The 69,473-nt window shown below is 41.4% G+C and overlaps 1 protein-coding gene and 1 long non-coding RNA gene across 3 annotated transcripts; one reads left to right on the top strand and one right to left on the bottom strand.

Annotated features, from left to right (window-relative positions):
• Positions 1-16,104: 16,104 nt before the first annotated feature.
• On the bottom strand, positions 16,105-34,101 carry COLEC10 (collectin subfamily member 10). The gene is made up of 6 exons (XM_083826431.1): positions 33,616-34,101; positions 23,117-23,188; positions 21,399-21,470; positions 19,240-19,293; positions 18,015-18,110; positions 16,105-16,529 (listed from the first exon to the last, which is right to left on the bottom strand). Exons 1-6 carry the CDS (start codon positions 33,761-33,763, stop codon positions 16,138-16,140), a joined length of 834 nt encoding a protein of 277 aa, XP_083682557.1. The 5' UTR covers positions 33,764-34,101; the 3' UTR covers positions 16,105-16,137.
• LOC310895309 lies at positions 23,195-60,743 on the top strand. Of its 2 annotated transcripts, XR_014580604.1 has the most exons (4): positions 23,195-33,170; positions 39,260-39,503; positions 46,266-46,390; positions 59,531-60,743. It is a non-coding gene; the product is annotated as an uncharacterized lncRNA (long non-coding RNA). The 2 variants fall into 2 exon arrangements; XR_014580605.1 differs by lacking the exon at positions 46,266-46,390.
• The last annotated feature ends 8,730 nt before the right edge of the window (positions 60,744-69,473 follow it).

The following is a 69,473-nucleotide window of genomic DNA, read 5'->3' on the forward strand; positions in this document are numbered from 1 at the left end:
CAGCTTCTTGTCCACCAGCACCCACAGGTCCCTTTCACCAAGGCTGCTCCTCAGCCACACAGATCCAAGCCTGTACTGGTCTTGTTGGTTATGTTGTCCCAGGGCCAGGACCTTGCACTTTGTTAAGCTTCATACAGTTCTTGCTTCTCCCAGCCTGCCCAGGTCTCTCTGTAAGATGGCACCCATTCTGATGTGTCCACCTCACCACAGTTTAGTGTCATCAGCAAACCTGGCGAGGGTGATATCAAGCCCACCATCCAGATCACTTATGAAGATGTTGACCAGCATGGGCCCCAGTATTGATCCCTGGGGGACCCCACTTGTGCCTGGCTGCCAGCCTGAGCAAAAACCATTAATTCCACCCTTTGAGTGCAGCCTGTTAGCCAAATTCCTACCCAACTCACAGACCACCTGTCCAATTTGTATCTTGCCAGTTTGTCTAGAAGAAGACTGTCAGAAAAAGTGCTGAGCGCTTTGGTGAAATCCGGGTAAACAATACCCACTGCTCTCCCCATGTTGACAAGAAGATATTATTTTGCTCTAGAAGATGATGAGGTTAGTCAGGCATGATTTGCCTTTGGTAAATCCATGTTGGCTTTTCACAACCACCTGCTTCATTTGGTTTGTAGTTGTTTCTAGGAGGACTTGTTCTATTATTTTCTCAGAGGCTGAAATAAGACTTAAGGTGTCCACTAGAATGAGTAAGTACTGTTTTATCCAGTGTTTCTGGGTGTTCATCCTCAACATATTCAGCTGAGATTTTAAAGATAATGTTTTAAGAAGGTTTCGTGCAGTGTAGCTGCTCTGAAGGTTGAACCAAGAAGGGCATTAACATTGTATTCCTTTGTTTTTAGATGCACAATGTCTTTCATAGGTTTGTTTTTTGTGATGACAAGAAATATTTTAGCTTGAGATGCCTGTCCTCCCCACCCCAATCTAAAATCTAGGTGGGGAAGCAGTCAGCTCCTCTAAACACATCTCATCTGTGCTTACAGCATACCTAGTACGTAAGTAGGATGGGGTTACTTCTAAAATGCAGTAAGAGCAGCTCAGTTTTTAAATTATGGCTTCTAGAGAAGGAAGAAGCAACAATTTGTATTTTCTTGTGCTCTCTCCTCATCGCTACACCCATTGTGGCTGCGTGCCTCTTCCACTCTTAAGATGTGGGAGATGTAGGGTTGAATTTCTGTTAGGTTAAGGGAGGCACTGAGCTGGCCTCCTCTCTTTCTGAGTGCTTTAACCTGTTAGTTATCAGATGAGAAGAGGGATACCTCTTATTCCTCCTCTGGACATATTTTAGAAATGAACATTGTGTCCCATTCATTCATCTTCAGGGAAGAATTCCAGGCTCTGGAGGCACATGCCTACAGGTCCTGACTTGGGTGTGTTTTGGAAGGGAATAGGATTCAGACTTGTGCCTAACTGATGAGGTGTAGGTGGTTCTTTCTTGGGGCTGCGTTCTGGAGACCATATGTCCAATTAACTTAACAGTCTGGTCCTAAATCTGTTGAGATTGCCCTGCACAGGGAGAGATCTGAGTGGGTAGAAAACTGTGTTGAGCAGTTTATGATTTAGAAGAAGAAATGTGATTATCCTTCTCTTATGCAGAGGAAGTACAAATAACATTTGGTCATAAACATTTCCATCTTTATTATCCAGCCACACAATTAATCTGTGTGGACTCCAGCAGCAATAGATTATTTTTTTCTTGTAAGTACCATTCATTTTAACCTGCACTTTCCTTTTAACACTGATATTCTTGACTTTTACGAGGTTGTCACAGTAAAGTCTAAATTTCACTGTTAGGTATATGTATACACAAATAGTCTTAAAGCAGATTTATAGAAATCCTTTTTTTTTTTTTTTTTAATAAAAATAAATCCTACTCATTTAAATGAAAGCTGTTTAAATGATTATTACTATGTTTGGGCAGTATACATTACAATGCCATATGTGATTCTTTATATACTGATTCGGATACTGTTTGAATCTTTTAAAAATCTGAAGTCAATAAGGGATCAGTATCAGGACTGCATTTTTAAGTTTCCATGGCAAAAGCATCCATTGGTGCTGGACAGTTGTCTTAATAGCATTTTAATGTAAATAATTGCATCTAGGCATGCTACAAGGCAAACTAATGATGCGGCTTCAAGTCCACTGGAGTTGATAAGTAGACAGAAGTATATTGACTCACTCTACATAGGAAGGTCTGTTTATACAACCAAAGGGACTAAAAACTTCTCTTAATTAAAGAATTAAATAAAGTCCAAGCTTCCCCTTGATGTTCTTGAAGTGCTTATTGCATCCTAATGTGAAGTTGGGATTGTCACAGAACTGCAAAATCACTTTCTGTCATTTTTAGATGATAAGAATTATCTGCAAGGAGAGGAGCTAAAAGTAAAATAAATTAAAATTCCAACATTTAAAAAGCCCAAGTGTATGTAAGTCAGTACACATGGCAAGTCAGTAGTCAGTGCAGGGAAAACACCAGTAGAATGAAACTTGTTTACAGGTCTGTAGATTGTTGATAGTTAGTGAGTCATTTTTCAAAACTAAGAGAGAATCTTACATATATTTAGCTAGACTTGCTGCAGAGTATATGGCTGAGGAAGTTAGATAATCTCCAAGATGCAACAAATGTCATAGGGTGAATTAATCAATTGATGATTTAAATTCTAAGTATAGCGATGTAATGTGTATATCTTTAATATGTATTGAAATAAAAATATCTGTTTCTGAAGAGAGAAATTAATATTTTGAAAAATACTATGAAAATTACTTATATGGATATGAAAATTACTTATATAGCAGCCCTATGTAGCCATATTCAGACTACCTTTTGTGATGTTCAGCATTACACTTCTGGAAGAGCTGAACATTTAAAATGATACTAGGGTAGTAGGTGGAAGTAATGTCAATGTAAGAATTTATGGTCTTCATCTTATCTCTGTGTGTTACAAGAACCTCTGGAAGCAGATTTAACTTTCACAAAGATGATCAAGGGGTTGGAGCACTTCTATGAAGGCAGGCTGAGGGGTTGTTCAGCCTGGAGAAGAGAAGACTCTGGGGAGACCTTACAGCAGCCTGCCAGTGCCTAAAGGGGACTACAGGAAAGCTGGGGAGGGACTCTTTGTCAGGGAGCATATGGATAGGACAAGGGTAATGGCTTTAAACTAAAAGAGGGTACATTTAGATTAGTTATAAGGAAGAAACTCTTTATACTGAGGGTGGTGAGGCAGTGGAATAGGTTACCCAGAGAATCTGCAGATGCCTTGTCCCTGGAGATGTTCAAGGCCAGGCTGGATGGGGCTTTAGAAAAATAGAAAAAGCAAATACAAAGCCAGAAGTTGATTGTATGACATGCAGACTGTTTTGTTTATAGATTAATTCATTTAATATGCTCCTGGAAATTGCATACAGGATTCTGATCTCATACTGGCGGAAACTGGGTGTCATTCCTCTTTAGCCAGTGAAATTAAATTGGCATAAAACTGTTTTGCATAAGATGAATGACAGGGAAACCCTTTTGTGTAGTGTGTTTGCCCAGTGGTAACAGAACTTTACGGTCATGTTTGGACCAGTGCATATTATGAATTGGTGTGTAAATACCACATTGTTGAGGTTTCTTCAGAGGCAGCCTAACAATTTTTATTTTAACATGCAGGGCCAGGCTTTTGATTGCATGCTGGCAGTTTTTGCATCGCCTAACTAAAGGAAAAATAACTGTTGAAGTCACTTGCGTGATCCAGTAAGACTGCATTTAGGATGCTTGCTGAAAAGAGGGGATGAAGACTGAGACACTGGTAGTTGGACTGCACACCAGCAATACTTACTGTTTTTTTCTCCCTGCCAGCCTCCAGGTCTATGGTGTAAAAGAGGAGCAGTTCAGCTGGTTGCAGATGAACCTAGGTTGGCCATCATAGGCTGGAGGATGTCATGTAAGTGCTGCCAACGCAGGATGCAGCGCAGTGCCATGCCATTAGAGCTGCTGATAGCATGGGGCTCTTCTTACTTCTCATCAGTCAGAGCTTCATGGACTCATCTTTAGTCGTAATGTGTTGGCCTCTGATCTTATCTCACTGGTCAGAAGTATGTGCCTGGTGTTTAGATGAACTATCCATGCTGACAGAGAGTCACTTTTTTTCCCTAGTTGCACTTTATTTGCTTTTGGGGGACTGTTTGTTTTATTGAGTGAATTCCTGGCTAAAAATCCAATAGAAGGCAAAGGGTAATTAGGCAAAAGACAAAGGTAGCTTCATTTTCTCATGAACGAGTTCAGGAAGGAGAAGCAGGGAGAGAAATCAAGCAGAGCATTGCTAGCTAGTTGAGGGAAGTGATTGCCCCACTCTACTCTGCAGTAGTGTGGCCTCACCTCAAGTACTGTGTAGAGTTTTGGGTGCCACAATATCAGAAGGACATAAAACTATTAGAGAGTGTCCAAAGGAGGGCAACAAACATGGTGAAAGGTCTAGAGAGGACGATGTATGAGGGGCAGCTGAGGTCCCTTGGTTTGTTCAGCCCAGAGCAGAGCAGGCTGAGGGGAGGCCTCATGGCGGCCTGCAGCTCCCTCACGAGGGGAGCGGAGGGGCAGGCGCTGAGCTCTGCTCTCTGGGGACAGCGACAGGACCCGAGGGAACGGCATGGAGCTGGGACAGGGGAGGGTCAGGCTGGGGGTTAGGGAAAGGTTCTGCACCCAGAGGTGGTCGGGCACTGGGACAGGCTCCCCAGGGCAGTGGTCACGGCACTGAGCCTGCCGGAGTTCAAGAAGTGTTTGGACAATGCTTTCAGACACAGGGTCTGATTTTTGGGGTTGTCCTGTGTGGATCCAGGAGTTAGAAGTCGATGATCCTTGTAGGTCACTTCCAACTTGGGATATTCAATGGTTCTATGAAATTAAAATATGTTTGTAGACAAATGCTCTGTAATGTTTTGAAATAATATAAAAACTTTTGCAAAAGGAGCAAGCCTTTAGATTTCAAAACACCGGGAGTTTATTCAATTGTAAATAAGGATTAATCTTAGTGTAAGATAAGGCCACATAATTAGGCCTTATCTGATGACTATTAGTAGGATGGTAAACATAACTATTTGAATGCAATTATGGGCATCATTAAGTGAATGATAAGTAACCTCTATATTTGTAGTTTCAGTTTGCTTAAGAGAGTAGGATCTTATTCTATTGGCATCTGTTGCTCCTTACGTTAACTACTGGAGTTATAAGGCTGAGAGGGAGCTCTTCGAGCCCTGAATAATGGGCAGACCCCCAATCCTTTTTCTGACAACACTTCATCTCTGGGTCTTTGACCCTGGCATCCAGGAATCTTACACCTCTGTTGTTTATGAGCTTTCCTGTGGTACTTCAAGCTGCACATAAGTCAGTGTAACTGGGCTTCTGCCAAATCAGGTGATCCTGTTCCCCCAACCATGGTTTACCTCTGCCTCCTTTGTATCAGAGCTAGTGTAAATGAGAATACCGAGTGGGTCAGACCAAGACATAACTGTCCTTTTTTTCTCTTTGATTGATTAGGCTTGTGCTGAGATTGATTAGTTTTCAGTACTAACAAATTGGTTTAAAAATAAACGCAGAATTTATGAGCTGAATACACTGCTATGTTCTGTCTTCTTTATGGAATACGCCAAACGTGGATTTTAATTCTCTTGTAAGATGATAAACAGAAAACCATTATTATGATTTTTTAAAAGATTTTCTGAATAATACATAAATAAGAAATAGTAATGCACCCAGCTGCTAGAAGCCTTCACATGATGAGCCATGCTTCTGCATCTTTAAAACCTGTGCTACTATAACCATACTAAATAAAGAGAAAAATCAGATCATCACAGGGATCTGCTTATGCTGAAAGAATATTGATTTCAGTATGAAGTTCAAATTGTTCTTAAAGAGGAGTTTAAACATATAGGTGATATATGTATAGGTGATTTTAGTCAAATTAGTATCTGGAATTTATTTTAGTTAGACAAATTTGAAGTGCTTTAATGAGACAGATTTACAGGGTTTTACATCCTGGAAAACTCCAAGGGTCTCAGTAGAGACAAATAGGACATATGTCATCATTTGTCTCATTTTTTTTGTGTACTCACGGTAAGCACAAATACATGTTCTGTCACCTTGAATTTTTTGAGCTTGTCTGTCCACTGAAATGATAAACTCCCAGGGGGCACTCAGATGTTTGCAGGAGCTTATAGAACACGAACCTTATTTCTAACGCCTGATTTTCAGATGTCAGATTGTGAAACACTGCCCGCTAGTATACTTACATCATCTGAAAACCAGCCCTGATACCGATGGCAATTTCCAAATGGTAACTGTTTCTGGTTCACCCAAGTGCTGAAGCAACATCAGAAGTTAGCATAGCATGTGAGAACAGTATCTTCGTTTCAAAACACACTGTGAGTTTGGGAAAATATGTGATTACTTCCATGTGTATAGCAATTCCACTCTGGGGAAAATTCTGGAGGAATCTAAGCTGCAAATGCAATGAACTGGGAAGTATTTATAAACGCAATTTATGGTGAGTATATTTTTTCAGGCCTATTTCAACTACTCAAATCCTACTGAGCTCAATGTCAGGTTCCTACTCAACCCAGCTTCAGGTTCTTACACAATGTTTTGGTAAGTTTAAACATTTGATCAAGTAGGTCTTGATTCATAGGAAAGCAAACAGGTTTGAGGATTTTTTTTTCCTACTTTCATAAATCCCAAACCAGTTACACTGCATTCCTGTTAGCATGGCGTCCTTCATGAAGAAATAAGTATTACACAGAGTATGTATGCAATTTTTGAATAGAAAACAATCTGTAGTTCTATTAGCATCCTTTAACTTCTGATTCACAGAGGAAGGTGAAGTGTTTTGTGCTGTCCTCACACTGAGACACGCTCTGCTAAGATGTGGTTCAGACTATGAAAAATAAGTTAAAGACCAACTATCTCACTTTCACTGTATGATTTTTAATGAGACAACTACAGCAGTTACTCACCCAACTAATGCTAATGAATATTTTAGTTCATTCACAGCTGCTAATACAATCTCATGTTCATCAGTGCCTGATCTTGTGCTTTTTTTCCAGTCATCTTTTCACTTCTTATATATGCTCCTCCATTATCATGAGTGTTGTCATTCTTAACAGTAAGTAACTCTTCAGAGTGGACTTGCACATTGGTCTTAGAGATTCTGAATGAGGGGAGGGAAAGGGAAGATGAATTAGCTACCAGGAAAATTTTGTTATTTATTTACAAGATAGTAAGTGAAAACTAAAACCAAATGAGCTTAAAAGAGCAGCCTCCCTACACATCTCTGATTCTAAAAAAAAATATTTCATCTACTCTGGAATCTGATTTGGGATGGGATCTTATGTTCACATACCCTTCTGAGTGTTTACAGTGTGTAGCAGTGCATTTCAAATACTTGCCTTTCCATTTTCGGCTTACCAGTAATTTTGTGGAGCTGTTTAAATAGCTTAAATTTTAATCCACAGGTATTTAGAGGAAGGAGGAATCAGTGGTCAAAAAACACAGCTCATTAATTTTGCGTAATAGTAAAAGAATAAATAGGCCAGTATTCTATGCATTATTTTACTAATAGAATAGTTTAATTGCACTGAAGTTAATGTTTATATGGTACTTTGAAGTTATAATTTGTTGTGCTGGAATAATGTAGTGTTCATACACTTCTACATTTAGCTATATTCTACTTGGAAAGAAATTATTAACCTAGCATGAAGTCCTTGGGGTTTCTGGTACACAGTGAAAAAAAACAGGTGGGATCCGGCTGACCAAGTGCTTATGTGTATCTCTGAGCTATCTGGCTAGACCCCCACTACAAAGGGAGAAAGAAACAGACACATTTGAAGCACAATTTTTTTCATACTAAAGTAGATAACTGGAAATAGATCACAAATCATTTGTGTCCGCTTCTCACCTATAAAGGAAGTTTAGAGCAACTGCACCTGATGTGGACATTTACTTTGCAGATTCTTAAACTTAGGTGAGAAAAAATGCCTAGACCAAACTAGTTCAGTGTTTTCTGCAGTGATTTGAAAGAGGATAGAAGGGCTGCTTAATGTGATTTGAATAGCAGTCTGGGCTGGTTGATTGAAAGGACTGACTAAATGTAACTTCAAGGGACTGCATATGCCATATGCACGTGTACCTGGTTCCAAGCACGTTTGACATGGTGAATGGAAGATGTTGTTATGCTCTTTTTCTTTGCCCTCAAAGTCTATGCTTTTCTTTCTGTCAAAACCTAGCAGGCTAAGTTCTTAGAGCAAACCCATTCGGACTTGATGCTGTATCAGCCTACCCTGGCTTCCTTCCAGAGACATCTGAGCTTCCCAGCCCCTTGTGTCGGTCACCGTGCGGGTGGTATCTCAGAAACAGTTGCAGCCTTGCACATTTGGTGGTAAAGTAAACACAAAGCAAAGGTATGACCTTCCTTCTTGGATCTATGGCAGACACAAAACTCTCTCCAGCCTTCCCCACATGCACTTAACTGCCTAGAGTCTTCCTAGCCCCACAGAAGCAGTTGTGATCAGCAGGTAATCAGTGGAATCTGCATCTATATTTCGGGTTCTTTACCTCAAACCTAAATAACTTCTTCCCTCTGAGTACTTCCTTCTGTGTCCCAGTCTGGCTCTTCTGTAGAAAATCCTTTCTTTCAGATTTTTGCTAACCCTATTAGCAAAAAAACCAACCAAACAAAAACAAACAAACAAAAATGAACAAACAAACAAAAACATCTTTGTCAGTGTAAGATTGTGCTGTGTTCCTACAAGACTTTCTCCAGCTTCTTCCCCCAAAACTGGTCTCCCAGATGGACCAGTGCAGGGCTGGGCTTCTGAGGTGCTCTCTTTAACTTTTTCCAAATCTCTCCTGACTAAACTATGCATTCTCTCAGACACATGATCTGATTTTTTTTTTTTTTTTTGTGTATGTGTGTGGTCCCTTGGGGATCCAGGAGTTGGACACATTAATCCTTGTGGGTCCCTTCCAACTTGGATATTCTATGATTCTGTGTTGTCTGCTGTTGTTGTTTGTGTGTTTGTTTGTTTTTGCTGAGCCATACGGGCAGCTAGCCCTCACTTTCAGCTTTTCTAGTAAGCCTCACCTCCATTGGAATAGGAACTGGCTGATACTATTGTCCACACACAGAGAAAATTGCCTGACTGCCATGACCAAAAGAGGATGAATATAGGGACTAGTAATACAATATGCAACCTTATGTCTCTGAGTTACAAATCAGATCCCTGTGTGTTGGGAGGAACCGCAGCCTGAAGTTTCAGAATTTAATTAGTTATATGTAATTACAACAACTAGGAAGGATAAGCAAGGACACCTATCTTATAACCTTCAATCTCTGTGGTTCCTCTGCTTCCCAGATTCCTATAGCTACTTGGATAGTTTGATGTAGAGTTGTTCTGCTATTATTATTATTATTATTATTGTTGTTATTATTATTATTATACTGCTCTTATGTTCTCTTTAGTGAGTCTTTCAGTGGTATGGTAGGATATGGCATGTATAGTCGCTATCATCTGTCGCACACTGTCCTGTCCACAAAGAAAATCATACGAAGTGCAGTCATATACATTCCCTGCATGAACTTTAATATGTCCAGTGTTATGTGCCTATATATGGAAAAGGTTCATATCTGAGAAAGTAGGAATGAAAAAGTGCACCTTTCACACACTTGTGTGAGATTGTAATTGTCCTTGTTTCTAGAGAAAATGTATTTCTACCTCTTCAGGCACTGAGAAAGCTCTGTCTCTTGCATATGTGAACTTTCAGGAAGCTCTGGGGTTCCTGAGTTATTGAATTCAGATTTCTTCTTGATCTACTGACAGCCTTTCAGATTTCCTCAGACAAGATTTTAAACATTTTCAAGACCTAGAAACTGGCTCACAGTGGGAAAAAAATTCCTCGGCTCACATGCTAAGTATCCGCCAACTCTGCATTCACATTTTTCTGCAGTGTTTTACTTAATTTTCTCCCAACTGACTGATCATCATTGTTGCTCCTCCACCCTCCACATGGTGTAGTCCCACATGCTCAGGGAATGTTGTGGGACAACTGGTACAAAGACTTCCATTGTATGAAGTTGGGAAAATTAGCATCTCTTGCTGGACAATACTTCACTGATAGGTTAATGAAATAGCAAAGACTTGAAAAAACTAGTAAGGGGAAAAAATGAACAGAGGATTCATGACTGAAATCTATTTTCAAAAAGACATTGCTTACATTTATTATGCTCTTAAGGACTGAACTATGTCTGAAACAGTAAGACCAGAGCAATAATTGGCATCTGGCTACTTTTACAAAGCTATGCCTGTTTTGTAAAACATGTAAGTAAAGACTAACACAGCTACTATCTGTGTGGAGAGGGAAGATATATAGTGGAATGAAATTACATTGTGTGAGAGGGTTGCAGCTCCGCAGATGGGCCCATGCTGTACTGCATCATGCTCATGGGGAGCTACAGCCCCTCTACTGCCCCAACACCAGGGTATCGGTTCTTTTTTAGGCACAGGGCGTCTGTGGGATTTAAGTATAGGTATAGCATGGAGGATGTTACGGGTCTCACGAATTCAGAACTCAAAAATGCACATGATCACACTTGCTTCCCAGACACAGAGATCTCTGTGAGGTTAACTCCTGTGCTTTGGCAGGCCACTGCTGCTTTCTGCAAAACAAGGCGATGCAAGTTCCTGGTCCCACCCATCTAATGAAAATTAAGTGAAACTTTTCTTCCCTGTGTTGAAATATCAGCATGGAGAAACCTTTCCAGGCCCAGGGAGGGTGGGGCGGCCTGCAGCAGCAGTGTGCGCCGCATGCGGCAGGTAGGCCGAGCTCACAGAATTCTTGTACCATTCGCTGTTCTCCCCTCCCACACAGGCATAAAAACAACCCGGATTAAGCTACGGCTTTGATCTTCCTCATTCTTTCTTACACACGTTGAGTACGTTAAGTATGACTTCAATAAAAGAAAAAAAAAAAAAAAAGCAGTTCATGGCTTTCCTACCTGTGCAATCGTATTGAAGTGAGGCAATCTAGAACAATGCCTTCCAACACAACCATAAGCTGACCCCTATCTCTGTGACACATATACTACATGTCATCACACAGTGTCAAATCGCATCTCATAATAACAGTTTCATCTGGTTGAACTTCAACTACACTGTAATATTCAAGACTATGTGAAACCAAATAGAGCTGTCTGTATATTCTTGTGGCCGTGGTCAAGAATGTGTCACACCATTGCTTTAGGTACTATTTTTTTTTTAAGTCATTGACCACACTAAAGTCAGTGAAAGAAGTGGATCTGCTTAATGCCCATGTGAGATTGCTCTGCAATGTTGAGGAAAATCTATTCCTAATGGTATATATTTATTCTTTAATCTTTTTTATTAGAATTATTTTTCAAAACATTGCATTTATAATTAGGATCTGCACCTTGTGTGCATTCTACACCCGGTGTGAGCAGGAGGTTAATGCTTGCATTGAGGTGATAATCTACAGGAGATCATAAAATCTGTAGGAGATCATAAAATCCTGATTCTCTAAGAGCAGGAAGAACACTGAAGTATTCCTGGTATGATCTATCAAGGTCTTAGGAAGCTGTCTTGTGTTCACTGTTCATCTACAAGCAGATGTATCAGGAGACTGGCGTGGCTGAACAGGGAGCTCATGGTAGAGTTCCAAACAAAAAGGTAGTATAGAGGAGATAGAAGTAGGGATGGGCTACGGTGGAAGAATTTAGGAACATTACCTTAGTATATAGGGGTAATATCAGGAAATCTAAAACTTAGATGAAGTTGTGACTTGCACAGGATGTTTAAGGCAACCAGAAGGGCTTCCACCACTATGTCAGTAGAAAAAGGCTGAGCAAAGAAAATGTAGCTGAATGGAGGAGGTGATGTAGTGACAGCAGACAGGTAAAACTGAAGCATTCAATGGTTTCTCTGCTTTCTTCAACAAGTTATCCCGTTCCTCTGTGCTTAGGGAAAGTGCTAAAAGGGAACAACCAGCAATAGATGAAGGCTGAGTCAGGGATTGCTTGAGAGATATTAACCAGAAAACTCCATGGGACCAGACAGATCACAGCCAAGGTGTTGAGGGAACTGGTTGCAAGGCCGCTCTGTCGCTTTGGAAAGGTTATGGTGAACATGGAAGGTTCCTAATGACTGGAATAGACAAGTGTTGCACCCTTCTTCAAAAACACCAAAAGATAATCCAGGGAGCTATAAACTGATCAGCATCATATTCGTCCACCTGGATCTTAACAGAGGGAGTCCTCCCAAAGCACATTTCTGGGCATATCAGTGAGGAGAGGCTGACTGGGAACAGCATGGATTTACTAAAGGTAAATCATGCCTGGCCAGGCTGGTAGCTCTCTGTGATAAAATGACCGGATTTGTGGATGAGCAGTGGAGAGCAGTGGCTGTCATTTACCTCAGCTTTAGGAAGGCTTTTGGCACTGTGTCTCCAACAATATTGAGTCGAAACACTCACGGGCAGGGCTGCCATACAGAGAGACCCAGGCTGGAGGGCTGGCAGGAACCTTATGAAATTCAGCAAGGGCAAATGCAAAGTTTCCTTCATTTGGGGAGGCAGAGCCTCCTGCACCGGCAGATGCTGGGGCTGACTGGCTTTACTGAGAAGGCCCTCGGGAGTCCTGGTAGACAGCACTGCCCATGGGACAGTATGCCCTGGCAGCAAGGAAGGCTCACAGCATCCTGGGCTGTGCCAGCAGGAGCACCACCAGGAGACTGAGGAAGGGATTATCCTCCCGTTCAGCGCTTGTTAGAGCACATCTAGACACTGTGTCCTTTTAAGCCACCTCCAGAACAGGAAAGACATGGAAAAATTTGAGCAAGTTCAGATGAGGGCCCCCAGGATGGTGAGGAGGAGCTGAGGAAGCCAGACTTGTTCAGTTTGGAGAAGTGGCTTTAAGTGAACCTGATAGCTGCCTGCCAGGACCTACAGGGGGGTCTTCAAGAAGGTGAAGCCAGACTCTGCACAGTGATATCTGGTGGGAGGACAAGTAACAGTGGGCATAAACTGAAACAAGAGGGTTTCAGACTGGGTATAAGGAAAAGAAAAACATGGGAAAAATACTGGGGTTAGGTTAAATGGTTTAGGTACCCTGCTCCAACACACCATAAATCATGAACAGTCTGACACCATTTCCTGTGCTCCTGTCTCCATCCACTTCTTGTAGAAACCTAAGGTACTTTACCTACCGCAGTGACTTTCCATTGGCTAGCAGTGAAGCCTGTGATCTAGCCCAAATTCTTAATTATAACAGGCACGTTTTTCCTGCAAAACACAGCTACAATCCTTGAGTAAGTGCTAGCTCAAACTTGTGTCTGCATGGTGCAGAGCTGTACGGGCTTACTTGCCAGGTTTCCTGTGTGGTACAGTGTCTTATTTGGCTTGGCCTGTGAGCTAGACTTCTTGGCAAAATTTATTAACTGAGACCCGGTGCTGCAGGAATGGGTTGTATGAGCACCTGACCTTGTTTATGCCTGGCTAGTTTAAACATCTGTGCTGCTTTCTTGGGCTGTCCCTCTTCTCTAGTTAGCAAAGAAACACACACCCCAGGTCTACTTGGCCAGTGAATGCATAGTGGTTAAGAGGGTTGGTTTTGTTTATTTTTTTTCTATTTAAGAAAGGGTGAATCTGGTGTGGTAGGTGAGGTGGAGGATGCAGCAGGCAGTTCCAGCCTTTCCATTGCAGAAACCCAACACAAGTTTGTCACGTGCTTCCCTCAGCCGTGCAGCAGTCATTCCTTCCCACGTGTGGGGCATGTTCCTGGGTTACTTATAATTCTCTGTCTGCTAACAGGGTAGATGGAGTACAACTGCCTTCGTTGCTTTGACCGTATTTCAATCTAGACAGGTGCTCCTTGCTTTTGTACATGAAGGAGACTGGTTTTATATGTGACCAGACTGCCTGGTCAAATCCTAGGCAGAGCTTGACCCTGCAGCTAAGTGTTTCTGCTCCTTACCTTCTCCCAGCTCTGAGTTTCCTCCTAAAGAACAAGAGAACAGCCTGTTAATGATGATTGTCAGCATTAAGGACACCTCTGTTTTTTGTCAGCCAGCGATCCCAGTATGGCTAGGCAGTTCCAAATTTCGTTCCCCCAGTCTGGCAAGCATGCTTTTGTGACTTTTTGCCTCAGCGGTGAAGATGTGGGGTGGGGACGTGGGTACCAGTGTGATTTTGCCTACCCACCTGGATGTTAGTATGCCATTTCCTCTTGACTCGTAAGAACTGACCTAACACAAGTGAGGCTAGCAGCCTTTGACTTGAACTGAAAAAAGGCATTACTTTTTTCAAGAAACTTGGCCTTGAATTAGTCATTAATTCTTTATCATTATCCATTAACAATTCTAAAAGCCAAATAATTTAGCTTAGTGAGTTTATTACTATTGATCCTAAAAAGCGTAATTCTGCTTGGTGCTGGGCACGTCAGTTCTCAGGAAGGGAACAATTCAGGATGAGGCGCATTGTGCTAAGTGAACCTGTTTGCCCAAATACTCTCACAGCATAGCAGGGGAGCAGTGAGAAGAAATGTGGTCCCGCCCCTGCATTCGCGGGGCTGAATAGTTCTCTGGAGGGTGTGTAGCAGCACAGGTAATTTACTGCTGGTAGCCATAAATGCTTTTCTGGAGGAACAAGTAGCTCCTGTGTTGGTCATTGCTCAGAGATGAGCTTGCAGGCAAACTACCAGCTAGGTGAATGGTTTGGAGGATTTTCCTGCTGAAGACCAGGTTGGCTAAGTACGACTGTTGTCTACTTGCCTTTGCAGTGCTGTACACACCAGTAGGAGGGAGCCTTAGAGCTGACCTTCAGCTTTACTACCTGATGGGAGTGCCTTCATGGTCAGCTCTTCATATACCCAGAAGAACACTGTGTGTAACCAGTGCCAAGGGTGACCTGCAAGGTACACTTCTGCACCGTGAGTGGTGCCCAGCGTTGTCCTCAGCCTCCAGGTAGCATTCTCTCCTTTTCAGTCTCAAGTGGGAAAGAAAATCTATAGACCTTGCAGAGGCCCTGGGTTGTCTCCTGGCATCTCCTGCTGTGAGGAAAGGAGAGACTTCTAAGCAGGCTGAGGAAAGACTAAGAATAAACAGGTTCAGTTCTTAAAGCGAAATGGGTGCTGTGTCTCAGGAGCATCCTGGACTTAAGAACAGTCCTGGAAATGCTGTAGAAGAAGCCACATGAGTGTGACTCTTCTGCTATATGAAGGAAAGTGACCCTTTGGTATTAGCAAAGATATGAAAATCTGATCTGTTATGAGCATACTGACATGGATAACTGAGGAGCCAGGTTGTGACATCGAAACCTGCACTTACTGCTCATCATTTGTGGAGAGTCCCCCACTAAGTCAACCCATGACTAAGGTTGCTCAACCAGACCCAAATCTGGGTTCTTGGAGGATAAAGCACGTTTTAGAGCTGCTTCCTTTGTCACAAAGGCACATGTAATTTTAGCATTAGCATCAAACCTTGCTGGCTACTGAGGGAGGGTGTTAATATGTTCTTACAATCACCTGTTAAACCAGTAGTGCACACTGGTATAAAAGAAACAATTTGCGCTTGTTTACAGCCTACAGCAATGGTTTTGCTTCCTTTATACTGTTTTCTTTGCACTAAACCTTTCTAGATTCTTGCACAGCTTTTGGGGGGCATCAGAGAACTAGAACTGCCCCATCCCTATCTATTCCCAGGTCGCATACAAGCTGCACAGACTTGCAGACAGAAGTGCCACTGTTAAGTTGGTTCCTCACACCTCAGCCCAACAGGATGGGTGATAGAGTGGGAAGCAGAGATAAGTGAGTCTTCCCCTGCGTTAGTGAGACCATGTTCACCTCTCTGTGCTCTAAATTTGCCCAACCACCCTAAATTACACTCGAAAATGAATTAAAAATTCAAGTTGGTGAATTGGAGACCTGAGCTGACTTTATGGTCACTGCCATCTAGCAGTAGTTATTTTTTAAGCTGGTGAAGTGAAGGCTGGAGGGAGACTTATCCCTCTTTGTCTGCTTTCCCTACAGCGGACGAATGAGGAGGGATTACAGCATGTACAGAAGGTGCCAGATGTCTTTTGTGGCACATTTATTTTCTCTTCTTGAGGAATTCACAGATGAAGTAGATGGTGACTTGGCACTCAGAGTCATTCCACTCTCCCGTGCTGAGCATTTCCACACAGTCCTGGCTGCCGGTGGAGTCGTGAGGCTCCCCGTCCTTCCAGTTACTGTAGTTCTGCAGCGGGCTGCTGTCTGCGTACACAAACTGCCCTTCTTTTTCCATGTCGTTCATCCCAATGAAGGCTCGGAAGAGGCCGCTCGTGGAGATGTAGTCAGCAAGCAGGGCGTTGGTTGCCTCATCTTTAGGCATGGCAAGTGTTCCTCCTCTGTCCCTGCAGTGGATCAGGGCTTCTCTGTAATTCTTCTCTTCTTTGACGATGTAGTAGAATTTCTCGTCTGTCTCCCTGATGCCTGCTATAACTAAAGGCGAAAAAAAAAATCATTCATGGCATTTCAGCAGTTATCAAAGGTGTTTCAATTTGATGGTTTTTTACATCAGAATTAATGAAAGGGAGGGAGGAAAAGTATTCCCACCACTGAATTTATGATGAACAATGAGGACATGATCAGAGACTACTAGTGGGAGTGACAAGCACCGTGCATGCACTAGGACAAGAGCTCTTCAGTCCTGACTGGCATGTGTCTCCTGTGACACTTGAGTACCAGACGTCCTTCAAGTAAATTTTACCGAATTAAGGCATGCTAAATGGACAAATAGCAATGTCTAACTCTGGATCACCCCTGTTGCGTTATTGACACCCCTGTCATTGCCATATTGCCACATTTTATGTTATAGGTTGTGAAAGAGTGCTGTGGGATAGGAACACAGGGGTATGGATAGCTTCTGCGCCCTTTCCATGCAGAAGAAAGTCAATGCTACTGCTAAAATAAGCCATTTTAAATACAGCTTGATATTCACAGCTGCTGTAGCCACCAAGGGGCATTGACTAGGAAGGAAACTGTGGCTGCTCAGCAGCTTTAAAAGGCAAACTTCTTAGGCAACGTGTATCCTATTGAATAAAGCAGTGCCAAGAAGCATTCCTGGGTAACTGGCAGTTGATCGTCCCTACTGTTGGATTGCTGGACTGGTCCTGGCCAGAGCTTTGGCCTGGGGCAAATAACATTTTCCCACACAACTCCGGAGTTACCCCAGGCGCAGTTTAGCGGAGGACCACTCCTGGTATGGCCATTCAGTTTTGCAGGATTTAGTAATATAGATGAGAGCTGTGCCAGCTGGCCATATAACAGTCTCAGACACATTTTAATTTACAGATATTGACTGAGGCCTAGAAGGGGTTGTGGAGCCTTCTCAAAATCTCTGCCATGCCAGGAAATGCTTTTCCTTCCTTTTGGTAGGGACATATTTCACTGTCCCACTGACAGCACTGCCTGCAAACGTGACTTTTTATAACCCATGGTTTCAGGGTGCTGGTGTCTCCCTTATTACAGGACAGTGACACTCATAGTGAGGGAAAGCATGAGGAGAGTACCATGAATGCAGTCCTCCTGCACAGCAGCAGAAAGATCTAGGGTTTCCTAGTGCTTTTCCTGGCTCTTTGGACCAGGTCTGCACCAACTTTTTTCCTTTCATTGCTTGAGTGGCCACTGAGCCTGAGGGTGAGCAGGCCAGCAGCACAGAGGCAGTTAGCAATGCCTGGTTCTTTTTATGATCCTTTCAGTTGTGCTATTTATCATTGCTGTGTTGTATTTGCTTTTATTCATCAGCTGCTTGTATCCTCACAGGTGCAAGACTGCCTACTTTCTGTATGTGTTTGCATTGCATCGCACGGTGAGCCCTCTGTCTTTGCCTGGATGCTGCCACAGAACAATGGTAGAAGAATAGCAGTGACAAAAGTTATGAGAGCCAAATAAATCACAGCAAATACACAACATAACAACCCTTACCATTCTTTACAAACTTGATGGATGTGTTGAGCCGAGCAACGTTGATATTCAGTTGTCCAACAACTCTGCGGTATCTTCCACAGTCACAGACCGTGCCTGATGCAATGCAAAGAACAGAGGATTTATCTGTTCAGAAATACTTGTGTGTGTATATGTGTGTGTAGGGTCAGCCATAACCCACCTCCAAACCTTCTGAAGACTTTTAAACACGTGGATGGGATAGTTTGCCATATTCCTTCCACCCATATCAGTGTAGGATTTACACATCCCCTGCCCCTCTCATCATCAATTCCATCTGGCTACCGAGAACTGGCTTGAAGTGTTGATCACACAGTGTCACATCTGAATGCTAAAGGTGTCCTTTGGCACCTCTGTATCCATAAACAGCACTGATTCCTAGACTTCTGACAGAAACAACAGCACCACTGTTTTCTCAGTAAAAGAGTATTGGGAGGATGCATTGAAGTGGTACTGGAAATACCTCAGTAGAAGGATCATGTTAGTGATCAGCTGCATACAGCTGTGGTACAGCAGAAATTGTCGATACCAACTCAAATAATCAATGGCTGTCAAGCACTGAAGTCTCAGTTATATTTTTTGTTGGTAAACTGAAATTTGGCTTAATGTAGGTTTTGTTTGTTCCTCTCTTATTCTCAGGAAGAAAGCAATTTGCTGATGGTTTCCCATAAAGAGCCAGACTGATGCTGCTTATGAAACGTCTTATAAATGAACACAGCTGAACATTCAAAGTGGGAAAACATTCAAGGTTATTAGGACTGAGAAGAACCTTCTGGGTCATCAAATCCAAATTCTCCTGTATGCAAATGTGTTGCATTCATCTGACAACAAATTGTGCTCTATCTAAAATCACATATATTTTTGTCCCTGTGATCCTATTAGGAAACTATTAAAGGACTTCATTCCTTTGGTATTCAGAAACTTTATTCTAGTTTCCAGTATAAAAATATTCCTGGCCTGTTTACACATTAGTTTTCATCTTATCAGCCATTCTCTATTAATTTAGGCAACTTCTCCCCATGTTGTGAATGTTTTTATATTCATAGCCATCAGTCATGTCCCTGCCAAGTCCTTATTTTGCTAAATATAACTTTTTCAGTCTTTTCCTGTTTGTTTCACCCATTCTCAAATTTGTCCAGACAAACCAACCCTGAAATCAGAGACCCAGAAAACTCAACCATTCTTCAGAGAAGGATGAACAGCATACCTGCTTTTCCCTTTTTTCCAGACACCCCTGATAAGCCTTTGGCTCCTTTGTCACCTGAATAAAAAGAAAAATACATATTCAGATCTCAGACAGTACATATGTCAGGGGAGTGTATTTGAGAACCCTGTTTAATAATATATTAGTGGTGTGCTTCTGATAGGAAGCCCTGATGTACTGTACTGGCAGATGTACCGTACTGGTAGATGTACTGTACTGGTAGATGTGCCAAGTCAAACAAGCCATGATTAATTCTGGTGAATGAAAATAAGGAGAACTCTTTAATAACTAACTCACCGATAACACAGGCATCTTGAGTGCTGCTGGTTCCTGGTACTGCTTTAAATACAAACTGCCCAGTGATCCCAAGAGGCTGAAAGCACTCAGAAAACCTGAGGGAGGTGAGACCCGGCTTCTCTCATTGCCTTTCAGGACAGAGCCCTTTCCTGGGATCGGTAGCTTCATGTCAGGACAAGGGACCAGATGGGGCTGATGGTCACTAAGCCAGCGAATTCATGTGTGCAACAGATTATGTTTGCAGGCAGCAATTAGCACCTGCATGAAATGAGGTCAATAAGGAACAGTGTTTCATTTCAGGTGTAGTTCATGGAAATGGGATTTATTTTCCTCCAGCTGCTTTCCCCTAGTACTGTGAATCATAAAAATGATTTTTATAAAATAAAATTGCTTCTCCAAACACTAAGCTAATAAAGGAAGGTGACCAGCTTTTTTTTTTTTTTTTTAAGGTAATCTCAGCTGTGATTTAACAGCTATCAAAAGTCTTGGCTGTCTGGATCAAGAGCAGATGGACTTTATCCGAAATTAGTGTCAGCTCTTCTTTTAAAAATTAAAACCTTCAGAGGCAAAATAATGTTAATACTTGCTCTGCTTTCTTGATAGCCATGTTTTGATGTGCTTTTTCTTTTATATGGTTGTATTATTATTATTTTTTAAATAGAAATCAGGAGCTGGCTGGCATTTTAATTAATATCACTTGACAGCTTGCACACTAATATACTGAAATTTCAGGGTTGCTTCGTTAAGAACTTGAATGTTTAATGGTCAGTCTAAACAGTGACTTAGTGGCCTTTGCTTCTGCAAATAAAAAAGGAAAAGAGAAAAAAATCCACCTAGAAGGGGGCAATAGATTATACAGTCAGGATGACAGCTTGATTTAAAGGCTGAGAGCATTGGTTTACTTTCAGATAAACAGTTTTTGGATTCTTAAATTCTAGTCTCCTTTGGTGCTTGGAGACATCTTAGGAGATAGCTATCTGCGTCTTCAGTTGTCTAGGTACTTTTGAAAATTAATCCCTCAGGCCAAATTCTTTTGTTCTTCTCTGATACTGCAGCTGGCAAGGGGCCATCAAAGGTTTGTTAAAAAGCATTGGCTTGAGAAGCTCCCAGGAGAGCTTGTTCCACCCACTCTCCCGCCTGTCTGGGCTGATGCTTTGGTTAGAGACCACAGAGTTCCCCTTAGGATAGTGGATCCCTGCTGAGCTTTTGAGGCAGGTCTCATTGTGGCAGAAGTAATATTTCTTCTTAAGTAGCTCTAAAAGGAAAGCCCGAGCCTCTTTTCAGGCTACTAGACCAATAATTTCTTGAAATGATTATCCAAGTAGAGTTGGAGTCTGCCTTGATTTGCAAGGAGTGGTTGTCCTGCGTCACCTAAGTGCTCTCTTAAAACTCTAAAAATCCTTCCCTTACCCACCTGTCCTGGGCATCCCTTGCTCACGTCTCCCACACCAGTGCAGATCACCAGGTGGGGCATCCTGAGCACCAGCGGAGTATTGACTCAGGCCCTTCAGCCTCTAAAGCAGAGGCACTAGTTCGGCTATCTCTTTCCAAGATATCAGAAGATTTTGGTACTTCCTTCACAAGGGCCAGATTTTCTCCCTTTCTCTTTTATCATCTCAGAGGACTGATTTCTTAACTCACATAGCAAATTATTTTTAGCCGTGTAAGTGATATATTGCACATGGGAAATAAAACTATTTCAGTTAGCTCTCATCACTGATCTTTATGCGTAGTTTTCTCTGGAGACCACTGGTCACAGCAGGTATTTAATGTACCTCCATACCTGGAACTCACACAAAACACATATTTACCTTGAGGGGAAAAAAAAAGCAAACAAGAAAGTTCCCAGATCAGGACTTACTTACCCTTTCCACCAATAGGACCGATTTTCCCAAGCATTCCCTGGTCACCGAAATCCCCCACAGTTCCTTTGTTTCCTGAGAGAAGAAACAGGAGGAAAAGAGTAAGGATGGCTTCTGTCGTTTCTTCCCCAAGACACTAGCCCTTAACTGCTGCTGTTTTCCCTGAGCGTGGCCTGTCCAAATGTAAGGCACGGACACAAGCGTGCTCCTGTGAGTGTACAGGTGAACACATTACAAGCTTTATGGTTTAACTTTTATATAGAAAGTTTTATAAATGAAGCTGGCTTGTACCAGCCTGGGCTGCTGAGGTGTTTCTGTGAGCCGCAGGGTTACAGGCAGCCCCGCTCTTCTGGCAGGGAGCAGCAAAGCGACTCCAACACCAGAAACCAGCCTTTAAACAAGGTCCACAGCAGCACCCTGCTGGCAGCACAGGTTCGGATCGCTGCTGCTGTGGGATACCAGCAGGGCACTGCAAGGCACCTTAGCAAAACTGCCTGTTCAGCTGCTCACAAACATCATATTTTCGTACAGAAAATACAAACTAAAACTCCTAATGAGTATTGATATAACTTCACAGGCCATCAGCATGTTGCTTGGGAAGTGTTTCTCTGCTGATTTTTTCTCTACCCCAGACAAAAACCTTGGGTTTATTCAGGAGGTTAAGTACTCAGGCTTTGCTGGGAATCCTCCATCTAAGCAGGATTACACATAGGGAACTACTTGTTGTGCTGTGTATGCTTTCCCAGTCCTCAGAGCACCAAAATAATGGATGCCTTTTTGACTGATTGACAGTTTAAGTTCTAATTTCTAGGCAGTCTCACTTTGCACACTGAAGTTAACATCACTAAGTCACTTCTTAATTGGTTTGTTACATGGTCTGCTTGAATCTTACCTGATCTTTTTAAGGTAAGAAGCAAAGCCACATGAGTTCATTTAAAAATGAAAAAGGTTTTCATTATAACAGTAATAACAGGATGTTTTTAAAGATTCTATAAAGCTAGAAACTTTTCTGATTAGACTTAAAATATTAGACCACTGTCAAGGAAGAAAGAACATGGATTGCATTATCATTAAACTTTAATGATACATTAAGCTTTTGAGTTAGAGTATGCAAACAAGGCTGACGCTATCCCGTCTGGTGCCTCAGAGTGCTCTGCTCAGCTCGCTGTGAAGGTGTGGGATATGTTTAATAGGAGTCCTGACACTTCTTTGGCTCCTTGTTCTCAGCCCTGATGCTGCTTGCTCAGAGGAACTTTGTTTCTCAGTTTGCTTTTCTGCAAAATGGGGACAGCTGAGCCTGAATTTTGTTGAGCATCCTGATGTACTGCCAGGAAGTAACTCTCAAAATTCAGTTACACCTAAAGGATCGTTTCACTAAGAGAACAGTGATCTTCCTGATTGTACGTATGATTTAGGCAGTTATCAGTCTTCTGTATCACACTTATGGTTGTCACTTGGGAGATCAGCAGTAAATGTGCTGATTTATTACATGAAATTTACTTTAGATTTATTGCCAGGTGTAGCTTCGGTATCTATTGGCACGAATTGCACCAAACTCTCAGAGCATTGTTAGGTTCACTGATTAATATTTGACAGGCATTGTGAAATCCACCGGGGCAAGAGGAATGAAAAGCATTAAACAGCACTGATCATATGCACCAGTACAGTTGTGTATGTTGATATTCATATATCGGTAATAGCAAACAAACTGACATAAATACCTTTAGGTCCTTTTGGTCCAACTTTTCCTTGTTTGCCAACTTCTCCTCTGTCTCCTTTCTCACCTTCATCCCCTTCCAGACACATAAAATAAAGCATCATGCGACATTTTACTCAGTGCAGTAAAACCAGTTATACACTCTCAGAAAGTAAAGTCCACCACCATTTTTTTTTCTACTGATTTCTTTTTATTTCACATTGAGGGCACAGTAGCTGTGGGATAAATTTCCAAATAAGAGCTGATGAATCTGATCATCTGACCATTAGGAAAAGCTAAAAATTTTCCCTTTGGGGGAAGCTGTTCCAACATAAGGATTATACACCAACACCAATTCTTATCCTTTAAGGCCTATTAGCTGTAAACAGATAAATAAATGAATTGAATTTATTCAGTAGATAAATATTGGAAAAACTGAACACACCAGGGAGAAATGCCAAGGGAGACAATTGAATTTATTAATTGTTCCTAGTGACTCTGAGTTCAAGGTATGCAGATGCTACAGAAACAAGAGGATTATAAATGTGTTGCAATAGATCTTAGCGTAGACCTTAGCGCTTAGTGTGGCAGAAGTCTTGCCTTCAGTTTTTGACAGGTGGCATGTGTTAACATAACAAACGTCTTTTGCAATTACTCCAATACTTTACTTTGAATTAGTCATTCACAGAGTATCTGGAGGAAGTAAATTCATTGCATTCATCATTCATTAGAGTAGTGCAGAGATTTCCCCAAATGAGACCAAGGTCCTGTTACACAGGTTACTGCCTATACGTATAGTAAGAGACAGCCTCCCATTGAGCAGCTTACAGTCTGAAAGAGCAAGACAGCAATCAGTAATGGGAAAGAAATGTTATCTCTTTCCTTAGGAAAGAAGTTGCACAGAATTTCATTCAAGGTTATGCAGCAAAACAAAATACCAGAGGTACAACTGAGATTATTTTGTCTTCTAATTCTTAGTTTTGATCCAAAACCTGAGGACATCTTTCCACTTTTTTTTTTTTTTTTTTTTTTGACAAATACTGGGAGGGACACCTACACCCTCCTGCAGTAAAAGACCACCACTGAATACAGACAGTCTTCCAAAATCTCCCCCCCGTTCCTGTTCCCTACCATTGTCTGCAAGACAAGAAGAAGGACAGAAGAGAAGGACAGATTACATGACAAGACCAGTAACCCATCTCACCGAGGATGGTGTCTCCAGCCCTGGAAGAAGGTGTTCAGGGAACTGGGTGTGCTGAGGGTGACTGCTGCCCGTGAGCAATGGTTGGAGGGCTTACCTGACCCAAGGACCATATCCAGGCAGCTTGTGAGAGCCACTTCTTATTCTACCCTGCACGGATTAGTCTCGTGCCTTTTAAATGCAGTTAGATTTTTGGTCCCTACAATATCCTGTAGCAAAGATGTCGATGATTTAATGTGCTGGGAGAGAAAGTAACTTCCCGTGGTTGCTTTCAGGTTGACTGTTTCTTTGGGTGTCCTCACTGTTTTGTGAAAAAAAAGCTACCCACTCATTATTTACCTTCTGCTACTTTTGTAGCCAAGACAAAGCATATCATGGGGTGTCCCACTGGGTGATGGGAGAAGAGAAACGGGGCACATTAACTGCAGCACACAAAATGTAGCAGGGGTCCTCTGGCACGTGAGCGTGCGCCACAAAATCTGTAGTGCTGGGGCTCCCTTGTGGTGGGCAGACTCACCCCATCAGTCAGGATACCCTTGGGGGTGGTGGTCAGTGGTCCAAACAGCAAATGATAAAGGGCTGAAATTCAGTCTGAGTTGGAGGGAGGAAGCATTTGTTAGAGGGAGGGAAAAGGAAGAAACCTGACGTGTGCGCTAGTTCACTCAGGCACTTTGTTTTTAATTCCAGCTGCCTCAGGACAAAACAGGAAAGGAAAAGGTTGTAACCAGCCAGAAGCAGAAGTTTTAAACATCTTTTTATTCTCACTGATTCTTCAAAGACACTTGATAAGTCGGTATGTATTTCCAAAAGCCAAGCTTCTTAAAATCCTGATAAAGCTTTGGGTCTGAGCCCCAAGCAGATGGAAGGATGCCTGCTTGTACTGGGTTCTTGTCTGGCGGTCATCAGACAGCAGAGCCAGAGAATTTGCAGTTTAATTTTGCTGTTGACCTCAGTGCTAACATCATTTATGACTGAGAAATGAAGCAATTGTCCTTTCTAAACCCACCTGTGAAACTCTTCAGAAAACTGTAAGAATCACTTCGTAGTAGGACAGAAATTCAGAAAGATTCCCAGAGGTTGGCAAAGAGCTCGTAAAATGAAATTTCAGGAAAAAGTTAAGAGCTGATGTGTCCGTGGTCTGCAAAGCCATGCAGGAGAAGAAATGTGTGATAACAGAAAGGAATCAGGGTGTGATTAAAAGGCTGGAAAAGCTGGATGAGTTCTGACTAGAAATGTAGCATGGGGTTATTTAACAAATGGGCCATGCTGTCCAGCAGGGGAGGGAGACCTAGGAGCCTCTTCACGTCCAGCCTTTACCTGTGCAATGAATTTCCATGTGCAAGAGGTGCTGTAATTCTGGGTTTGGTGTAGAAACAGCTGAGGGAGTTTCTCTGGGCTGTGTCACGCAGGAAAGCAGATGAGATTCCTGCTGACCTCCCTACCCAGGGGACTACCTGTACTACTCACCACCCAGTCACCTTCCCTGTGGCTTGCAGACCGCTCTATTGGGTTAAGGGCTCTGGCGAGGCTGCTGTTCTCAAAGCATTGCTTAGGCACTTAATCTTAGAAATAGAATCCTGGAAAGAAAGTCAATATAGCAGCAGAGAAGCTGTGATTACTTCCCAGAGATGTTTTCTTCCAATCTCTCTCTGGTTTAGAGCCACTAAAGATGCAGTGGCTTTTTCTGAGATTTTGGACAGGTGGGGCTGCCAGAGATGAAGCTAGGTTCCTGCGTTTGGGCCATTAGACTCAGAGCCGACAGGTAAAAGGAGTAAAAGGTGTGGGAAAGTTTGTTCTGGAGATTTTGAGAAATTGGAAGGTGTCTCAACTTTTATTGCTAACATCTCCCGTGTAGTCCCAATTATTGCTCAAACCATCTAGAAGGAAGACCTATCAGCTGTTTCATCTTGGCATAAAGCAGCCTACCATGTTCTGCCTTAGTTCCATTACCAGGGAAAATGAGAATAATGTTAATTTGCCTATCAGTAAGAGGAGAAGGGAAATCCTGCTTTTCTCCCAGTATCACATCTGAGAATGGATAGGCTATTGCAAAGCAAGGGTAGAAGCCAACAGCATTAATTAGTGGTACCATTTCATTGTTAATCTAACACTGGACTAAGCCCAGTGCTTGGAAATATGGAGTTATAATTATAAATCCATTGTGCCCGCCTTGAGCTGTCGGGTGCAGTGATCTCAAATTTTGGCAAAAAATGTGAACTCTTGGGTTATGCTCCCCCCTTGTGGTTTTACTGTGATTTGCAACGAGGTAGGAGGGTGTGTGAAAGGTTGTTTTGGACGGTTGAGTTGGATTTCTCTCTAATTTCTAACAAGCATCTCTCCTTTTCCTCTGGGACCTCATATGGACAGGGCATCCCCCTGTACCAGCCATTTATTTTGTAGTCTGACAGGAAGGGAAATCTAACTCCTGGTTGTGCTCTGGACTGAGTTTTTCAATTTTTGTACCACTGTGCTTTATGCTAACGTGAATTGTCTTACAGAAAAAAAATAAATAAATAAAAAATAAAAATCTGATCCTGATCTCATATGCCTGATATGGTTATGGATGAAGCACTGGGAGCCAGGAGCTGAAGCATGGCCATTTCTCTACCTGTTCATATTCCTGCAAGTTGATTCACTTCTTCTGTGTCACAGATTTAAATTATCAGAATATTTAAGTTAACACATGAAACAATAAGTTGCTAGACTTTTCCATCTTGGGACTGCGTGAGGCAGAACAAAAGAGGAAACGATAAGCAGTAAATGACTTCTGCGGCCATTAGAAAACAGTAACTGTAATTGAGTGAGAGAAAACCGAGTCCTTTCTTCTCCTATAAACAAGCTCAGGGAAATGCTGAAGGTCTAATAATCAGCAGGATTTTTAGGCAGTTGAAAGGATCTCTGCCTCTTTAGAAGTTTCACTGAACAATGCAATGTTGAGAGGTTACATTTGGTAAGAATGCAATTAATAAGAATATACTGACCTTCGGGTGATTTATATTTCCTTCCTCGGTCTTTTGTTGGCAGCTTATCTGGTTTGTATTCACAAACGGAGGAAGTTTTCAGGTTAAATTGTTCACATATGTTTAGTGGCTCCCCAAGCCTTGCAATTAGGGTCTGACCCTGGATCTTGGAGAATCAGGCTGTAACCCCCAGGGATTACAGAGACCGTGTTTATCGGGAGATACAGCCTGGGCGAGAGCAAGTCTGCGGGCTGGTTGGAAGCTGAAGCTGGGAGGGGGCTCCTGACGGGGTTTAGGCATGTTTTACTCCAGGAGCACTTAGTATCCAGCCTTTTCACTCACAGCCCTGCTGAGACTCCCCGGCTCCACGCAGGGTTTTACTGAGACATGTCTCCAGATGTGCTGACAAGCCGTGGCCTCAGGTCAGCTGCAATTCCTGTCTCCTGACCAAAAATACTCCATAAATGTTAATGTCTCTTAAGCCTCTCTTTTACAGTGAATCAATTAAATGCTTCCTTGAAGCAAAAGAAGGACAAAGCCTTTTCTTGGTAGAGCCCTCCCAAAAGTCCCAGGTTCAGCTCCCTGAGCCTGCAGGCTCAGCATGCATCACGGCCCCGGGTACCTTCCTCCACACTCCTGGGCATGCCCACCCTTCCAGATGGTAGAAACTCTGCTTTTGGTGGGCTAAAGCACAGTTCTTCTCCTACATCAGGTACTCTGAACAGAAAAAAGGACACGCCATGGACAGTCTGCAACCTACTGACGCTGAGCCTTTGCAGCACTTGAATGTGTACTCTCTGTTGAGAGGTTCGGTCACCAGAGGGAGTCGCAGACTCCAAGAAATAAATAAATAAATAAATAAAAACCCAACGCCAAAACAGTTTGTCTTTCCATTGTACAAGCATGTCACAGTTACGTCAATGGAAAGACTGAAGATTTCCTCTAATTTCACTTTCGTTGTCTTTTAGACACTTAGTGAATTTCCCGTAGCTGTGGGGGTTCTTGTTTCCAAGATGCGTAAGACTAGTGAGGACACGATTTCTTGTCGTGCCCTGGAGTAAAATGATATCATCTGGCTGGAATCGATCCGACGTGATGTGCCCTTCCCCAGCCCTCCTCCTCCTGTCTGACCCCAGCACTGACCTGCGTGCTTCTGTCCCACTCTGGGTGATTTCGAGCACTCTTCTGACCCCGTGTGTAATGAATTATGGGAATGAAAAGGGAAATGCCAATATGGCAAATAAAACACACATTTTTAGCAAGCTGAACTAGCTAAGTGAGGACTCTGACGAATAAACAGCTGAGCCAGCGCAAGGTGAAGGTAGGACCATATGATCTGAATGACAGAAGAAAAAGATGTTGGGCCTCCCTTTTTGGGAAAAAAAAAAAAAAAAGACAGATCAGTCCAGCTGTAGTGTTTAACTTCACCCACAGCCACTCTTCCAGGTGCCCTGCAGGGAACATGCAAGGCTCCACAGGTTGCACTACGAGAACAGAAGCATTTTGCTTACAATTTCTTGGGCACTGTCTTTTTTTCACCCAGCATCAAGTTAGACAGCAGGGGCCCAGTCACCTTTCCTGGTGAAACTGAAAGAATCTTCAAGAATAAATTGGATTATCTGCTCACTTTTCTGCTTTCCACTTATTAGCAGCTATTGACTTCACTAGAAATACCCACTTCTACTGTATTGCATGGGCTACACTCAAACCCTCAGTAGGTTCTGTGAAGCTCCACTGACCTGGATTATTTGAAAGTGTGGGCCTTTGTGCACGGATGGGACATATATTGTGTCTTTAATAACACAGAAATCATTTAAACTGTTTCTGATTCATCTTTCACTTGATCTGTCCCAATTTAAGCTTCTTCACCTGATCCCCTGCCACTATGATGTGATCTCAAAGACCCATGGCTTACAGTGGTTTGGGTGAGGAATCAAACCAACATTGGTGAGAAATACAGACCTGATATCTTCTGAATTTGTATTTAAGTGCCCACATACATGCTTTATAACTCAGGCTGATAAACGTCAGAAACTTAACCTGTGCTAAAATACATGAAGGCTAAAATTCATGGCAAAATAGAATTATGTGTTGATTATAAAGGGCTCTTCAGATCAAACGTGAGGCGCTAAGAGGGAAGCTTAGTTATAGGTTTGAACAGCCTATAGGATGTGGTAAGGCACTTTATATTTTCGGAAGAAAATGTGGATAGCAACATATCTGGTTTCTGAGAGAGTTTTAGATTTTCCAAGAGTGGAATTGCGTAAGCACAATTAAAGCTGAGAGATGGACAGCTATACTGGAGACCACAGTAAATGCTATTTTGAGGAGCCAGCCAAAGTCATAGAGTTTATAAGCATCATTTGTCAGCAATAATAGTAAGGAAATGCTTTCCATCTGAATTGCTATGGGAAACTCCCAATATTCTTCAGATTTCATCTCATTCCAGTTTCTCAACCTGGGCCTGATTCAAGGCCTTTGAAGTTCCCGTGTCTGGATTTCAAAGGGAGTGATCTGGGACCTGATAGCAAGATAGTAAGATCTGGAGTCAGTGCTCAGACGCACTCCTCCAAATTCACATGAAATCAGCTCTAGCCTTGTTCTGCGCTTGTGCGATGCCAGCCTTATTCTTCTCCCCCTACTCAAGCCTTTGATAGAAGTTTAGTAGCCAAAGTTTTGGGCTCTCAGTTTATTTCTGCCCTCACGTTGTTGCTTACTGATTTACTCAGGCCAGAGCATGGACTGACAGCTGGTGCTTTTCCTTTCACAGCGTTCACTGCTGCCTTCCCACAGTTTCCCAGTTCCTCTCTCAGGATCAGCAGCCGCCAGCCTATTTCCAGGCTCGGAAGGGTGGAAAGTGAGCGACAGGGCCATGACTAATTTTGCTAGTCCAAGCACTTGGCTACCCTGGGAAATTCATTGTGTTATTTATGCCAGATCTGGTTCTGTTTGGACCCAAGAAGTTAATGGAGTACAGAATTTGGTCTTTACTGTCCTACTTAGTCAGCTGTGGATAAGCATTACCTAACCTAAGATTTCAGAGGTCCTGCACCAAACCAGCCCAGATAAATCCAATTCATTCTTAAATGTCTCACATCAAACACCCCAAATCACTAGTTACAAATACTAAAAAAGCACAAATGTCCAAAGCACAAATTTGCTTCTTTTTCAATATTTCAATAAGGGTCCTAGAAAATGCTTCTCAGATTCTATTTTTAACTTCTATATAAGCCAATTTTCCATGTACCTCAAAAAGTTTCTTAAGGAGGCAGGACAAGACAGCCATTGCAGCAGGGCTATGTTCATTAAAAAATTCCCCTCTTTTTGAGAAGTGACCTGAGCATTGCATAGAAAATGAGACTGGGAAAGGAGGACCAGCTTTTGCTTTTCTCTTACGCTCCTTCCCGCCCGCCCCCTCCCCCCCCTTTTTTTTTTCTGGAGTGAATATTTACAAAATTTCTTTGCATCATTCTTTAAAAACAGACCTCAACTTTCATTTTCTAGCATCAGGAATGGAAAAGCAGAAAATAGATGCAGGGGACTGCAGAGTGCCTGGTTTGGATGACAAATAACCACCAGGGGTCAGGCTGAAACCCCTAATCATTTCTAAATGCTGAATAGTTTAGCTCGGGCAGATTTTCATCATAGCAACTGAAAGCGGAAAAGACACAGGATTTCTACTGTCTTTCTCCTGTTCCTAGGAGACTGTGTCCTTCCAGAGTATTTTCTAGCTCTTTGTGTTTTGTGGTTCTGCTGACACACTTTGGGAGCTGGTGGGTCTGTCACAACTGGTGCGAAGACTTTCCTGGTGATCAGCCTGGAATTACCCTTTCTTTTCATCCCATCACTCATATTATACCTCACTGGTGACTTCTCAGGTCTGAGCATAAACAAGGCTATAATTCTGAAAGGGAAGAGCTTGGCTTACACAAATTATCTGGAAAAGTTACAAGTGGTTTGTACAAGCAGTGACACCGATGACTCTTTTTGAACAGGTGATCTTTAGGGTGAACGTGCGGGAAGGTCAAGTGCTTGCTCCTGTTGTAACTATGAACGCCTAAATGATGAAGTGAGTACTGCAGCCTTCAACAGTGCAAGAGCTTAGTGATAAGGTCTGAATCTCTCCAGACATCCTCTCTCCTCCCTTAGCCTCCTCTCCACGGTGCTGTGTGATGGGAAGAGCAGCATTGCTGCTGCGTGGTACCAAGGCCGATCCCACTTGCGGCCCACAGAGTGGAGCTACTCCACAGGGCAGTTTGTGCCACCACAGCTTTGCACAACTATTTAATACCTTTGAATTCCTTGCACATCTAGGTGCTTGGTCCCGTTAGATACTCCATGTATCCCATTAATGTCCAACGGAGGGACAACAGGAATCTGGCTTGTGGCGGTGAAAGAAGCTGGCCACTGTACTGTGGGAGCTCAGCACCTCTGACTTGTGAGACCTCCATAGCTGAAGACACCGAGCAAATGGGAGGTGAGGTGGAGGAACATGTGCAGGGTGGGTCAAAACCTATATTGGGGAGAATGTTTGACAAAAGGGCACAACAAATGTAGCACAGAAAATAAACCTTACAGCAGTGGTAGTCTGAGCCTTGCCCGTTGTCAGGGTTAAAGTCTGGGCAGCAAAGTGTTGCCTGTGGCTGTTGTGTGGTCCTAAGCTGGGGACCGCGTGCCCTGAGTCCTTAGACACAAGATGGATAGAGGAAAACTGGCAGCAGGACAGACTGGCTTCTGCCATATTAGGCCAGCAAGCTTCATCACTAAATACAAGAGATGCCTGAGGAGGAACAGGGTAGTTCACACACCCAGCCAGCTGTCTTTAGTTGCCCAGCTCACCGTCATCAGCTTATAACTGCCCTGGATGAGCTCAGATCTGGTGGGAACTGAAATCAGGCTATAGGATTGTATCATGTAGACTGCAAAACATATTTGATGACCTGCAATGGATTTGAGCCAGTAACTTGAAGCTGATTTACACTCCTTTTACCAATCATGGATCCTGGCTATGGTAATCTCATTTTACAGTAGTAGTGAGGACCCTGCCAACACGTGTTTGGCTCCTCCATCTCAGTATCAGCCAGGGGGCGATAGGACTGGCAATGGATATATACTGACTTTCTCAGTACCGCACTTGCAAAGAATCACAGTATCTAACCTTGAAATGCTCCCTGTTCCAGCTAGACCACAGAAACCACCTGGAGTCCCAACTACTCTCACGTTGTCACAAGACCACCTCATTAGCCTCATGACTTGTTAAACACAATTCTGTCAAACTTTGTTCTCCAGCCTGCCATTATTCATGTACTAACTAAACAAACTCCCACTAGCTCCCCTGGGAATCATTACATCTCTCTACATTTATGCTGCGGCAGCAAAAGTTTAAGCTTGGTTTGTAATCATAAAGAAATTAATTTGCTGATTAAAAATGGTCCTTTAAGCAACATACATTTGAATAATCTATCATAAAAAAAAATGAGTCTGGAGCAATGCTTTTGACTTGATAATCTTTTTTCTGCTTAAAATTTAAATCAGTTGCAATTTTTTTTCCTCTCAATCTGTAGCCTATAGAAAAATACAATGAATTACCAAAAAGAAAGCAATAGTTCGAACTGCAGTAGCCATGGTGTGGAATATAGATTTTAGATCTCTCATTGCAAGATAGATTTGTATGTCATGGTCCTAATTTTTGGCTGAGATACCCTCCAGCCAATTCCATTGACATTAGTTATGTTGCCCAAAAAGTAAGTTAATGCAGAAAATTTGGTTTCAGATATTTGCAAAGAATTTTGAAGACAAAAGAACTGCACATGCCAGAGCTGATCTAATTCTTGTTGAGGTCTGCAGTGAAGGTGCTGTTTAATTCAACAGGAGCTGCTGGATCAGGTCTGATGAATGCAGTAGAGCTCTGTTTACAGGTAAGCATTTGGAAATGATGTCAATACAATCATTTTAAATATTGCATTTCTCTCTCTACCTATATGCAAAGTGAACAATTAACAGTTCAAAATAGGTGCTTACTTTCAGACAAAGTTTCTCAATTTATGGCTGCTACCTGTACCGGCTGTGTAATGAATACAAGAAGTAAGAGAAGATTTACGTGGCTGGAAAAAGGTGCAAAAGGACAACTTTAATATATATGAGAATATGCGAGACAGTTCCTGAAACTAAAGAAAAGCAAATTCAAATCTCATTGCTTCATCACTTTCCCCCATTACAGTTTCACTTTTCTAGACATTTGTACAGTCTGCATTAATTTAGATCTTACATCCCCAGCCTGTGCCACAAGCGTTCCACATCTATTTTAAAAAAATCAGCCTTTATCAGTACTGGTCTCAGCATTAGTAACCTCATATTCCTCACCTTTTGGTCCAGGTAAAATTGTGTGTGTCGAGCAGATATCTGTTGTAGGTCGATTGTCAACATCAAAACCAAAAATCTGAACTTGGAAGATGAAAAGCACAACTAGGGTCCCGTATTTCCTTAGCTGTTGTTCTTTCTTGCTGCTCATCCTTGTAGCTTCTCAGGAAATGCCTTTCGTTTTTACAGTCTTAACAAATGCAGCTGATTCAAAAATAAATGCTCTGCTAACTGAAGCAGTGCAAAGATTGGGAGCTACATGCACGAACAGCTAAATAAAGTGAAGAAAGGAGTTTGATGATGCTGTAGTTATTTCTGTCCTGCACATTATCCAGGATATTTATTTAACACTGACAGCTGTTTATTCCAATTTATCTCTTATCTGTGAGATGTTTAGCTGCTTTTGCCATGGAAAATTTCTTCAATATATGGGGATAATCTCTTTTGTCATTCTTTTTTTTTTCCTTTCCCTGCTGATTCTTCATGCCCAGCTTTTCACTTACTCAAGAGACAAAAGACTGTGGTATTGTATCCAAGTGAGTAGTAATTAGTTATAGGATACTTGTGGCTGGTTCTGTTCTGGAAGAGTAACTCAGCCTCCTTATAATGTGTAGAAAGACTACCACAAGAGCTTTTCTCCAAGGAGACCTTTTGTGACAAGGGACTAGCTGCCAGTCTGCTGTGGGTGGAAGTCACTGTTGTGATTTCCTTTTGGATGCCATCTACCCAAAGCCCCCATAGCGGGGGATGAAAAGTTGATTTTTACCAATGGTTGTTTGAGCCAGTAACCCACAAATGATGGTTTTATGCTTACAGATTTTTCCACAATGGTTGCTCCAAGCCCAAATTATTTTGGTAAGCACAGCACAGAAGGACAAACTTCAGGATTAAAGCCAAAGTAGCACGAGGTTAAATGACTGCAGAATATCCTTTCAGACCGCCTTTTTCCTCTACTTGCTAACTGGGAGAGACGATCTATCAGGACAGTGGTATAGCACAGGCCCCAAGGTAGCACGCAGCAGTGCTATACATCCTCTTGGAAGGAACTGTGACAGCTGTCCATCCGTATGTTTTTTCCATTCCTAGAAAAACCTCCAGCTTTCTCTTACGGAGAACACACTAACCAGGGATGGCAGATTATTCTAGGAAGCCTGGCAGTAAAGAAAGGGGAGATGGGTATTTATAATCTTTCCAGGAATTTTGCTAACTTCTGGTTTCTTACACAAGAAAGGAGACAGCTACTCAAAAAGCTGAGCAACTCTGTTGAACTTCCTATTGAGTGAGGGCACATTTGCTTTCTATTTTCAAAAAATATGTTTCCTATAATAATAGCTTTTGAGGTGCTCTCCCCGCTATTTAAGAGTATCAGTTCCTTAGCATCACAATGTTTTAGTCTTCCAGTAGACAGAAAAAGTAGCAGCAGGGTTGTAAAAGTGGATGCCTTTTCTTAAAGGTATTGCAGAAAGGCTTTGATTTCAAGCTTTCATGTGGGATAAACTGTTGGCCAAAGCCCCAAGAGGGGTCAGGAGACTTCTCTCTTTCTTTCTTTCTAGCCTGGTCGCAGACTGTCCCATTTTTCAAAACACTGTTCTTTTTTTGTTAAACTGTATACAGTACTTTTCAGAAATAAACAGTGGTCTCAGTGCTAAAGAATGTTATCTAACTAACACCTTCAAATGTGGCCGTGATAACAGATACGCCACAGCTAGGGGGGGAGGAGAGCAAAAGCTGGGATTAGAGATGGATAGAGTTGTACCAGGAATAAACTTGTTCCTCTGTGATTTGCATTGGGCACTGTGCCTCCGACTTGTACACTGTAAATCTGTTTTATTTATCTTTTTCTTCTCTTCACTTTCCATTTTGTGAGCAGAAGGTCAATGTAAGAGCAAGAATAGAGAGCGTAGGAGTGGGAAGTTAGTGTACTTAGCTTTGGAGGAGGCATTTGGGGAAATGTTGCCAAAGTGACGTGAATGATGCTATCTGCTCCACAGTACTGAGAGACTTGCAGTGAATTCTTTGTTATTTATCAGTGATAAAAAGGGGTAAGTGTAAGTGAGACCGGAATCCATTTGTTTAACCGGTTAAGTTACTGACTGGGACAAGGCAGACAACCTTTTTGAATACTACTGTTATGATCATTTTCAAATGTTCTCATTCCACATTAGAAATGAAATCAAAAACCTACAATTTTTTTTGTCCATAAAAGTCACAAAACCCCTAAACACACATTGAGAAACAGAGCTTAATATATCCAAGAGCTTGGTAATGACGCCACTTACTTAAAATGTAAGAGATCCATATTCAAATGCTTTCTCTGCCTAACTCAAACCAGCATTTGCACTGCAGCCTTAAGGTTATCCTGTTATTACAGGGCTTTTTGTTAATCAGTTATGTTTTCTTGTACGTTCGACAAGAAATCCCATCCTGGGGCTAGAAAATCTTCCTTAACAGGAAATCCATCACAATAGATATAGTAGAACAAAAGTCTTGGGTTTGGTGAATCAGTATTTATCAAACCAGGTTCACTGAAAAATCCTCAAGCAACTTCACTGCTGATGGAGATTTAATGAGGCACATTGCCTATTGTGCGTGTTAATTCTTATTGAATCGGGCTTAGAGAAATGTCTGTAGGCAAGGGAGAAAAACAAACTAAGCAGTGTTGTCCAGACATAAAAGACATAAAACAAACATTTCTTAAGGCGTGAATGTTTTACAAGGAAACCACCAGAAGACACAAAGGAAAATCCTGAAATATTCTGTTGCTTTGAGCTGAGCAGTTGTCAGGTAACCTTCCTGTAGTACTAATCCTCCTTGGAGCCCAAGCACTTCCTTGCTCGTTGGTATTACCTTGACTTGGTTATGCACATGTTAGTAGTTAAATGACAAGGGGTAAGTCATTTATGACTTACTCTCTCCTTAAATGATAAGGAATAGAGACGACACCCTAAAATGGTGTGCATCAGAAGATGGCCAGTTCTACAGCCAATTTAAATTATTCATAGATTCCCAGACTCTGTGGGTGAACTCCAGCTTAATACATCCTGTCCATTACCATGGACCGATTCAGGCAGAGGTGCTGAGAATCTGCTGGCAACCTTTCTAAACTAGATTTAGTATTAGGGAGAACTTTTATTTTCTGTACGGCAGTATACTGAATACACCTGGGGGCAACTGAAGTAAAAGGAAATATATATATATATATATATATATATTTCTCTGTTCTGGGTTCCTACATGGCTTTCTATTCTCCTGGTGTAACAGATCATGATGATTTGGAGTGTATCAGGATGTCATAATGGATACATCAATCATCATGGCAAAGCTTAGAGAAGATGGAAGAGGGAAAGTGGTACCGTGTGGTTTGCCAAGTGTAGAGAGGAAAGTAAACCTAAGGGTGTTTTGTAAAATGTCATTTTTGGTTTTGACACCATGCACTGTCTGCTCGAGCCTGTAAACACAAGGCTCCACCAGTGTTATTTCTCTGAGTAAGATATAAGCAATGACTAGACCTTAATATGCCTCCAAACAGCTGCCAAAATAGAACTGAACAAGGACAAAAATTCTCCAAAATCTCCTTGTTTCTACATTCAGTAAACAACATTCATAGGACCCTAATGATATTAGGAATTTTTTTCTTAAATACTTGAGGGGCAGCCCAGCAGTGTAGGAATAGATGTTCCCCTCTCAGCTATGATCTCCTTGGCCTCCCTACGGAGTTTGACTCTGTTGAGTTTGGTACCTTGAGGGATGATCTTGAATGTTCCCAGGTCTGACTCAGGGATGGCAGTTTTGGAGTAACTTAGGTCTGCTTTAGAGCTGACAACCCCTTTTGGGGGTATTCCTACCTCTCCTTTCACCCTTTTATCCCCTCCTACCTTCTTCATTTAGCCCTTAAACAGAAAAGCTGACCAGATTCCAGCTGGAAGTGTGTGCTGCGAGGCAGGAGGGATACGGAGAGAGCTGCTGCTCGGGGAGCAGAAGGGCTGGTCAGTACCAAGGTCTCAGAAGGAGCTTGGGGTGCAGGCCATAAATTCAGAGAGCTGCTGGACTCTTTATGAGATGTCCTACTGAACAGACGCTGTACCCCGTTTGTTAAACCTACCTCAGTTGTGTGTGACTTCTGCTCACTCAGGTAGCACTGCATTGCAACTTCATGTTTCTAGCTTTTGCACTTTACTAGAATTTACTGGCTCACAGTGAACAAGTCATAAACACTTTCTTTGTGAAGGCTTCTCTGACAGTCAGTCTGCTGGCTTTTAATTCCACTGAAGATTCCTTTGACTTTACTCACATGGCATCAGACTTCCCGAGAAGCCTGAGACAGTTACCTATTGTTATTTTCCATGCAATCACTCAGAGAAGCTGTTCAAAATAGTAAGGCGCTCAGATATGCATTCGCAGATGCGATAGAAAGTGAAATACTCAGTGTGGTTTGTAATTCTGTTTATCTAAGTGCAGCCTCTTCCTGTGTCAGAACAGATTTCTGCAAACAAGAGGGCAATGATTCAGTTCCAGGGGAAGACTGACAAAATAAACCCCAGCTTCTGCTGACCTGATGTAGTGCTGAACAGTGTCCTACCCTGGGAAAATATTTCCTGCTTTATTTTCATAAATATTTATGTAATTCCTTCTGGGAAATATGGCTTCTTCAGAAAACTGAACATGCTGCTCCCTGACAGAAATTTAACTATTTGTTTACACACGAGAGATTATGGGCATTTAACCAGCCTTAGATTTTTACAGTCTTATCTCAGGCATTTCTGTCTTTTAGGGTTCTCTTTCACTCTGCTCCTAGAGTTCACATAATGCCTTGAGTCATGGAGCTCAGTCCTGGCCCTGGATTTCAAACATCCCCAGTGCTCTTTGTAGGATTGGTATTTTGGGGCTGAGAAAGAGGAACCAAGTGTGATGTTCTGCCTGGAATCACATTTCTGTCCCGCCCAGCTACGACCTTCCTGTGCTGGTCTGAGGCTCCTCTCTAAAAATGAATAATTAAATTAATTAATGTAAGCAATTGAACAGAGGATTGCATGGTTAATGAAAATATTTATATTTAGAAACAGACCTAAAGACACTTTGGTGAACTGATATCGACCAAGCATCTAGTTTTTGTGTTTGCTTTCTGAGTTTCTAGTGGTGATTAGCAGTGAAGTTGTGCATGAGAACAGGCATATTCCCCACCATGGCAAAATAAAACAGGTTGATCCTGCTCTCTTTAACCTTTTTAGAGAAGCCTTGTGCTAGTGCAAACCTGAGTTTTGCTCACCAGCTCGCTCTCAACCCTTCCCTGCAGTGGGGAACTCTGTGGGGTGCTGCAGTGGAAGCTGGCTGGTAGGTACGAGACATTCACCAGAGATGGCAGACGCTAAGCTGGTGCCCAGGATAAATCACGTGAACGTGTAAGTGGTACCTAGGTCATGTGCTGACCTGTGGATTTTATGTGAAACCTCCTTATCTTGAAGAACATTGAAAAAACTTCAAGGCACAAGTACATCATTCCCATGGGATCTTAGTCTCCTGCTCGTAGCATTCAGCCATGAAGGCTTGCATTACTCATGTGGCCTTCTGATTGAACACATGCATTTATAGATTATATAGATTTACAGAGTATTTAATTTCTCTCTCTTTTTTTTTTTTTCTTCTTCAGTCTGAACTCTGCCACATATTTTCCAAACACAGCCAGAATCAAACAGCTTTTAGCACTTTCTTCAGCACTTTGCGAAAAAGAAAAAAACAAAACCAGGGAGCAGCTACCTGCCCTGGAGGATTCATGAGCTCATCCGGTAAAACGGAAGGCAAAGTTGCAAGGAAGCTAGAGAGGAGACACAATAGAAAAGAAAGAATCCACAGGAGACCAGAGGAAGCTTGAACACCTCCCTCTTAGCCCATAGGTATGTAATAATACAGGCACAGCCTGAAACAGGCATTCCTGACCTTTTTTTTTTTTTTTGGTGGCCTCCTGACCACCATCAATGGTAACAGTGACTGCTTACTGCTCCAAAGGGGCTGACTTGCTGCTCTCAGAGCCCCTGGCCCCGGCCACTGCCTGAACCCTGCTGCCAAATGTGTCTGAAACATCTGCCTGCCCCGCTCGATGAACTCTCCCTTACCTCCTCTATCGCTTCCTTGCTGTTTGGGGACACACAGTGTTGTGTAACACGTATCGTAAAGTTGGTTTCATGTCCGTGTGGGTGTATTTCTGGCAAGAAAAAGAAAGTTTTGAACTTTGTTCTCCCACCTTCCTAGTTAATTGTCTTGACTGTGAGACTGTTTGGTAGTGAAGGGGAGGGAGGTGATGGTGCTGGCATATTTTCTGCTTGACATCTTAACAAAGTCAAAGGAAAAACACTCACCCAGTCCATATTCAGAAAAATGTTTTATTTTTCTTTTCTTTTGTTTGCTTATTTTTAAACCCGATAATGAATTAGACTTTTTACAGCTCCAAGCCTCTGAGGCTTCTGACTTCTGGTTTGTGAACCAGAAGACTGCATTCTAGTCCCCACTTCAAATGCATGTCTCTGAAGTGTAGATACTTGTAAGTATACAATATGAGTGGGTTTTAGTTTAAAAGTAGTTCAACGTATAAAGCGCAGCACTAGCATGGACTGGATAAAAGGGCTGCTGTGACTTCTACCATTTGGAGTAATTCACGTCACTTGGAGCTAATGCTCAGCCATCCCTGGAAAGGATAAATTCAAGCTACAGGGCTTATAGAAAGATTTCTGAAGAGCAATTATTTTGCTGTTGATGGGAACTGTTGTGAACCACTGAGTTTTCAGCATTTTTCCCCAAGGCAGGATTCTCCCAAACTTCAAGTCTGTGTTTGTCTCATCCCCACATAGAAAGTGACACATGCTTGGGTGCTTTGCTTTTAATCTGTCTGTTCTCTGGCTATAGCAATATAGATATAGAAGAAAGGCTCATAAATCAGCACACTATTTCTCATCAACAAAATTTGGTGCGTGGCTTTGTTTAATATGTGGGCTTTTATGACAGTCTTCAAAGGAATTTATGAGTTTAGAAGTAACATTAAATCAGTTCCAAGGACAGTGTTGGACTAAGTCCAACACTATCAGTAAAACATTATGTGGCATTGTCATTTCTCCAAGTGTTTTGGAGTTTCCAACTTTATTATAGGATTCACGGTCACTTTCAGTCTAAGGGACAGGAAATTGCCACACTCTCTGCTAGGTGCTTGCAGTTTGGTCAGAGCAGTACGTGCTGAGGGGAACCAGTGCATCCTGGCAGGGTGTTTTTTGGTTTTTTGTCCAATGCTGTGGTAGAGAGGTCTCGTACCCTTGGGCTATAACCAGCCAAAAGCAATTCAGAGAAAATCTGAACTTGTGAAGAGCTGAGTTAATGGTAAGAAGCTGCCTCTGATATTGTCTGCTCCCTGCCTATATAGCACAGAAGAGATTTGCCATGCAAGCATCCACCCTTCTGCATCCCATCAGACGGTTTTTTCCCAAAAAACCAATGACCTAATCAAAAGAACAAGGACTATGCAAAGGGTAAGCAGAGTCTGATCACACAAGCCGCCATTAAGAAATCTCCAATTGCTCTTCTTCCTCTCCTCCCTCTTTGTTTCTTGTGCAATTTAAGACCCGATCCCTTGGTGACAAAAATGACTTCCGGCAGTGGAGGAGGCTGCTTGGCTGATCCCCGAGGTGACTCCAGCTTTGTGCTGCTGACACGGTCCATTAGCTGCTGAATCCGTGCAGAGGCTCCGGCCATGCTGTTGCCTCCACATTTCTGGGGTTGGCTTCGTGCCCTGCTTGCCCACAGTCAGTGCGTGCGCATGAGCGCTTGGCTGCCCGCCCCAGTACCCATGCAGCAGGATGGCGCTGTGCCTGCTCACGCAAGTGGGAAACCGATTTCACCAGGGTGCAGATGAGCACTGCAAATGGATTTAGACTGGCATCCTGCTGGATGCTGCTTCTGCCAGTTCCCCAGCTGGAACTGGCCTTTTTTCTGCAATAACATTTTATTTTTATTTTTAAATTCTAGACTTAATTGATCTGGAAATGAATTACTGCCTCTTAGCAGTAATTGACAGAAGTTATTCACAGACAGCACGTGCCTTCCCTTCAGGAGGATCTGTGGTGGGGAATGAGTCAGTAACTGTGAGTCTTCCCCTGCGTGTGGATGCCAGTGCCTCGGTGCCACTCGGTGCTGACGCCACCTCATGCAATCACCACTGTCATGCCATGCCATGCCATACGTACAGACACACATTCAGTGAGTGTCTCTCTGGTCCTCCTGGTGGGAAGGGTGATGGAGACAAGACCTAAATTCTGAGCCTCCTTCCAAGGAGGCAATAGTTGATTTTTTTTTGACTAGCGTCCCTAAAAAACATGACAGCAAAGACACAATGGCTTCATATCTCCAAATATTTGCATCAAGCAGCACTTAATAAATAACAAGGATGCACAGTAACAGAGCATGAAAACAAAGGACTCAAGCAATCTTAAAAAGAAAACACGGATGAGAAAATGAGAAGTTATGATTTGTCTGTTATTCTAATTATGTGGGGTTAGAACCAGACTACAAACATCTGCTACTGTGATTTTGCTGCTCCTGGGATTCCTCATCCCTTTCTTCCTAAGTGGAGCTCTTCAAGTAAGCAAGATCCGGCCTGAAGAACTCCATAAAATTGTATTCATTACTTAGGTTTTCTGCCTGTGCTGATTTAAAGATCTGGCCATTTTGATTTTGTTTGGATTAACTGAGCTCAAGGGAACTCTCTGAAGAAATGTGCCATTGTTTTTTTTCTTGGTGTTTTTTTATGTGATGCAATGCATTAAATTTTTCATGCAGGCAGTCATTAATTGTCAAAGCCAAAAATACCCCTAAACTCCTGTCTACAATTATCTATGCTGTGCTATATTGGGGACACATTATGGTTTCTATCATTAAGAAGGCCTTCTTGTAATGCCCCATCGCGGATAAAAGATAGCCACAAAAATGATGCATATGGACAAAATATAAAGTGAAATTATGGGTTTCTATACCGAAATGGAACTACTGATGATGCATATGCCAGACACGAGTGACACAGAACAGAACTGTTAGTAAACATAGGCTAAACTATAAATATTCTTAAGACGAGACATCACGCATTGTTTCAAGTGACAAACTTTGTGCTAAAAGAAAGAAAAAAGATCACAAATCTAGACAGACAGCACTGCTAAAAGTTATATAGCTGCATGATTCATTCCCCAAAGAAATCAATGTCAGGATGACATTTTTCTTCAGGCAGTACTGGCAACTCCTCGTAATTTGGGTAAACTTTCTCTGCCCTATAAAAACAAACCATCAAACCAAAAGGTAACCACTGAAACAGCTACCACTCAACCAAAAAAAAATAGTATTTTAAACAGAGCACAACATAAAACTGCATGAGTCAATCTCCCGTAAACTTTCAGCAAATAGGATGTGTCATAGAGATCAACTTCGGTGTTTCCAGAGAGCGTAGACTTATACAGCAAGCTTTTTAGAAACAGACTTTGCTCCAAATAGTAGTTCCCTACTTTCAATAAACCCTGACTGGCTGCAACTAGTTATTTCTCCTGATACAGACAGCCAAAATAACTGCCTTGTAAATAGAAGCCTATGGAGCTAGATTAATTACAGGGATTGCATATAGTATTCAGAGCTTTTAAAACAAGAAGGGATCATTATGATGATCCCGGCTGGCCTCCTACGTAACAGAAGCCTTGGAATGTCACTGAATGATTCCTGCTCATAGCTGCTGGTGGTGATGGGAAGTTTCATCTATAAAGATGTATAATTTTTATTTAACTATTTCCAGCCAGTGAAAATGCACCAGCTAACCTGTTCCAGAGGCTAGCTGACCTAATTTTATAACCTGCTAGATCTTCCAAATCACATATTTATTTGAGCATATTTAATATGTATGTCTGTTTAAATAAACAAAGTTTCATTTCAAGTATTCCTAACTTTCTATCAATTTTAGGCCCAAATGCCAACCAGTTCTACACCTTGTATCCTAAAAACTGGTTTATGACAGTGTATCACATCAGCAACTTTCATCCATAAACATTGCAGTTCTCACCAGAGAACATTTTTGGCACACACCAATGCTTGCTTCTTGGTTTACTTCTTCACATTAGCTAACAGTCCTGAGGTCCAATGATTTTAGCTTATTGCGGTATATAGTGTTCTTGACAAACTCCTCAACTATTTAAGTTGGTGGCTTTAGTATTACCTTTCATGGGGAGAGGTGGCTGAGGTGTTGTCTGGAAGTGAGGTGGCTGAGAGGTCCGAAAGTTCTTAGTGAACTTTATTGTTCTCTTTTGATGCTCCTTAAAGTCTTTGACAGGAAAAACTGAGCTCAACTATTTGCAACGAACTATTTTGCCTGAATATCCTTTTAGATGAGACAACCAGTTTGTCTGAGTCATCTCTTCCCATCATGCATGGGAAGATGATTTAGTTTGCAGTTCGACCAGTGCAGTGGTTCCAGAGAGAGCTAAGATGATTCTGTGCGAGTCAGTTTGGGTCCAGCAAAGCTAAAGAGTTTAAGCTCAGTGCCACAATATTGCTTATGTAGTTAACCCCCAAGAAAAGTTCAGGTCCAAAACAAGTTTTTTTTTTTTTTTTTCTGTATTTTTCCTTTGCCTATGGCATCTCATAGCTCTGGAGAGTGGAGCATTGATTCTAATAGATTTCTGTAAAGCATTTGACTTTGTATGTATATGTGGTGGAAACATAAATTCCACCATGAATCAGAGTAACAAAACCAGGTAGCTCCTAGTCCCTGCTTTGTCACACCGGACAGGCATGTGACATGGGTTTTGAGGAGCATGCATGGTGCAATTGGAAAAGAGATGGGAGAAACAGAGAATATCCCAAGCTGCCTTTCTATAGAAAGGAAGAAATCAGGTAAAGATTAAAAACAGGACAGCTGCAGATCTGGAATGAGCTTCTCCAGTGGGTCTTCAAATGAAAAAGTAAAACTCCAAGGAAGGAGTTTTGCAGGTGAACATTCAGAAAGATAATGAAGAGTTAAAGATCTGAAATAGAGAAATAGAAAAACTCATATTAACTTCTCTGAGCTTTGGACCAAATCCCTGGTGAATTATACAGCACAGAAAATGAAGTGTGTAAATACCTAGAGCCCATTCCACCTCTTCACCAGGTTAACTTCAACAGAATGACGTAAATTCACAGTGGGAAATATGGACATACCAAAGATCCTTCCATTCCAAATGATTGTCATTCACTTACATTGGAAAACAGAAAAAATACAGGCCAAATTCAAATGACAAATTATATGATAAAGATAGCGAGATTTTTGCAGAAATATTTCTACTGAAGACAACTCTGTGCTTTTGTCCAACAATATGATTTTGTGTCCAGGAGCATTCTCATTTTGGCATGGTTCATCAATCTGTATTAAGTTTGGTTCAGAAGTTTCTGAGGTTTTCAGAAAGAAGAAATCACAAATAAGGGTTGTTACATTTAATGTTTATGAACAGCTTATCTATTACCAACATCCCAATGAGTAAGCAAGGTATAATTTATTCCACCACTTGAAGTCTACCTTTTGCATTATTCAGTGAATCGTACTGGACAGCTGTAAAACAGGCCATCATTCTCAGTATTTAGACAATTACACAGAATTTAAATAATTTGATTTTTTTTTTATTAAGACAGAAAATCTGATAAAAAAAGGAAAAAATGTCTAAATGTCAGTCGTCAACTATTGAATGTGTTTGGCAGAAGATCAGAAATTTGGTAGTTTCACCAGCTGCAAAAATGTTTTAACAGTGATAGACGTACTTGCTCACCTAAGGGCTTTTCAGCTCTGCTGAAAATTCCTTACTACCTCTGCTGTTGGCGTCTGTCAGAGAACATGCTGAATGTTACCAATAATTCAAAGAACCACCTAAAAACAAGTGTCGATATGGCTTTATAGATAAGAATTTTACAAAGGATTATCTTCTACATAATTCCACAACTGTCTGTCTACGGACTGTGTCTGCTTTAGCTTCTTGAGAAAATTTACCATCATCTGCATGAGGGACTGAAACTGCATGCTGTTGATAGTCACTTGGGAAATATTAGCATAACCTCTGTTTTTTTGTCCTTTATTTTTGTAATACTCGCTGACTGGAAAAAAAGAATAAACATGTAACTGTAAACTGCCATTTGGAAAATCCAGAACTTTCACAGAAGAGTCATGTGGACAATCTCTTGTTCTCCATGTCTCAACTTTGTGGTGGTCTGTGAAGCAAAAAAGACCTTCTTCTGGCAACCCCCAACAATGAAGAAGTCAGAAAAATAGTTGCACTTGGGTATTTTGTTTCCTGACATTAAAGCTTCTTGAGAGAGAAATGTGCTATTACGATGGCATTATTATTTTTTTTCTTTCTTCCCGTAACAGCTGTGGCAGACGTTCAGCACTTGCCTTGCACATTTAAAATTCTGATTCATTCAGGGAAACTGGTAAAAGTTGCTTTGGGTTCCTGTCACCCTGAAGTCAGTGGTAACAATTTTACTGGGATAACCTGGACCAGCAATGTGCACCCCATACATGGGTATTCACTGGAGGAAAGGAGGAAACGCAGGACAAAATTGTCCTTGAACCTGAGGCACTGAAGTAGACTCTAACATCTCTTTAATCTTAGGGGTGGCAGCTGGCCTACCTGCACGTCTGGGAACCCTGACCCATTTCAGTATAAAATAGTTCTTGTTACTTCATCCTGAGAAGTTCTAACATCTTTGTTGCTTCCAACAGGACTTTGAAATACAGGTACGTAAGGGGTGTGCACATACAAATTTGTGTGGCAGGAGGAAAAGAAGTGAGCTCTTAATGTAGAAAAAAAAAATGCATTATTTTGTCTTGCAAAATTGTTTTTCCAGAAATCCTAAGCTTTGCAGAGATCCCACAGAGCTTAGGGAAGCTTCCTAGCACCACAATCCAACGCTGGCATGTCCTGCAGCCAGCACAGCAGGAGAGGTGATGAACCAACAGGCTACTGGGGTGCTGCAGCAGCTCTCTGGGGGAAGGCTGGGAAAAGACCCCTCCTCTGCCCCCCTCCAGGAGCCTTCTTCCACCAGTTCTCTCCACGGGCAATACAGTGTGTGTGGCTGGTAGCCGAGACTGCTCATCTGCTTCCTCCAGCAGTTGGCCTCGGTGTAGCAATCACAAGTGGTCAGCACCGAAATCCCATTGATATGGTTGCATGGGAACAGAGTAGGCTTTCTTTAAAATCTGAGTTAACAAGGCACACTTGAAACTCACACTTCCTTTTTTAAAGTGGAAAATCAAGTCCTCCAAGTTTGGGAAGCGCCAGATATTTATCTGTCTGGCCAGCCTAAATTTGGCCTCGTGTTTGTGTGTTCTGGTATGATCTTCTATTGCCTTCGTCATGGGCTCTTTCTTCTCAAGGGCCCTGATTCATCTGAAGTTCAGTCTTGTTACAAAATCAACACATCAAAATTAGGAAGCATGAAACCTGGGGTTTCCCAAGTATCTTTCATTCTGCAACTTCTCCATTTCATCCCTAGCTTGAACAAAATGTGTCAAAATTAAGGCTGTTGGGGCAAATGCAAATGTGTGATTTCCTAACTTCTGAAAGTTTGATTTTGCAAGTGTTACAAACTATCAATGCTTTTTTCTTTCTTTCTTTTTTTTTTTTTTTTTATACCTAACAATTAATATAAAAAAACTCCCATGTAATTCAATAATCTGAAAGTATCAGCAGTGTGAATTCATTGCAGGTTATGAATACAGCATTACTGCACTTAATGGATCACTTTATCCATTCATATGTACCTGCCGTGTTTCAAGTAACTAAATCAAAGGCTGGTAATAAACTCCAAGGCATGTGAATGAGGAAAGCAAATAATGTGTGGGTTGTAAGTGGAAATTCAGCCTTGCGCTTAACACTGGAGCAAAATTGTAAGAAAACTGGCAGGTATTTTAAAATCAATAGGAAGAGAAACCCTCCAGCCCCAAAACAGCTTATGAAGAAGTCTTAGAGAACAACCTCAGCCAAAATGAAGACCAAATTTTATAGACATTTTAAAATTATTATTTTTTTTTATTTTGGGTTTTGCACCAGACTGCTGAGCTGAGTCATGGCAAACCTACATCTTGCTTTATCTCTTGTCACTGACCTGTTGCAGACCCAGACATTCCTTGTTTTGCTTACATACCAAATAGTCTTTTATGGCAGACTCTTCCTTTCCTATGATTTTTCCTTCATGTGAATGTCTACCCCTAAGATGAATCTGATAATAACGCTATCTTACAACTTTTCAGCCCTATTTGATTTTCTTTTTCTACAAAGAATCCTTTGCTGACTTTTTTGTACTGCGGTGCCAGTGGAGGTGAAGAGATGCAGCGGAATTGTTAAGACAGAGCCCTTCCCAAATGGCTCTTGTCCATTGTAACGCACTGACTAAATATGACAAAGTTTTCTGCATCAGCAGTGTTTTGTTGCATCTGAGTGTGTTGACCCCTTCTCAGTAAAAGCTTTTTGCTGCAAGTGCCCAAAGGCATGTGAGTTCCTGTTGTTTGTAACTATAGACTACTGGTTTAAAGTGACTTCGGCTTTGAGAAGATATGACTGTAAAATATTTTTCTGTCTGAAACAGCGTGGCACTTGACAACATTGTCAGACTAAATGGGACTAAGCACCATTTTGATATATTTAAGTATTAAAGAAACAGCATAACACTTGCAAGAGGAAAACTGTTAGGAGTGGTTTTGTTCACCAGAGTATCCTCAGCTGGTTTATTTGTTACTTTGAATTTGTTTCAGCAAAATGAGTGCAACACTTTGTTATCTTGGGTATACATCCAGTCCAGAGACTGGATGCGGAACATACAAAGCACGTAGCTGTTGTGCATTTGCTGTGTAAAAGGGACGAGGCTTGACCCAGATTCTTGCCTTATGATTCAAAGCAGCTTACAAAGTGGGCCTTAGTCCCTTCAGCAAGCATGTTTGGTACCAGTTAAAAGCAGGTAGTTTCCATTCTTGTAGAAACATACACCACTGCAGGAGACATAGAGCTGCTTCCAGCCTCTGTAATAGGTACCACATGCACAAAGCCTCCGCATGACTTATTGCTAAGCCAGCATTTACAGTGGAGCTTGCTCTGAAGTGAAATCCCCTTAGGAAGTGCAGGTGGGAAGCCTGCGACATTTTTATTCTACGTAATTTAGGGAAATAAAATCTTTTAATAGTCAGTCCGGTATCACAGCTGGCTGATTTCACAGACTGTCAAGGATGGGCTGATGTGTTCAACCTTGAACACACAACACTTCCTTGTCAGCTTTATTACCTGTTTTACTGTTACTTTCAGTTTTCCCTTGGCTAAAAGGAAATGAGCTGAAAAAAAAAAAAAAAAAAAAGATTAGAAGATTAGATATTAAGGTGTCTCTTTCTGTTATGGAGAACTCCTATAAAAATTCCTCAGGTGACTCTCACTTCCCTGAACACCTTTCCGTGGACTGCTCAGTGGACTAGGAGTCCAATAAGAAACAAGAGCAGGTTGAGATAAATTCCATGTCAAGAAGGTCTAAGTCAACAAAATTAAAAAACATTCCTCATATCTTTCCCCCAGACGTGCATATTCTTCCACTTGCAATCCACGGAGAGAAGCATGTGATACAGAAAGGGGAATTTGGCTCCAAGGTAAATTTCTCCAGAAATCTTCCTTTAAAATAAAGACCTCTGTGGTATTTTCTAAAATTATTTTCAGTAAGGGCTGTGATTTTTCTTTTCAGTTTGATGCTTTTCCAGCGTCTCAATCTTATATGTTAAACAAAAAATATGACTAGACTCCGATTCAGTCCCAATACAGCACCCGGATTTAAAAGCACCCAGTGCCCAGCCTGATTCTTCATTCCCTGTCTCCAACAGTTTTACTTGTGGAACTACCTCTGTAATTTGCAGCTCTGTTGGGTTTTGTTGTTGTTAGCTTTTTCTGTCCCTATATGTGAAGATACTATGGGATCTTTTGTAAATTTATTCAAAGTTATTTGCCGGTCACTACTACAGCTGACTTTTTTGGTAATTCTAGCCTTGCAGGCCAAACATATGCAAAAGATTGTTTCAGTAAGGTCTCCCTAAACTTGATCAAAGCCTGCTAAAATTGAACTTGTAGAGCTGTTTAGTTAGGGACTGAGTTGGAGGAAACTCTGTACTTCTCTCAGATGACTGCCATTCCAGTATATGAAGAACCAGAACATCTCTTTTGGGGAAGAAAACAAAAAGTAAGTTTCAGCATGCTGTATTATGTAATAGTTTTGCCACATTACATAACAATTTTACACTAAATATGGGTCCCTTTAAAAATTATTTATGGAGTGAGACTGAAGCCCCAGAAGTGACAGATGCAACATTAGGAGGAGGGCTGAGAGGAGCAGATCTTTTGCAGTCTCTTCACTGCATTTCAGTCAGGATGTAAATATTAAAACCACCTGAATGGGTAATTAGAGTGTGCTATTGTACTTTAATAAACTAGAAGTGTTCTTATTCTGATATTGCTATACACACAATGGACGACACAGGAAAAAAAAAATATAATAATTGTCAAAACGTGTTCTTAATGGATGCTGTTGAAAGCAGAATTATTTTGTATACAACTGCTGTTGTTTATCAGTACCTACAGCTCAATTCAATGGGAGAAGAAAAAATAAAATATTGGTAGGCTTGCTTGTCAAAAACCTCTTTCTTTAATTTCCATAGACATATGCTTTTGGCCTACAGCTCACTAAATATGTTGGGCATGGCAGTTTCTTTGAATATTTGATGTGGGTTTGTGGTAACTGCAGTAGCGAATTTAGTTAAGAGGCATAAACTCTACAAATAGGTTCAAGATCTTTCTTTCTTCATTGGCTTCTCTTCACTTTTCTATCAATTTTTCTATCAATTTTTCTCTCTCTACTTTTTGCAAGGTCTACAGTTATGATGTTAAAAAAACAGGAAATATTCCTTCACTAGTTGTTTTGGACCCCATCTCTTAGTGTCATCCGGAGGTAATACTGTGCATCTGTTATGCTTAAATATTTGTAGAATCTCACACAATTTTTGCAGCTACTGTAGACAAATTAATATTTTGATACTTCTTTTAGACATATGGTTAGGATTGCAACTAGTTCCTTAATAAGTGTTTCTGCTCTTCCTTTAGCATACTACTATATGCACACTAAAATTTGTGCCAGTAAGTAGCTCAGTGATCAGTAGTTTCAGCCTTTTTTTAAAGTCATCCTCTACCTGCATCATGGCTTCATGCAGATGTGGATCCATTTGTAGGCTTGTGTAGGGAAATACTTTTGACAAAACAGATATAATTTTCTGAGCGTTAATGCTCATAACAAAAAGGACCAATTTCTGCTGCTGAAGGGATGGATTAGAGTTCTGGTCTCAGAAGAACAATTGGTTATCTACAGAAACATCATTCAGTCACAGAGTAGTCCAATTCCAATAACTGTAATATATATTATTTTTTCCTATTATATCTGTATAAGATAGATATTATGAGCAGGTAGAAGGAAGATGCATATCAAGCCTGTCTCCATTAGAGGGTAGAAGACAATTCTCTTAGCAGCTTGGCTTTCTTGTAGTTATGTTGAAGAAGAGCTGAGGGTACAAATCACCTGAAATTCCTGACACAACCGAGATGGCACTATTTATTTACTGTATTAGGATTGTGGTCTTTGTTTCTTTAATGGGCAGATGTAGCTCTTATTTGCATGAATGCTAGGCAATGTATGGTCTATCAGTGTAAACAAGTATAATTCATTTATTTATTAACTATTTTATCAACTATTAATTACTCTGGTGCCTGTGCTTTTTTATTAAAAAGGGTAAACAAACCTCTGGAACTCAATGAAATTACTTGTGTGCTTAAAAACAAACATTTGACATTCTTTTCAGATCAAGTCTTTAGTCCTTTTCCTTGTGTCCTGCTCTGATGCAGCAATTTTTGACAATTAAACTCATCTTCCTTCACCAGAGCATTTGTGCAGGGAGTATATTTCTGCCATAAGAATATGTTTTTATTGCAATGATAAATCCCTGAAAGAAGAATTTGTAATGGAAACAGTGACTGCTCCTTAAATGACTACGGAACCAGAAGGCTAGTCAATGCTTAAGAAAAACAAGGAAATATTTTAAATTTAGATCTACCATTCCTACCTTTACATGGACTAGAGGAAGTTAATGGTTCAGCTTCAACCCAGAGACAAAGCCAACAATGTTGACTGACTGCATTGCACCAAGCGCAAAATTGGTCCAAGACTTTTGATATATTCAGCTTTCCAAAGATCTTATAATCTGACTGCTATCAGGCAGTCAGAGGAATCCTGGAAAGAAAAACAAAGTGCCATAGGAAGTGGCACTTGTGATTCAGCCGCTGAAGTGGCACTTGTGATTCAGTTTGCTGAAGGCAAACATTCTTTGCCTTGAGTCAGCGGTGCAACACCCAGCTTCCCTGCTGGGTGCTCTCCTGCAGTAAGTCCCAGCACCGAGGCTCTGAGTCCTAACCGCTCCATGCCATGAAATACTGGATGACACTTGTCACAAGAATAGCAGCATCTATCCTGGTTTTTGGCTGTAGTGCAAATTGGGTAATCGCCATAATGTCCTGGTTGCTCTAATCGCCCACGGTTACTCCTTCCCCTTAGTCTGTGTCATACTGCTGGCATGTTGCAAGAGCTGCTGTGCTTCTCAGGGAGACTGCTTTTGCTTGGTGCCCAAGGGGGCCCGGCTAGATTTCAGTGAGTGCTGAGTTGCTCCTTCTGTGTCATTCCTTTTTAGCCTGTGACATTGCTGAAACAAAAACTGAACTGCCTTTCATATTTAGAAAGTGCCCGCCTACTGGGGTCCAGATCAAAACAGGGGTGCTACTAGCTTGAGGATCACTGAAGACTTGTGCTATGGCAGTAAGTAAAAATGATCTTTGCATAGCATCGCAGGCACCAAAGAGCACAAAGATTCCATTCCTACACAGAAAACATACCTGGCTTGAGTCAGTTATTAGACTGTATTTCTAGTGCATGCTTTGGCACTACCAGCTTAATTTCAGCTGCATGTATCTACATCAGGAACACTCAGCACGTACTCATAAAGAATGCGCAGCAACTCCTCTCCTTTACAGGTTATTTTTAAAATAAGGAAGCTCTTGTTACAGTTATGGAATAATAAGCATTGCAATTAATGTTAAGGACCAAAGTTTGATAGGTAATAAAAGCCCAAATAAACTTAATTCCCCTAAACTTAAGTTGAATGTTTATAAGGAATGCCATAACAATAACTGATTTCTTTTCGTGGTAACTACTTAATCAAATGCAAATTTCAGAATGCCTCTGAGGCTCAGAAACCATACACCAACTATCTGTTTTCAGAAGATTTTTATGGTGGCTTATAATGGAAAAGCTGATAAAACTTTAGCCATTGCCTTGCTATCAAATGCTTCTGTAATTCCAAATTAATATGCCTCGTGTTATCTGGTAGCTCAGCTGCTTGCTTTGCATTCATTATAATAGGAGAAATGATGGTTCCTCAGAGATTTTATTAATTTTACAGTCTGAGAGTGTTTTTGTTTGTTTGTTTGTTTTTTAGTCTCTTCTTTGAGTCAAAACATATAGCAGAATGAATATAGCAGAATCTTTTACTGATTTGTTAGAAATCCAATCTCAGTAAGTACTGAGTGTCTTTTGAGTTGGTTCTGTTGGTTTCAAAGAGCTGCAAGTGCGCAGTGACTCACAGGACATGTTGGCACCTGGCAGAATCGTGTCCTAATCGATCTTATGTGGTGCTTGGTGGTTTCAGTTGGCAAAAATTTATGCAGACTATTGCCTTTTAGTGTATTATACATTCCAAGCTAAGTGGTTTTGCAAGCCTTGAAGCTTGCTTTGAGCTCCAAATTCAAGTGTTTCTGAAGCATTAATGTAAAAATCCTTCAAGGTTTCACATTTCTTGGCTTTCATAATGAAAGTAAGCAAACTGTAAATTTCATAAAAGTTTGGTGAAAGAAAACTAAGTACTGTTATTAAGCTTGCAATTAAGAACAGGTTCAAAAGCTCTGCCAGGACCTTTCTAAGCCCCAAACACAGCACACTTCATTTAAACCCTAACATAAACACAGTTGATATAGCCTTAATCACAAATTGTTTCACTCAGCTCTATTTAGTAAGGGGCCAGCCTGCCATTAGCTTTTGCCAAAACTCCCACTAAAGTCAACAGAATATTTAAGCACTCAGCAAACATATCCTCTTACTTTATTTCCTTGGTTATTTATAAACATTTACAGACTCCTAATGTAGGTACCTGTGCATTTATACAGATCCTTTTAACACCTTCATCCAAGCTGCCAACTTATCATTTCACAACTATGGGATAGATGTCTAGGTAATCCTTTTGTGCAATGATTACACAGGATACAGATGAAACTAGATCTTAAGGCAAGAACTGAAGCCTTAAGAACGTCTTGAGAAATGCCAAATTTTAAAATGGAACACGAGTCCCCATTTCAGGTGTGTTTTTCTGGAGCTGAGGATTTCCTGCATTGCAGAGCTGACTTCAGTTATCCTTTTATAGCCGACTATAAACCTAAATCTACATTATTATCCCTACATTATGCATGATGGTGCTTTTAACTGAAGATATTGATCCATATCGCCAGAGGGGCTAATCTAAACTTCAGTTAACACAGCTCATTAGTTATTAACAGGACACAAGCTGCCTCCTCTTCTTTGCTGCAATTCTTTTGCTCTTTTCCCAAAACTTCTCCCGTGCACAAAAAGGCATGGGTGTTCCCTTTCAACTTGCACGGGAGCATTTCAGCCCCACAGGTCATACGTCCAAAGACTGAGGACAGGTACCGCAGCCCCGAGGGGCTTCACACCATGCACAGATGACGCCAGTCCAAAGAAAGCAGTTCAGGTGTCACTTCAAAGTGTGGCTACCACCATTGGCATGAGGCTAAATTGAGCTTAGATAACATAATACCAAAGTCAAGTTGTTCTGTATTCTTCAAAGTGTTACTGAAAAGTCAGTGAGACTTAATCTTTTCATGCTTTTCAGCACCTATAAAAACCAGACCACAGCTCTTTTTGTACATTGATTTGTTCTGAAGCAAAATTCAGTTTTTCAATAGCAACCTCCAAGTGAGGAACAAACACAGGAAAGTATGTATGCCAGAGCCTCATCTGCAGGTTGCATATTAAACAGTTTCTAAATGAAAAGGTGGCTTGCTGTACTATAAAATAAAGTCATCATTTTGCAGACCTACAGCCCACCGGAACAAGGGGACAGGATGGAGTGTGCCTTTTCCAGTATTCCCCACCCACTGACCCAGAGCATGAAACCCACAGAGTTCTTGGAACTGCAAACAGTGTTTGAATTCAGACTAAAACTGGAAAACAGAAACTTTTTTTTTTTTTTTTTTTTTTGAGTCACATCAGTCAATGCTATTTACAAAATCGGTTTATGGAGACCACAGGTGGACACTCTGACTCATTACACATGAATACTAAATATATCCAAGACAATCTTGGAAAATCCCATAAAGAAAGAGGGAATAGCCGTCTGATTTTTATATTTATAACCTTGGGTTTTGGATGCCAGTAATGGAAATTATATTGTTTTCACAAAAAGCAGGTGAGGGACAGTAAGGGACTGAATGATTGCCAGGCTGCATGTGGCTGGAAGGAGAGGAAAGCTCTAAGCTAGACACGGAGGAAGGTTTGTCATGCCGTAGTAGTTTGCCACTCACATTTGCGGCAGGCTGTGGTGAGGTTAGCAATGCATTCCACAATTGTCAGGAGTTAAGCAAATGTTATTTCCCTTAGCCAGGGTGAAAAGCACACCTGCCCAGGAAGCTGGCATAAACTTTGGTACAGCCTCAGTCCTACCTCAGTCCTACATGGAGAATTTGAGTAGTACTTTCAGCCTCATATCCTGCCACACATTTCAGTCTCTCTGATCTTTTAAACCAGGGAGGTCCAAGGTCTGTAATATATACAGGAAAGCAGATAATGGATCCCTTTATGTTTGTCATCACTGACTTCTGTTTTGATGGATGTTTCAGCGCCAAGGCTTCTCTTATTCCCACTGCTGGAGAAGAGCTATTGCTGGACTTCCTACAGTCCCTAGCTTGGCTTTGAGAAATGCAACAGGGTGAAACTGAAACAAGGCATAGCAGTTCTGGCCTGAAAGCTTACTTTCTACATAAGCTGAGAAACAGCAACTTTATGTTAGGGAGGACTGACTGAGGAATGAGTTAGTTACTCTAATCCATACTCTTTCCTGTATGACCACTAAAGTAAATAAACTAGATGCCAAAATGCAAATTTTTTACTTACAGTTCACCCAAAAGTATATTGTGGGTTTACGATATTTCTTATTACCAAGATCCCAAGCCAAATTCTGCATAGATAGTGCAGAGCAGTTCCTCACTACTCCAGCCTTTGAAAGAGCCCCAAGAAAGAATTTCTCTGACACTACTGCCTTGTTGAATGTAGCAATGTGTGTGTGGCCACAAACATGGACACAATGAGAAACTGCTAATGCGAAGTCAAGTTAGGTGGTCATAATTACTATAGTCAAAGCTGTGTAGAAGAAAAGATGTCACTTCTTTGTGAGTGCCTTTCATATCAGTGGTTCAGTGGCTGAGCAGGTGTAATGGGGATTTGTTTGTTGACTTCCTATGAGAATCTGCTAATTTAGCTCAGCTTGCTGATCTTTTAGCAAATTACCCGCAGGTTCAAAAAAGTCACTCTTCTGGTACCCAGAATGACTAAAGTTTAGGAGATGGAGATGGAAATACCCAACCAGCCTATCTGACTCACTGCAGACAGTCTCTAATGAGCTCTCCATTTGTTCTCCGTGTCTCTGTAACGCACCTTCAAGCCTGCAACTGCAGTACTTCTACTAGCAATTTCTGCTTCTTGTCTTCTTCCCAAAGGAGTTAATTCTCCAGCGTTCTACATTCGTTTTTCATCCGTTCGTACTGTCTACTTCAACTGATTTAAACCAAATTAAAATACTGTTTGAAACGTTCAGGATGTTGTTGTTGTTGTTGTCTGTTGAATTTAACCAGTGTAGAAGACACAAACAGCACAGCACAAATGGAAAAGTTTATTGCAAAACCAGAGGGATGGCATAGTATCCTTTTTTTTCTCTTTTTTTTTTTTTTTCTTTTTCTTTTTTTTTTCCCTAGAAGAATGAGCTTCTTTGTTTCAACAGTAGGCCCAGCAATTTCTAGCAGTCCACGGTCTGCAAATCTTATTTCTGCATTGATCATCACAGTCACATGAATTTATTTAGCAAGTATTTTATTGCCAAGGTCACATGAAATTACTTAATAAAAACTTAAATGTGAATTTGCCAGCTCATCTCTCATTGAAACACTCTTTTGGCTTAAAAGAACATGCTGAGTTGTAAGAATGAGCATTATTGGGCATTTTCCCAATAATAAGATAGCAATAACAGGGAGAAATGCTTGGCTTTGTTGTGCGGTAAATGAACAACGCATCCATTAATTTTATATGTTTAAAGTCTTAGACAATTCATGATGACTTAGATCTGTGGCTAGTTTAAAATTACTCTGAGAAGGCAAATCACGTAGGTGGTCTGCAGCCTTCTGCTAAGCCTTTTTAAGAACCCCCAACCAAAGTAAAGGGAAATGTAAACCTTTTTGTGGGGGAAGGTGGAAAGACAACTTTTGGGGGATAAGGGATATTTTGTTAGCCTAACCAATGTTTCATTTAAAACTTTGCAAAGGCTCTTCACTTCGATTGAGCTTCACTCTGTGCAGACTTTGGTCTATATTACAAAGAAGCAGCACTACCAAAGATTCACTCCCTTTCATGAGGTGAAAGGGTCAAATGACAGAAAAGTTTGAGTGTTTTGATACTGAACATCTGAAAGCTGAGCGCTGCTTCAGAAGCAGAGTTCCCTAACTGCTGTATTGCCAGCTGTGGGTCTCCTCATCGCTGTATGTCTGGACTCATGGATCTCAAATTTGGGTTGCAGAGCATCCCTAGAAGGGGTCCCAACAAGAAGGGACAGGATACTGCTTACTCAGTGTCCTATGACTCGACGGTTAGGCTGTCTCCTGTGAAGCAAGAGCCATGGATTCAGGCTCTATCATCCTGTAGAAGGTCCCCAAGCCAACTCTCCTACTTGGGCGAAGTACTGCAACAACCGGGTTACTGCGTAGCTCACTTCTTCCCACTGTCTTTAAATGAAGGTAGCTGTGACCACAGATCTCAGTGCATTCTGCTTGTGTTGTGAGCACACCTGAAGGATCCAGTGATTTATGGCTGCAGTTTCCTTTTGTATGAATCCCGAACAGCCTTAAGCAGGAAAAGGGCTTCTGAATGCTCATCTCAGCCAAGGTGGTAGTTCTTATGAGTAGAAGTAATAACTGGAGGTGCACCACCAGCTACAGGTGCATGTATGGATTAAAAACAGCTTTCCTGGATCATTTGGAGTCAAAATCATGCATTTTGTTGCATTTTAAGTGTTGAAGAAGTTCCTCTTAGAATTGCCATAGAATCATTACGGAATGGGTTGGGTTGGAAGGGTCCTTAAAGATGACCCACTTCCATCCCCCTTGCCATGGGCAGGGACACCTCCCAACAGACCAGGTTGCCCAAAGCCCCATCCAACCTGGCCTTAACACACTGCCAGGGATGAGGCATCCTCAGTTCTTCTTTGCAAAGAGTTTTTTTGCTGAATACGTGCTTAGATATTAAAAAATACAAAACTAGTTACGGGACTTCCGAGACCCAGAGTTCACCTAAGTGAGTAAGAAATATTCTGTATTTTGATAAACAAGAGCTGAGGTCTTTTCAAGAGGTTACTGTGCCTATTTGTGTCTTAAAGGCAGTTGCTCTTTGACTGCTGTGACTGCTCTGCATCCTTAAAATGAGACCACACTGTGTGTCAGCTAAATAATTGAAAAAATAGATTCCTTACCAGTGTTAAGCTGGACTCTCCAAAGTGTTTAAAACAAAGTTGAGACACCACAAAACTTCAGGTCGGTACAAATTGTTCTTTGTGCTGCTTCCACTAAGGAAAAATGCACAAAGTATTTCCTTTGCTGAACACAAAAATTCTTCTCACATTTGCTGCAAGAGATTTGGGTTTATATCAAAGGCTTTACTTTTTAAACCATAATAATTTCTTGCTAGACAGAGTGTATGTGAGCCTGTGTATATGTTTATGATTTTAAAATAAATATATTACACTTCAACCCTTTAAAATTTACCACAAATGTGTTTTACTTTTATTTCTTTAACTTCATTCCAACCAGGCTAACCAGAAGTTTTTCCTGACCTGATAAGAACCCGCATAAAGTCCTCCTTTGCCTAATTTCCTAAATTTTGTAAATTTTCCTAAAAATTTCCTAAATTTTATGCCTAAAATGTGGTAGAAGTAAGGTTTGGAGTTGTTAGTTAGTTTGTTTGTTCGTTTGTTTGTTTCTTGCCAGTAGCAATAAATTAGTAATTTGGTGACTTAGCACCTCCTTAACTTCCACAAGGTCACATTGAGGAGATCTCGAAGCAACAAACCTTTTAGTCCTGGTCCCATAATATAGCCATTGTACCACTGGGAGGAAAGGGGGAAAATGCTGTAAGAGTGCTTCTAACAGAAGGGGAGCTTGGGAGCATCTGAGGATCTGCCAATACCTATTGACTGCATTAATGACAAACAAGATAGACAAGAGAGTACTTGTAACATAACTTCTGGTGCCTGCTCTTGTAAGCAAAGGTTTAACCACAGAAATTAGAGAGGAAAGGGAAAGGGTGAACACGGGTATGAGAACCTGATTGTTCACAGCAGAACATTTTAGGTAACTCTCTTAAAAGCTCATGTGAGCTTGTGAATCGAACTACCAGTAACCAGAAACCATTTCCTCTGATTTAGGAGATTAATTTCTCATACTGGAGAAAACTCCAGCCACAAGGATGTCCGTGGCTGTCCTCCTGCAGTGTGCTCATTATAAACAACAAAAGCTTATAGTTCCTGCTGTGAAAGTCTCGATGCAACTCCTGTGATGAATAATCTTCCCAAGCCGTGCTCCAGGTCCACGAACGAATGGCATGGCAGCGTAAGGCTTCCAGGCGGGCAGCCACGCTCCGACCTCGGCCAGCTGGGCTGCACCGCACAGAAGCAGGGTAAGGCTGAGCAAAGCTGTTCCTCTGCGGTCCTGCCAGTGATATCTGTGGGGACGGACCTCCGTCGTCTCTTCCAAAGGCCAAACGTGCTCAGGTGTGTGAGGAATACAGCAGGAGCTGGGGGCTGCGGCCTTGCTGTGTTTGTACGAGGCCGCGACTCCTGCCGAGGCTGGAATGCCACCCTCATCTCTTCCCCTCTCGGCTTAGGCCACTGGTCTCAAGCCATGAAGCAGGAAAAGGACATACTACTGGAAAGCAGAGTGTGTATGGAACTCATGAACGCTGAATTCCAAAAATTCCCTCGGCTCAGATCTGAGCTCCAGTGGTAACGATGAGAAACCACCATAGTGGAAAGACAAAAACCAGAGGTTAAAGACCAGGAAATGAACTGATCAGATCTGCATTGTCTGTCCCCCCTTGTCTCCCTCAGGCAGCTATTAAATACCACTAGGCTCAAATCCCCACAGCCCAATTAACCTTTCCCCCAGAACATACAGGTATCTCAGAAGTGGAATATGATAACATAATATTTTTCATCCTCACTGAACTCAACACTGCTTTCCTGATTGTATTATACACCCCAAGTTATTTACTCTAGTTTATTGGTTACATTAGAGAAATGCTGCGCCTTTTTTTAATCTATTCCGAAGTGATGTTTTTGTGTGTTTGCATGAGCTGTAGTCCACAATGAATAACCGACTATGTATCACAGCAGTTTATTTTTTCTTCCTTATGTTTTAAATAAAATGTAATGGAAATTCACTACCCTGATCCATATCGTATTCTCACTTCTACCCACAAAACTTCTCAGAGCTGTCAGATCTCATTTGCAAGCCTCCCTTCTTCTGTCATCTGAAAATTATGTCAATATTCCACACCACCTGATGCATCCTCTTGTCACTTCACCTAAAGATCAGAGAAAACACACATAAAGTATTGACCACAGCATCAACACTTATGACAACTGTTGGGCCAGTTTGCAAAATATGTTTTCTTTATTACAACTTACATGAACAGCCTCAAAGTGAGAAGGATAGGCATGTGAAATGATCTCACATACAAGCTACTACCTCTAAAATATAAATATTGAAGGAACTTTGGAAACGTGTTGTTTCCCTTGGGTATTGGAAAGAGCAGAAGCATAAGTAAGCCTGAATCCAAGACCACACTTACGATTTTCCCATAAGAAATATATTAAGGAGAAAATCGGGAAAGCTGAGAACTTGTATTTGAGCTGATTTAATAAAAAAAAAGGGGGAGGGGGGAGGAATCCAGCTTTTAAAATGGAGTTAAATGCATCGTTTTTATTTATTTTTATCTCCAGTTCCAAGGAATGTAGCTCTCAGATGTTTCAAAATTAAGAGGGACTTCAACTAGAAAGATTGAAGGCCCTTTGAGTTTCCTTACTGGAAAACCCTGTCATTAGTCAAACGTGCCCAGGAAAGGAGAAGGCTGTCGTGATTCCAGTGCAAATTCCACTGTTTAATGAATTTAAATCCCTGCCAGTTACTGGTGAAGTTCAATCTTGTTGTACAACAGTCAATACTTTTCTTGTAGATGATGAATGCCCAAAGAGAAATATTTGATATGGTCCAGTCATAGTACCATTAATACCAATTTCACTGTGGTGCCACGCTGTGGTGTGGCAAATGTAGGAAACCAGAAAAAAGGGGTACACGATTACCCATCCACTTCTTAGTTGTGGCCATTGGCGAGAACTTGCAATGGCCACAGTGATACTGCCAACCACTCTTGGAAAAAAACACCACCAATTAATACTGCTTGTTTATTTTCTGGCAGCCTGCAATGTATACTGGGCCACTGAGGGAGAGCCAAAGGCTGCTTTAATCTTCAGGAATTAGCAATAACATGCTGTGACAGGATTTTACAGATCGGACTGAATCCATATTAGCTTTATTATACTCACAAAGCAACCGCACACATGCTAGAATTTTTCTGTACACTCATACATGACACTCAGATTCTGGCACTGAACTTCTGATTTTATTTTATTTTATTTTGTTTTGTTTTGTTTTGTTTTCTTGTACCATTTTCCCCTTGAGTTACTTCCCCTCTCCTCAAGTCTGCCCCCTAAATTTCCTGTGACTGAAGACTGTGTTTCCTTCCATGTCCCCTCTGCAACTGTTGGGTAGAAACAGCCCCGAAAGATCAAGAAACAGGCGGATGGACTGTTCTTGGTGTTACTCCCAGGAATGAAGGTTTGCTTGCCAGTGGCTTTAGTTTCATTGGAAGAGACAGCTGCTATCCTACAGCCAAGTGGGAAGATTAAATGATTTGGGGACAGCGAGTTCACCCAGCAGAGAAGGGGTGGAGAAGACAGTGTCTTGGCACAGCGAGTCTCTTTTGTGTTGGGAGAGCAAGTGTCTGGACGAGACTGTGCTGGGAGGTACAGCCTAACCCAGAAATGACTAAAACAAATGCTCCTTGAAACACGATTTGGAGCAGAGCCTACAGCAGGGCTGTAGCGCACATCAGATAAATCCTAGAAATGGTTGGAAAGGACCTCTAACTGCAGCAAAAGGCTGAGCCGCACTTTAAAGTGCTCAGAAAAGATGAAAAGGCCAACTAGAAAAATTGACTGGGTGCTAAGAGGGACAGATGCTACATGACTGCTGGGAAATACAGCACCTGATTCTGCGCCTGGACAGGCAGAGGATTTGCTGTGCCTAGAGGAAAGCACTGTGGAGTATTTTAGAGCCTCAGCCGTCCTTGAACTTGCTTCCTGGTTCCCCAGAAGGGATTGGTGTGGTCAGGGGAAAGATTAATGTTCCAGATGTGCATCTGGGTTTCTCTTGGCTAACGTGCCCTCCGCCAAACAAAGGGTCTCTTAGAAGATGCTCCCCTGCCATTGCAAAGCCAGTCAGAGGCTTTAAGCTAATTAATTTTATAAAGATGAGGCCGTATGTGTATTCCCTTACGCTTCTTCACCCAGTTGGCATGAATACCTTCTCCACTTTCTTGTAGAGGACAAACTCCAAATCAGCCCCGCACTTGGATCTCCTTCAAAATCCAAGCCTTTTTACTCCCCATGTCTAATCAAGCATTTCAAACCTGTTCTGCACCTCCTTATCTCTTGTAGGTAAGTGCTAACAGGGAGGTGAGGAAAGCGAGCCCTAACAGGGAGACAGGACAAGAAGCTCTGCTGGGAGAGATTTTTCTTCTCTGTTTCCTGAAAAAGGCCTCTGGCCAGTATTAGGAGAAAGCGATTTTCTGTGTGTGAGCCTTCTTCCTGGCGTTACTGGCAAAAACAAGGGACAGGTTTAAATAGCTCCTGGGTGGATCTCCTTTTGAAACCAACATCCCCAGCTCATGTACTCTTGCAGAATTTGTGTCCACCTGTTTTACCTCTAACACAAAACCCATCCTTGCCTCCAAGCAGAAGAATTTGTGGCAGATCAGTGGAACTGTGTTTGGAGGAATAAGAACACAGGCTTTCTGAGAGAAAACAGCAATCCATCTATACAAACGATAAAAAATTCTCCACTGGTAACTCTGCCAAGAGTTTGTTAATTTGGTTTCCTGCCTGCTGGTGTAAACATCCAATAGTAAATGTCCTTTAACCACATGATTTCATCCTTCCACATCAGCTAACCCTCTCTCCCAGGGCAGTGGCGCTGGGTATAATAGGCTCAAAGTCTTCAGGTGTGCTTGGACAGCCTCTCCCTAAACCTTTCGGAAATGTTGCCTTCTCCTTTCCTGTGGCTTTTATACCTACTGCAGCTCTTGGGATTTCAGTGTCTGCTGATGGGGAGTTGATGTTGCCAGAGTTTTTTCAGGATTGTGGCTGCTGCCTAGAAAGGACCCTGAACAGTCAGTGGATACCTCCTGCTGCCAGCACATAAAATCAACTTTAGCTAAGAAAAGTTTACCTAACCTATCCTTACACAATCCTAATGACAGTGAAGTGTCCTAATGACAGCTTCTCCCCACAATCTCTTCCAGTATTTAACTGTCTTTCAAGCACAGCGTATTTTCTAGAGTTCAGCCTGTATCTCCATTGCTGTCATTTAACTTGATTTCTTCTTCTGTGCTCAATTTGGATAGAGAACAGCTAGTTTTGCTGCTACTTTTCACCTTATTTGAAGAATTCTCCCCTGTGTCTCTTCTCTAGACCGTCATCCATTTCTTTCAGTCCTTTCTTAGCATGCTTCCTTCCTCTCCCTTTCATTTGTCCATTTCTGTTTTGAGCAGATAAATAGCTACAAAAATGCTCAAAAGGCCCCTTGAGGGATTGATTCTGAATAAAAACCTTGTAATCTCTGTAATCATCACCTCCTTTACCCATGCTAATAAGGAAGGATGAGGTATGGGTAAAAAATAAGCCCAAGGCACAAATAATACAAAACATATGTAAAGGAGACAGTGAGTCTCTATTTTGTAGCATCTCACAGCTTGGGAGGTGTTTTAGCTCTACAGCTATTTTGGTTTCTGAAAGTCTAGTAAACAGATTTCCACAGAGAAGAGAGCAGCAGCTCTAAAATAGGTGAGAACACCTGAGTCTAGTACCACTGGCATGCAGTCTCTACCGTGTGCTCCCTGCCACTTCACTGTGGTCAAGTGAGGCAAAAGTAGGGATCGGTGCACCCAAAGATATGACATTTCCCATGCTTCGTTCCTTTAAGCTCAGAGCTTAGGTTACTGTACAGTGGTGGATAGCTCTATGGCATCCTCCTGTCAGCTCCTTTCGGGGAAGCTCTGCATATTCTAGAGCAACAGAACCAAATAGCCTGGGACGATACTGACTAGAAGTGTCTTGTGGAGCAACACCATTTGTTTTCCCTGTCAGCTTGGGTTTCAGTGGTTGTAGTTTTCCCTGGCTGCATGTAATGATGAAGTTGGAGAGTCTGTAATATTGCCCGTAAGCCACTTCTTTAGAGCATCAGACTGCAGAGCTTGCATATCATTTGTGAAGATAGCACGGTCTTCTGAAGTTGCTCTCCATAACATTAGGTTTAGTCACTGGCATTAATAAAGATATTTGGCAAGGTATATTTCTGTTTCAGACTCTGAAGATGCATGATGTAAAGATGTAAATGCTTGCCAAGCCCAAATATATAAAATGTGCCATGCTGCATTTAGCATATCTGTGGAGAGGAAGAAAGAACATTTACCAGCAGACTGGGTGAATCAAAATGCCAGGGTAGTTTCTGGCAAACATTATGTAACTTGCATCATTGCTTATATGCATTTCCAATGCAGTATGAAAAATGCAAACTGGTCATATTTCAGTGTAACCCTCTATTAAGGAAACATTTATAATTTCAACCCAGAGTACATGGGTAACAAGATAGCCTTGTTAGTAAGCTCTGTCTGAATGAGTCATAAGTACACCATTATATGATCAGAGAAGATGAAAATCTGTGAAGATTTCCCTTTGGATCTGTAGATTTTCTACAGGTGTATCTCTTTCTGTTTGCCACCATCAGATATCTTCACAGAATGGAAATTTGATGTCTGTGATCTTCCCCAAAGCAGTCCTTATCTGATAGCTTTACCAGACACCTATTACATTTGGGTCTTTTGAGAAGGATTAAAGAGGTAAGCTTGCATAGCCAGTGTGAATCTTCTTGTGTAGACAAGCATCAAACAGGTATTTACACTGTCTTGGTCTATATAGCATACTTTTTTGGTCTATACAGCTTAGAGCTTTTTTTTTTTTTTTTTTTTTTTCCTTCTGATGCTATTGCTTTGGGAAGGGACACAGGGATATATCTTTAAACGGTCTTTTGAATATGATTTTGTGTGTGTTGACTCCTGAAGCCCACAAAACTGTTACTGGAGGAGAAAAAATATTTACCGTTTATTTTTACTCTACCTTTATTTTGACATTTTAAAATTGCTTAGCCTAATGTACAACATTAGCACCAGGGAAAGACAGAGACCTGGGGCAGCCTGGACTCTCAGTCTTGGTAGGACACCGAAGAGTAGTAAAACCCAGTCTGTGCTCAGAGTGAAACACCTTGTTGACCGAGAAAAGTGATAGAAGGTTTTCCTCTCTGAGGCCAACTGAAAACCAGAATTATTCTTCTGCCATTCAGCCCCTTACAGGGTTATAACCTGTTGCAAAATAATTTGAAATATGTTGTATATTTATGTTTGGTACCTTAGACATTTTTTAGCCTCCCTTTCAAGTCTAACCAGACCAAAATTCTCAGTCCTATCTTGAGAAAATGATTGCCATATCATTAGCAATGTGTTGAGGGTGAAGTTCCTCATTCAGTGCAATAACTTCTTGAGTTTACCTCCCTACATTAGAACAGAAGCTTATTTTACAGTATAATGTCTTGATTCCCATTGTGAAGACAAAGCCATTATTTTTTGGAATGCTTCCTTTGACTAACACCTGTTGGGGTGATCCATCTGAAAAATTCAGAGATATCTCTTGTCAATAAGGCCACGAAATGGTGACAGAAAAATAGACAGATAACCTCCAGTGAGAAGTGAAGAAAAAACACTCAAGAATGAGAGAGATTTAACCTTCACAACCTGCTATAGGAAGATCCAAATTCTTGAAATTCTTGAAATTTTCACACCAGTGCTTTCCTGTTATAGTCAAACACAACTTATTGGCAGTAATTAGATGAAATTCAATGACTTGTGTTATGCAGAAGATAAAGCTACATCACCTAACGATCTAGTCTGGCATACGAACTGTTTACTTCTAAGTAGTTATTTTATGCATTTTTTTCCATTTCTACATAGCTTAGTAGTTAGTCAAGACAGAATTTGGTTATTTCTAGTAAGGAAGTGATAGATAAATGTGGGTGATGTTTTCTTAAAGTATTCAATGGTCTACACATCTTGATGTGGTTTCTTTCATGGTTTTGCACACAAAGGATTCTGCAGTATGTGGGACATGACTGAACTCATGGTTTGAGGTTATACTCTATTATACATGGTTCTTACCAAAAAATAGAGGGCTTCTTTGAATATGCTGCAGAAATCCTCTTCCAGGGAGATCACTGCATGGGGTCTTCTCCTTTGATGTCATGTTTTTCATTGTGAAATTTCAACTGGTCATGGAGACAATAAAGGTCAAATTATCAACTGGGCAGTGAGTGCACACGGAGGGCAGGGAAGGCCAGCGGCAGCTCTGGTCTTGCGGTTAGTTCTGTAGCCGCCCTGGATCTTGCATGCATTGGGTATGTTGGGTATGCTGGAAATGTTGAATACTGTTCAACAGCTACCAAGGACACGTTGGATGCCCGGATTTGCTTGCAGTGACTTTATACATATGACTGTTCCTTTATGCATGTACAGAAGATTACTTATTTGAAGGGGAAAAATATTCCAGTAATTTAGGTGCGGGCTCCTGAACTGACATGCTCTTAAACTAGAAGAGCTCTCCCTGTACCTCCTGCTCAGTGGCATCGAGGACTTCTCCAGTAGGGAAAGCACAGTGTATGAAGCAGTTCACCTGGAGAACAGATGGGTCTTCATCCTGAGAACATGGGAGGTTTCTTGGTTTCAGGCACTGGGAACAAAATGAGTACCCAGCTGCATTCCAGCCAGCTTCAGCTTACAAAGATGTCTGGAAAAAAGTGATCCTAAACTTGTCTCTTGTATCACCCTTTCTTCTCGTGCTTTATTACCTCCAATACCACCATTAATGGGCTGTGGTTTCAGTGCTTTTGTATCATTTATTATGACAGGAGTTCTGCCTGTTACATGCTTGCCATTCGGTGCAATACATAAAAGAGAGCAGATCAGCATGTAGCAGCCTAAAAATATTATTTTTTGTGTTTTTAATATATTATGAGAACACATTCATCCATAAAACCATGAGAGGGCAGCATTCTCTCTATCATTCATACTGTCTTTCTGCTGGAAATTTGAGATACTTTCCTTAGCATTCATCTCCTAAACCACAGAGATGTATTATATATAATTCAGAGCTTGGTTCAATATCCTTTGTAATCAATAGGAATGTTTCCCTTGATTTAAATAGGTGTTGGATGGAGGCTTTAGTTGTTCAAAATGACATCAGGAAGAACTGTCTGCATAATTTAAATCAGGAGATACTGAAAATAAGCAGTCAGGAAATAATTTTGGTGGTGGTTAACCATTGGAACAAAATACCAAGAATACTGGTGTATTCTCCATTTCTTGATGTCTTTGAATACAGACTAGATGTCTCTCTGGAAAAAGTGGACAAAAGCTGCTGGGTTCAATACTGAGGTAGCAGAGTGGTGTTCTGTGTCAACTGCAGTTGACGCTTTATGTATGCAGACAAAATAAGCCACACATTTTTTACACTGTTAGTAATTAATCAGCAGAACAACACCTTAAGATTTCAAGGATCAATTTTACAATCAAAATGGGATGTATTTCCCCATGACCTTCTCTATGTACTGTCTATTTTACACAAGCGATTAGATTTGCTAAGCAAGATGATCCCTCTGGCTCTGGAGTCCATTAATATGGTAGTTCTTTCTAGCCGTACAAAGCCAATATGACAGTTCCAGTGCAAAATTTTACATCTGTTATCTGATCCTTTGAGCAACATACAGTACATTATTGTAGGAATAAATGATTGGGTTTTTTTAAAGCTTTTTTTTTTTTTTTTTGCAAAAGTGTATTTTTGGCCAAATTAGATCAACTTCAGAAGGAGAGAGGTTTTGGAAAGGGGAAACAGAATTGTTTGCCTCCATATCAGTGCTTCAGAAATAAGTTAGGTTACAAGGAACAGCAGGTTTTTAGCCAGATGAATATTTAGACATCTCACAGTGTCAGTCCAATGTACAGTGGCAAGTGCTAATTAGCATTCCTGCTTGCAGTTTCAGCAGAGAGGAGCACTTAATGAGCATGGAAACCAAGCTATTCTTTCTATACTGCTTGACATGGTAACCCAACTCTGACCTCCATGGGTTTGTGATGAAATTGTTTTTTCTTGTTTGTTTACTTCATCTTCTGCTGGTGAGGGAAATTCCTGTATGTCTCTGATTCACTGTGTTTCAGTTATTTCAACACCCCTAAAATGATGCACAAAGTTTTCATTGTGAATACCCGTAGGGAGACAACTGTGGTTTCACAGAAAAGTCATTGGGACAAATGCAATGGTGGGCAAACATACACAATTCAGAAAGAGTGACATGCCCAAAGCAACCATCCACCATGTGAGAAAGCAAAGGATCTCCAGGAGGGATGACAGTAAAAGACAAGGTTATTTGATGAGAAATCCATCTATTTTTGCATTTAATTTTCATTTTCTTTCATTGATATGGCATTACTTAAAACGTTTTCCCATTGTTTCAGGGAGAAAGAAGTCATGCCTATCCGTTATTTTTAATCGGAACCATCATAAAGAATGTTAATTTGCCAGTTACATTTTGAAAACTACTGAAGGGTGTTAGCATCTGTTAGTCTGAAATATTTTCACATTGCTACCATAACAAAGAAAAATATGAGGTATTATTTAATTTCCCGTAACTTGCAGTATAAAAATGAATTCAATAACAAATGAGCTCTGCCCAGACAGCTGCATATTTTTTTGAGAAATAATGTAGCTGGTTCAGGTTAGCCCACATTTTACATAGGGTTTGAATTAGCACTTTTTCCACTGGGTCTTAAGAGTTTTTTTGTCTGCTGTTCAATTTAATACTGAAGCCTCAGTTCAGAAAGGTACTATCCAAATAAGAGGGGCCTTCTCACACACGGGCTTTCATACAATG

The sequence above is a fragment of the Anser anser genome (genome assembly GCF_964211835.1).
Source record: "Anser anser genome assembly, chromosome: 2".
NCBI lineage: Eukaryota > Metazoa > Chordata > Aves > Anseriformes > Anatidae > Anser > Anser anser.

Bases quoted from the DNA above. Each gene is read 5' to 3' on its own strand.
- COLEC10 (XM_083826431.1), bottom strand. From the start codon at position 33,763: ATGAGCAGCAAGAAAGAACAACAGCTAAGGAAATACGGGACCCTAGTT. The intron at 23,189-33,615 runs GTGAGGAATATG...TGTGTCTGGAAG, and splicing joins AATTTTACCTGGACCAAAAG to GGGATGAAGGTGAGAAAGGA. The intron at 18,111-19,239 runs GTATGCTGTTCA...GCATTGCATCAG, and splicing joins TGGAAAAAAGGGAAAAGCAG to GCACGGTCTGTGACTGTGGA.